This window comes from Callorhinchus milii, unplaced genomic scaffold (genome assembly GCF_018977255.1).
Source record: "Callorhinchus milii isolate IMCB2004 unplaced genomic scaffold, IMCB_Cmil_1.0 Scaffold57, whole genome shotgun sequence".
Classification (NCBI taxonomy): Eukaryota; Metazoa; Chordata; class Chondrichthyes; order Chimaeriformes; family Callorhinchidae; genus Callorhinchus; species Callorhinchus milii.
In genome coordinates this window covers 968-73,056 of record NW_024704798.1, presented here as the reverse complement: position 1 = coordinate 73,056, position 72,089 = coordinate 968, and the positions used below count along the sequence as shown (strand labels likewise).

The window sequence follows — 72,089 nt, the reverse complement described above, 5'->3', positions numbered from 1 at the left end:
TGACGCTCGCTTTGGAGAAGGATCGGGGCCTGTATTTGGTCGGCCTGACTGCGGACACGGACTGGACGGTGGCATATAATGTTCAGGTATAGACCAAAACTACAACTACGTGCCATTGATATGGGAGGTGTTGGGGGAGAGGGCTAATGAAATTGATATTTGGGGATTGTTGGCAAAGTCACCAGGAAAAGTATCCCTTCCGTTATTGAATGTCGTCATGAGATTTGTTACCACTACCTGAACAGGCAGTCAAGGCTACATGCAACTCCAGCTGAAAGTGACCCCCCGAGCTGAAAGTGACCCCCCGAGCTGAAAGTGACCCCCCGAGCTGAAAGTGACCCCCGAGCTGAAAGTGACCCCCCGAGCTGAAAGTGACCCCCCGAGCTGAAAGTGACCCCCCGAGCTGAAAGTGACCCCCCGAGCTGAAAGTGACCCCCCGAGCTGAAAGTGACCCCCGAGCTGAAAGTGACCCCCCGAGCTGAAAGTGACCCCCCGAGCTGAAAGTGACCCCCCGAGCTGAAAGTGACCCCCGAGCTGAAAGTGACCCCCCGAGCTGAAAGTGACCCCCCGAGCTGAAAGTGACCCCCCGAGCTGAAAGTGACCCCCCGAGCTGAAAGTGACCCCCCGAGCTGAAAGTGACCCCCCGAGCTGAAAGTGACCCCCCGAGCTGAAAGTGACCCCCCGAGCTGAAAGTGACCCCCCGAGCTGAAAGTGACCCCGCGCGCGCAGAGGCCCCGAGCGCACAACTGACCCTGAGTTCACATTGACCTGAGATCGAACTCAGCCGGAGCTCACACTATACCGAACCCACGGTTCACATTCAGCTCGTGCTTACACTTACGTCCATCTTATACAGAATCGAGTTCGTAATAACCCCAAAATCAAACTGACCCTCGAGCTCACGCGGAACCCGAGCTCAAACTGTCCCCGAACTCACACTGACCATGAGCTCAATTGACCTCCAGCTCAAACGGAGCCCGAGCACACGCCACACTGACCCCCACCTTGCACTGACCGTCCAGCTTACACTGCAACCCGGCTCACACTGATCATCGAGCTCTCACTCACCCCGAGCTCATACTGAGCCACACCCAGCACTGAGACCGAAGTCACAATAGCAAAAGCTCAAACGGAGTCCGAGCTCACACAGATCCCAAGCACATATTGCTATCGGAGCTCACATTGACCACGAGTTACTTCTGACCCCGAGCTCACACTGAACCCCCGAGCTCACACTGACTCCCAACTCACACAGACACGGAGCTCAGAGAAAGGCTGCACCCAAATCAAAATATGGTTTATCTGTCAGTTTACATCTAACTTTGACTTCGCATTAACCCCGATCTCACACTGACCCTCAGCTCACATAGACAATGATTCCGAGCTAACACTGACTTCGAGCTAACACTGACTCGCAGCTCACAGAAAGACTGACCCAAATATCAAAAAAAAATTCAATACGGAAGAACTGCAGCGTCAAATCAAGACACGTAGTTGGAAAAACCCACATTTCTGGCTCGTATTAAACCTCAGACAGAAACATTCTCATAGGGTGAGGCTGGGCTTATTGTCGACACTGATGTTCACTGTCACAGAACCGATCAGAGTGAGTGTTTGGGAGACTACCTTTACTTTGTTTTAATTTCAGATCCACTTCAGAAAGCCATCCTTTCCCTGAAGCCAGATTACCTGTACTTTGTGAGAGGGGTAAGCGCTCAGATCTCATGTACTGGGAATTATCCTGGAAGCAAATTCTCTTTATACATAAACGGCAAGTTTTTCACATCACGGAGAGCTCCGGAAAACATCCACACGGCAAATTTCACCCTGTCGAGTTTAAGTGCAGGAAATTACACGTGTAAATATACTACACATATAGATGGACGAGAGTTCACATCCACGGAGAGCGAGCGAGTGGGAATCTCTTTGTTGGGTAAGATCTGAGTAAAATTTCTCAGAATAACCTCTTTGTGTTTCTCTCACGAATCTGTTAAATGGCCGTTCGCTCCCGCTGGTTGATAGTAGCCTTGCTAACAGATCCACCCACCAACTACCACGGACACCCAACCCGCCCCACACCCTTGTACCATCCGCTCAATGATACAAGTCTCCTTCCATTCCTCACTTACCCCTTATTTCGTTTCACACATCCTATTCCTCATCCTCACGCACATTCTATTCCTCCAATCTACGCCTACTATTTCTCCAACACACTGACTCTCTCCCACAGTCTCACTCCCTCCCACACCTATTAATCTCCTCTCCCTCCTGTGAAAGTCTTGCTACCTCATGGATGTGTCTATACTGTATGATTCCAGTCCCGCTTCAGTCAATGATTCCCACCATCTCACTCCACTGTATGTGAAGTCGCTGCTCCTAAATTTTCTGTTTGTTCCCCTGGATGTGACCTTATCCTGTTATGTAAATACGTCTGAAGGTCAGTTGAGAGTTTCTGTCTGAATTCCCGGTCTCACGTCCCTGGCTATAGCTTTGTGGTACACCAGGCCACGGCCTCACTGCTCTCCATGACCACCCCTTTCCCAGCCGTTGACCCCTCGCAAGGTTTAAAGAAACATATGATCGGGCCTGTGCTGAACCTGTCGCTTAATTCTTGCCTCCCCTACTCTTCATGACGCTTCCTTCAGTCTGAAAAATAACCAAATAGACAGTTTTCCTCTGAACTGAACTGTTTTCATGTCACGGATCGAGTGATTGTGAGATAATTTGTACTCCATTTCCAGAAACCCACCATTTCCCTGAAGCCAAATTAACGTGTGTTTGTGAAAGGGGAAAGCGCCAAGATCTCATGTTCTGTAAATTATCCAGGCAGTAATTTCTCTCAATACAGAGAAGGGACATTGATCACATACAGCTCCAGAGAATAACAACACGTCAAGCTTCACCAATCCTAGATCAGTGCAGGAAATTACTGGTGTCAATATACCACACAGAGAGACGCCCGCGAGCTCTCTTCACAAGAGAGCGATCGAGTGGGAATATCTTTGTGGTGTAAGAGCGAGTGTCTCGACTCTCTCACCAATAGGTACTCACTGGACCCTAGTGTCCAATCACTGCGATCAGAGCAAGCCTCTGCCCCACCTTCACTTTACTTTATATAATCGTAGAACTATGCAGCACAGAAGGAGGCCATTCGGCCTCCCGTGACTGTGCCGGCTCTTCGAAAACATCTGGCGATTCAATCCCATTCTCCTGCTATCTCTTCCATCTGTCCCGCACCTTGATACCCTCCTAAACCTTGATATCATCCCACATCCCCATTGCCTGCCACAAACTCTGTTACTCGCACACCGTCTGTTCCTAACTCCCACGCCTTGATACCGTCCAATGGGTTCTGTTCATCTCTCCCTCAATCCATCCCACAGCCTCTACCTTCAAAATCCACTATTCCCCTGTCACCCCTGTGCAGGCCTCTCTACATCTTGAACGTATCTAGACATTCTGATTTAATCCTACCTTGAGGCTTATGAGATCCAAAATCTCAATTCCCTCATTGAGAAGTCGATGCTCCAGTATTCTGTTTGATCTTCTGGTTCTGATTTTATTCTGCTGTTTAAAATACGCCTGAAGATCACACGAGCACATCAGATTAAATTCCCGTTCTCCTTTCCCAAGCTGGAGCTCTTTGTTGAACAGAACAGTGCGTTCCCTGGCTCCTTCGCTCTCAGCCGTTGTTCCCCTCCCTCTGTGAAGAGAAATACTTGCTGTAATCCGTCCCGATCCTGCCCCTCAATACTTTCCACTCTTAATTACGCCTCCTCCAGGCTGGGAAACAAAGAAATGCTCACCTTTACTCTGAACTGAGCAGTGTCTCTGTCACAGAGCGATTCTTTGTGAGATAATCGTTACTGTGTTTTAATTCCAGATCCGCTCCCGAAACCCACTATTTCCCTGAAGCCAGATTCCCGGGTGTTTGCAGAAGGGGAAAGTGCTGTGATCTCATGTTCTGGCAAATATCCTGGCAGCAATTTCTCTCTGTATAGAGACGGCGAGTTAATCTCATCACAAGCAGCTGCAGCAAATAACAACGCCTCCACATTCACCACAACGGAGATCATTGCAGGAAATTACTGGTGTAAATATGCTACACATATAGGAGGACGAGTGTTCACATCAACAGAGAGCGATCGATTGGGAATTTCCATGCGGGGTAAGAGCGAGAGCCTGCACCCTCTCTCAACAATGGTCGTTCTCTGCCCCCTAGTGTCTATTCACCGCCATCACAGCACGCGTCCGCCCCAACCTCACACTCCTTGATAGAATCACAGAATTATTAGCATGGCAGGAGGACATTCAGTCCATCATATTTGTGTCGTTTCTTTGAAAAGAGCTATCCGATTCAATCCCACTCTCCCGCTTGTCTCCTCTCTCTCTCTCCGGAAACTTTGCATTCCCAAATAATTATCGTCTTTCCCTGTCTTTGTGACGCGAGTCAGTCCCCATTCCTCCCTTCCTACTTCACGCTGAGTACTTCGTTGCCTCCCATACACAGCCTGCCGCACCCTCTCTCCCTCCCACAAGCTTTCCACCCTCCGTCACATATACTCATACCCTCACATACCATGATACGCTCCCACACACTTATTGCCTCACACACCCTCTGTTACTCCCACACCAATTATTTCTCCATCCCATCCACTAAACAACGCCCAAATGTTCTAATCCCCTCTTCGTCATTCCATCCTACAGTCCCACGCAATTGAAAACTCTTAGTCCACTCTCGCTCATGTGAAGGTCTCAATGAATCTACAATATCTGATTCAATCCTAGCTTCAGGCAGCGATTTCCACCATCTCATTTCCCACTGGTGAATCTCTTGCTGCTTAAATCTTTTTTATATTGCCCGGTTGTGATCTGTCACCCTCTTCCCCTCTCCCACCTTTACTGCGCCACTCTCCCAACCCCTCCTCTGTCCCTACACCACCATTCCCCACTCCCACTCTATCCCAACTCTCCACGTCTCTCCCCCACCTCCGTCTACGTTTCCCCCCACTTGCTAAGCTCGAGACCCTCTTGTATCATATACAGTGTTGATGCTTGTATTTCGGTGAGTGCCAAAAGCCAGCATTTGAGTTGAGGTAAATGCTAGTGTTTTTCTTGCTAAATGCATAAAACATGTCATTGAGATGGAGCGATGGGCGTCCATCGCTCCCGCTGGTTTTCATCTCGGACAGGAGATGAGAAGAATTACTCTCTGCCCGTATTGATTTGTCTGCCCTTCCAGGTCCTGGCCATGGCCCAGCCTGGGCTTTTATGCCAATAGCAGTGAGTACAACTTGATAGTCGGAACTGCCTGGCTCAGGAACGGGACTAGGGTCCAATCAGGGGTTATTCGATTCTGATATTCCAAGTCCATCTTTCCCTCTCACCCACCCCACCTCCCACCCCACACCATAACCCACCACTGCACGACTCACCTCTGTTTGTTATTATAATCAATATTTGCACTCGATTGAGTTGTTCATGTAACAGTGAGGGTTGATGAAGGAAATTTAGTTGATCTTGTGTACGTAGACTTTCAAAATGCGTTAGTTAAGGTGCCAAAACAGTCTGATCGGCAGCATTGAAGGCCATAAGTTTAAGGGAAGTGTATGGAAACATGGATCTAAAATTGGCTGGAGGCAGACAGCAGTGGGTAATAATGAACTGTTTTCAGGCTGGAAGAAAGTATACAGTTGTGTCCCCCAGGATACGTTACTAGTCTTAATGTTTTTTGAATATATTAACGATCTATACTTGGCTATATATGAAACATTTTAAAGTTCGCAGCTGACACAGAATTTGGAAGTGTTGCAAAAATAAAGGAGGATGGCAGCACACTGCAGGAGGATACCGACAGAAAGGTGAAATGGGCAGACACATGGAAGTAGCCAATGCGGAGCAGTGGGAAGCGATTCATTTACAGAAGAGGAATGAGGAGATGCAATAAACAATAATGTGGCAGTTCTCAAGGGGGTGCAGATGCACAGAGACCTGGGTGCACATAAGCAATTCATTGTAGGTGCCGGAACAGGTTGGCGAAGCATCTAAAAACAAGCATACATTATACTTGGGTTGATAAATTTAAAATGCAAGAGTAAGTAACTTCTGTAGAACCTCTGGTAACAGTTAGTGAGATGTCAGCTGGGTTAATGTCTCCAATTGTTATCACCACACATTATGAAGAATGCTAGAGACTTGTCGCCTTGTGGAGGGTGGTGAGGACATTCATCAGGATGAAGGACGTAATTACGTTGAGAGACTGGAAAAGCTGTTCTTCTTAGAGAAGTGATTTAGAATGATTTACAGAAAAAGCAGTAGAGGCATGAGGAGGATTGTTTTGATCCAGGGAGTTGGTTGGAATGCACTGCCTAAAGTGTGGTGGAAACAGATTCGACAACAGCTTTCAAAGCAGCACTGGATATGTACTTNAAAAAGAAAAATAATGCAGGTCTACGATGTAAGATCGTGTCATTGGAACGGTTTGGTTGCTCTTCAAAAACTCTTCGCCATACGCGCGAAGTGCGAAATGACCACCTTCTGTTTTGCAACATTATATTTCTCTATGATTCCACATAAGAGGTTGTGGTACTGTGCCCCGTATCCCCTGAGTTCCTTCATCTAATCCTTCTTCTTAACCACCCTTTGTCTGTCCATAATCTCATTTGTTGTTTTACCTCTTTAGCTGCTCCTATGTTCACATTTCCCTCCGGCTCTCCCGTGGTTGGCAAACAACGGTTCTCTGTGCAGCGCTACCAGGCGCTATTCTCTGTGAAGGGACCGATATAAATGTTGGATGCTGTTGTTGTAATCGTCCTTTTGATTTGTTAATCAGGAGATAACTTTGCAAGCTGCTTTGCATTCCAGCCAGAGCCAAACATCCATAATAATAATAATAATAATCCTTGCATTTGACACAGCGCTTTTCGTGTCAGGAGGACATCCCAAAGCGCTTCACAGAACACACTGTAAAATGAATTGTATATTTGTGGGAGAACGCGGCAGCCAATTGCGTACAGCAATGTCCCACAAACAGTCGTAGATTGAAAATGAACAATTTGTTATTGTTTTGGGGTTTTGGAGGGATTAGCACAGGTTAAACTATAGTATTATCCAGCAGAGGTGATGGATGTAGTGTCTGTGCTTCTCTATAAAATTGCAATCATTTCAGTCGTGTTTACTCCACAGGTGGATGCTCATCCCCGCTATATAGATATCCGGCTGACTAATGATACATCGGCCGCTCGAATAATCATGATTCAGTCACTGACCAGTGTTGTATCTGTGTCTTTTTCACAGGATTCTTGCCTATCCAGAGAATTGCGAACGTCGTCCGCCTCATCCTGGTTCTCGCGTTGTTTCCGGTAATTATTGTCGAGCTCGTGGTTCAACATCGACGAATAAAAAAGGATAACAGTCAAGAAAGGGTCAGTGAAGAAACGACCTGAACTGTCCACTGATCTCTTGAAAGCTCTCGTAATCCAGCTGGTGTCCAGATTACCCTCCGTATAAATCCACAGAATCTTTCTCACACTGTTGATTAAATTTCTTCCCTTTGCTCTTGCCTAAAACACCTTGATGCACTCATTTCCCAGTTTTCCGTCTCCTTTATCCTCCTGTGAGAGTTGAAGTGGGCCCTTCAGGGATGAGCGGCAAAATGCAACTGCCAATATTCAGACCAATAGCCATTCCCACATTTCATATTGCAGTTGTCACACCAGGAAAACGTCTGAAAGCGCTTTCCAAGATGTACTGTTGAAAGACGAGGTTATTTGGGGGTAAACGCGGCAGCTAATTTGTGCACAGCAATGACCCAGAATCAGCCAGCAAGTTAACGAAACCGAAGTATCGTGTGATTTATTTTGTAGGCGAACACACCTATTAAATGAAATTGCTTTGCAGTGGATCAAGATGGAATATTTATTTCTATTTGATCGTTCATTAGCATATCAACAGATGTCAGAGGGAGATGGATTTAGGGAATAAACGATTAAGGTGTCAGTTGGAAATGAAGGGAGACTTAAAATGCGAAACAATATACTATTTCATAGCACATTTCACATCAGGAACATGCCTGCAAATGATGTGCACAGCTGACTGGACCTACCTTGCTGCTACTTTCTTAAAACCATCCATTCCACACTGATAGTTTCACATATATGGTAATAATAAACAGATCCTACTTTTTTACCTTTGTAAAAAAGGTAAAAAAGCCTTTCTTACCCGGAGAATTTCTCAAAGGGCCTCACAGAATATACTGTTAAGTGTAGTGACTGTGAGTTTTTGTGTGATTGCAGCAGCTATTTTGTGCAGAAGACTGACAACATGTGGACAATTCCTTGTGTGTGGAATGGAATCGGTGCTCTCTGACAGAGATGCTCACTGGTCAGCTGTGCTTGGCATTAGAATGACAGATAATAGGAATATATTTGTGCCTTTGATAAGCTTTGCTCAAATTAAATATGTAGTTGTAATCGTTTTAATATTTTAACGTTTTTTATTCTGTTAAACTGACTACTGTGCTGTTTTGGTGTGCATTTTACATATAATAGGGATGATCTGACATGAACTCTTTTGTGGCTTTGCTCAAAAATGAAAGTCCGCTACTCAATTAATTACGTTATAAATCTGTAAAACCTTTGAAGTGAAATAAAGTTTTTTCTGCAGCTCATGGCCTTCCTGAGCCTGTGTTTTCCAGAGAGGTTTTAATAACAATTCAGTGACGTTTCCTTGACTGATATTTGTTGTCCTTCGTTGCTTGGTTGGATATGTTTGTGAGAAGAAGGAATGTAGCAGCAGATATTTTGGAAGAAAAGTGGAAAAAACAAACAAGGAAACGGTGTTAATGGTGAAAAGAGATGACTTGGGGGTTCAGTTGTTATTAAGGAAGATCCCTTATCTTCTGTTCTTGCTGATGTGCTCCATTAAGGAGGGAAAGTTTTGTTGGATGGTATCCGTTGTGCAAAAATCAAGAGCAATGCGTCTGATTGTTTTGTTGTAAATTGGGTTGATTGGAAAGGGGAAAACGCTGTATGTGTGTGTGACAAAGACTTGTTTCAAGTTGAACATCCTTTAGTGAGAAGAAGAAGACAATACAGACCGAATGGCAACATTCCCTTTCTATATAATAATGTTCTTAATACAGGGCCTACACTCCATAAATTTGATTATCTCGGTGTTCGACTGCTGAAAATTAATAGCTTCTGAAGTTTCACCTCCTCTCCTATCACCTAAGCATTAATATTTCTGTCCTCACGTATTCGAGATCCTACCTCTCACACCATCTCCAGTTTGTCTGCACAAGTTGCTTCTTCTGGTGCCCTCACACAGTCTGGTGCAACGCTCTTGAGGGCTCTGTCCTCGGTGGACTTCTATTAAACTTATTCGTGCTCGTTGTTGATATCAGGTGGGATATTTGGTAGTAGAGGGTCATGCTACAGTATTGTTTCAGACAGAAACAATTGCTGCACAAATTGCTAAAAGACATCTCCTCAATTGCTGTTCACAGTCTCACTGCCAACGTACCGAGATGTTAAATGAACTATCCATAAGTTTCCTTACGCCACACGCCTAATAATAATCCCTCCAAAAAAACAAAAGAAGGGCAAAATTGGTCATTTTCAATCTACGACCGTTTGTGGGACATTGCAGTGCGCAATTGGCTGCCGGTGTTCGCCCACAAATACACAAACAATTCACTTTACAATGTGTTCTGTGAAACGCCTTGGGACGTACTCTCCACGTGAAAAGCGCTATATCAAATGCAAGGATTATTATGATTATTATCGGGCAATCTGCCTGCCCACTCTCTGTAACTCAATCCCAGAGTACCCTCAAGCCCAACGTGAGAGGCGACTTGTTAATGCAAATTGTTGTTGTTGTTTTTGAAACCAGGACCAGCTCCATCGCACATCTCTTTCCTGGGCCGTATCAAGACATTCCTCAATCACCACGCTCTTGTTTATCTTTGTCTTTCCCCCTCACTTGGCAAATACCGCATCCTCCGGTCTCAATATTCCATGTTCAAATGTGTGAGTGTTAATTATTTTTACTTTATACAATTCCATGCACTACCCCGCGTGAATAATAATAATAATAATCCTTGCATTTGATATAGCGCTTTTCGCGTCGGGTGGACGTCCCAAAGTGCTTCACAGAACACACTGTAAAGCGAATTGACTGTATATTTGTGGGCGAGCGCGGCAGCCAATTGCGCACAGCAATGTCCCACAAACAGTCGTAGATTTTAAATGACCGATTAATTATTGTTTGTGGTTTTTGGAGGGATTATTATTAGGCTCTGTGTGGAGTAAGGAAACTTGCCCAAGGTTTCGCCCTCTGCCTGGAATTGAACTCAGGTCTCTCACTTGCAAAGCGAGTGCTTTAACGCTGAGCAACAGGACTCCACGTGTGTAGTTTGATAGAAGCAAATGATAGATGCAAAAAACCTTGACTTTCCAGCGCCCCGGGACGTCTTTCCGACGTGAAGGGCACGATAAAAGTATGTAATTTGTTTATTTTGTTGCTCCATTTGTTCTTCTTGAGCTTCCTGTAAAATATTTTCCATTATGTTGCTCCTTTCTTTCTGTTTTTATTTCATTCTTCGATGAATTTTTCTGTATTTTGTGAGTAACTTCTTTTCAATTCACAATAACAAATCTAATCCAAGTGTGACATTTGCAAATCTCAAGTGGATACATTAACTTGTTTGTTCATATGTCTGGAACTAATTGCATTCATGATGCAAGATGTACTTTCATGTTCCCTATAAGTACAAATTTATTTCAGTTTGACGGCAGTGTGTTCATCGAAGTCTCTGCCTTCAGCAACAATATGTAAAACAGAGCATGGAATATCCAACGTTGTACACAGTAATTGCTATTTACTACCCCATTCTTGCAACGTTTGGAATTCCTGGTAAGTATGTTTAGTTGCAATTATCAACAGTGGTCAACAGGTTACTTCAATGGGTGACAGAAGACATTTTGTAAAGTGACATATCAGGTTATTCATGTCCAAGTCTGAAATCTATATGTATGTGACGCGTGACAGTACATTTTAATGCACATAGGAGCAAATGTACCAGGGAGTAGATGTACGTAAGTCTATGAAAGTAGCATCAGTAGTGGGAAGGGCTGTGTTAAAAGGTATACAAATATTCACAAATATTGCACAGCACGGAAAGGGCACACTAAGATAAATCTGACCATGTTGTTATTTATGATGACACCTCCCAGGCACCTCCTTACCTATCCGACCTCCTCACTCCACATTGCACCACACAGCGCCCCCTGCTTGTCCCTCGCAACCTCCGGCCCACCATTGGAGGTCGCGCTTTCAGCAACAACGCCCCCAAGCCTCTGGGAACCTCCCTCAATTAACCTCCGCCTGGCGGACTCTCTCCCCTCTTTAATGTGCCGGCTGAAAACTTTGGTATTCCAACGTGCTTACGGCTGCGTCCCCCTTCCACCCTGCTTGCAGTTAGGCTCCGCTACTCTCAAGCGCTCTGAGACGCTATCCTGTCAGCAGAGTGCTTGATAAGTGCAACTTGTTCTTGGTGTTTCTGTTGTAGTCCAGGAACGTCGATATTCCCTCCCATAGCATTCTTTTCCCCTCTCACTCAATTGAATGTCAATTTTCCTCTTCAATGCACCAAATAAAATCATGGATTCAGACAACTACTTCCACACGCTCTCTGCCCCCCGGGGTAGAGCAATTTCTTCTCATTTCATTTTATTATCCCATCATCGCTCACCTATGCTCGTGTCTCCTGGTAACGATCTCCCCATAAAATGTCAATAGCTTCCCAATTTGGCAAAACCTACACGACATGATAGATACCGAACTATCTTTCCTCCCGACATCCTTGACCAGAATGACTCGATTTCACGGTCTGAATTACCCACATCAGACCGTGTCTCATACCCAACATATAAAACCCTCATTGATTATTGATTTATCGATTTCGTAATCCTCACCCTTACCCACAAATCAATTGAAGTCCTGTCACCTCACTGATCTCCTTACCTCTCTGACCTGCTTAAACACCACAACTTTTCCCCGCTTTTCCTCAGTTGGCTTCCCTTCTATATGTGTTTAACCCCGTTACTCCACCAGCAGTGGCTTTGTTTACAGACTGCATCCATCTCAAACGCCAGAAATCTCTGCCTCAATGCCTCCTCGGTGTTTCCCGGTTACCTGTTTTCCGAACTTATCTGATTACCTTCCTTTTTGATACAGTCAATGTTCACTTCCACAATCTCTCCCCGCTTGGTGACAAGCCCTGCTGCTTTTCATCACATATGGTTGCTCCATGCATGAAAGTAATTTTTATGCAAGCTGTTTTTGCCGACAGAGTTCATAAATAAGCGTAGAGTAGGAAACTGCAGCAATAATCCTAACTTTGCAAAAAAAGCATTGCTAAGGCAGCGGCTGGAGATATGCATTCAGTCTCTTTTTAGGAAATAAGTCAAGGATTTGGTGAGTTGAGAGAAGCTGCACAAGAATGTGACACCAGGGATGATGAACATTGGTAATGAGGAACGATTGGACAAGTTGGGTCGATTTTCATTTGAGCAGAGAAGGTTGGTAAGGGAAATTATAGGAGTATGAAAATATGTAGGATTTTGTAAGAGTGAACAGTTGAAAGCTATTTGCAACAACAGAGTATCGCTGCCTTGTGGCCAAAGTTACAAGTTAATCACAAGAAGAAAGAAGCAGGGAGGCTTTCTTGATCTTTTTTACTCAGAGTGTTGTTGGGATGTGGAATGGCCTGGCATAACCCATTTGGGGATTAAAAAGCAAAGTGGGTAAGATTTTAAAGAAATGAGCTAAAAAAGCTATAAGGGTATGTTGGGCAGTAAAAGCCTATGCAAATTTTCTTTTGGTAACCAGTGCGGACCCTCTCGGCTGAATAGATTGCTTTGGTTTTTAATGTTCTCTGATTCTATTATAACTGCTCTGAATCGAAAGAAGTCTCCAATCTCGTATCACGTTTGTAGATTTAAATCCACATAAGATGCTATTAAAAAGAAATGATTAATTTTGTATCTGAAAAGTCAAATTGAGCAATATTGCAGGAGCTATACAGCAAAAGCTCCACACCGAATCAATCCCAAAATATTTTATTCCTGACAATGTTTACTTCAGACCTTCTACATTCTAATTATATGGAACAGAGTAATATGACTCCAAAGTACAATGAATATAGTGTGTAATACTATTTTACGTCAAGATCGATTATTTGTATAGCTTAGTGTTTCATTGTTTACTATGGAAGACAAATCGTTGCACGAAATGACAGAATTGTTCTTTTTTTATTATTTCACCTTTTCCAAGTAGACACTTTCCATCTGATTTTTAACAATACTATCGAAGTCAACGAGTTTTACAATTATCTTTTTTTCTCTTTGCATATTTTAAGAGATTCGGGTGGAGATGAACGAAACAGCGGTGTAATAATCCATCGTTTATCAAATAATACAAATAGATTAACTTACTCTTAAAACTGAGAAAATAGACTCGACATTGATTCCACTGGAAATTGCGTTGAACCAACTCTCCAGAACTCCAACATATTCAAAGTTATATGTTTCGTTTATGTATTTTTATCAACACTTCGTCTTGTCAGAGATAGCCCACAACATTTGCAGGCTAGTGATCTTGGACTCGACACTTTGCTTATGGGAAAATAATAGGTATGGATAGCTTATTGGAAGTATTCCTGATATTAATGTTGATTTCACGAGATATCAGGGAATGCGCTTCTCTCTCTCTCTGAGCCCCGTATTTCAAATCTATTCTGAAGGACATGATACTGAATTCCTAAATGGGAGTATGACAGAGAACCAGGCACTGAGCGAGTGAACGTTATAATAACCTAAACTTTTCAAGTAATTTCTCTTTGGAAGTAGTTGAAACAATCGACAGTAAACGCTGCCGAACATATCTCAGGTTTACATGTTATATCAAACTAAATTATGTAAATGAATAATGTCCTTGTGCCGTCAGCCTTTCAGCACTTTTCTCTCAGCTTTTCATGATTTACAGTAAATTTGGGAGTAACTGCATTTTATGTGAACATACTTGAAACAATTCAATGAAAACGCAACCAGATATGACACATCTTTAAATTTTTAACATAGCAATTTTTATTTGTATATGTGACGTTTTCTGCTTTTATTGCTTCTCGCAGTTAATTTGCTGGCGATTGCGGTCCTGTTAAGAGGAAAGTGCGGTCTCTCCAAGTGCATCACTCGCTATTTGGTAGCCATGGCGGCGGCTGATCTCCTGGTTGTCCTTGTAGATGTGTTGCTGAATAAAATAAACAATCTGTATTTCCCATTAAACATCTTATTCTACACTCCAGTGTGTAGTACTAGAGTTGTATTGATGAGTATCGCTATCCACAGCTCTCTGTGGTTCACTGTGGCTTTCACTTTTGATCGTTTTGTAGCCATTTGCTGCCAAAAGCTGAAACCAATATATTGCACTGAGAGGATGGCCACAGTGGTCATTGTAACTCTGTCTATTTTCATCTGCTCACTGAGCATTCCCTGCTATTTTATGTTTGATCCCTATATTATAATTAACAACATCCCATGGTACTGCGTCATCAAAACAAGCTTTCATACCTTGGACACCTGGAAAGCGTTTGAAAGGCTTCACCGTATTGTTGTTCCCATGTTTGGTTTTGCTTTCGTTTGCCTGTTTAACGCTCTGACTATCAGGCACATTATGATGGCCAATAGAGTCCGCAGGAGGCTACTGGGTCAGAGAAATGCTGAGAAAGCAAGTGATCCAGAGTTAGAAAACCGAAGAAAATCCGTCATTTTACTCTTCGCCATATCGGGTAGTCTTATACTGCTTTGGTTAACTTTTGTTTCATATTCCTTCAAATGGCAACTTTCCAATTTTAATTACACCGCAGCATTTGTCATTAATAAGCGGTACATCGTGCAAGAAACCGGAATCATGCTTCAAAGGTTGAGTTGCTGTACCAACACCTGCATTTATGCTTTGACTCAGACCAAGTTCAGAGAAGAGCTTCGGAAAGGAATAGTTTATCCATTTCGTATCGTTGCTAAATTCATAAAGTTAAGGTAAGACTTGAGTTCGCACATCGTGGAACTTCACAAATATCAGTGAATGCATTCACAAAAAGGGAAGCCTTATAACATGATGAACCAATCCCCAATATGCGCTTGTTCTGTCTGCGTAAGAAAGGATTTGTTATTGTGTATTGAAAGACAAAATGTCACAAATATGTTATGAAATGTGTTTGAGTATGCTCACTGTGCACTCCTCCACGGAAGCGTTGTAAACTTGTTACTCAGAAGCATTTTATTTGTTGTGTGAATAAATATTGGAAATAAAATAAAATATGTTGAAATCTGATGAACATCTAAAAAGAAAAACAGTTTGGCCCATTCATGAGTTGCTTTCCATCGAATTTCTTCCAAATAATAATAAGAATCACAAAGGCTATAAAGTTTTTCACGTCTTCCAGACGTCTCAATGCGCTTCAATGTCAACGTGAGTTGACAATATATATTTGAATGAATGGTGCAGGGATTGGCGCACAGCAGAGTCCCACAAACAGTCGTTTATTGAGTGACCAAACCGTTATTGAATCTTCGGAGCCGTTATTATCCCGAAAAATATGATCAGCGAATCGACTACCAACCAATTTCCTACTTGCTTCAAGATAAACAGAGGTTGGGTGTAGTTGACGATTGGAAAAATGTTTGAAGGATGGGGTTAGGTGTGTGAAAGGGCGTGTGGTGCTGGTTAGGGTTGATGTGGGGTCAAGGTGTGGTTGAGGGGCTTGGAGTGGTAAGGATTGGCAGGGCTTGGTTGTGGTTGACGAAGGCGAGGAATTGATTGTGGCTGAGGGTGGGGGGACTGGTTGTGTGAGGTGTGGGGTGGTGGTGGTGAGAATGAGGAAGGGTAGGTGCGGTTTAGGATTGAGAGAATCTGGCGTACTTTGGTTGAGGAATGGGAGGGTCTCAATATCGGTGAAGGTGGGAGTGTTGGGTGAGGATTTAAGGAGAAAGAGGAGCGGCTGGGTATGGGAGCGTAGGTCGAGGAGATGGGATTGGGCGTAGATGGGGATGAGCTTTTTGTGTGTGATCATGGGCAGGGGCTGAATCCTTGTGACGAGTCACGTCACGTTTGGCGTCCCCCAGGGCTCTGTCCTTGGCCCTCTCCTCTTTAATATACACATGTTCCTCCATGCTGACATCACCCACAGACATGGGGTTAACTTCCGCACGTATGCGGATGACACCGAACTCTATCTTTCTGCCTCCACCTCAACTCCAGGCCACTGTTGTCCCGACAGAGTGCCTGTCTGCCCCCAACTCAACTCAGGACACTGATGTCTCGACAGACTGCCTGTCGGACATCAAGTCCTGGATGAGGGCGAATTTCTTACAGCTGAATGTGAACAAGACTGAGGCAGTCCTGATTGGCTCGCGCCAGCGCCTCTACACCTCAGCTCCAGCAGCATCAACCGTATTGGTTGCACACTACAACTCACCAAGCCAGGCAGGAACACAAGTGACTTGTTCAACACTCAAATGTCTTTTCTCCCCACTTTCAAGCCATGACCAGAGCAGCTTTCCCTCAACTCAGTACCATATACCGACTCCGCCACTGCCTCACCTCTCAAGACAATGTCATCGGGAAAACTCCTTCCGCTGCCCCCAGCCCTTTCCCACCCGACTCCAGCTCGAGTCTGAAATACCGTACTTTGTCCAGCGCCTTGGGACGTCCTCCATACGTGAAAGGCGCTACAAGAATGCAATCATGTTATTGTTGTTTTTGAAGGGGAGGGGTTGGATGTGAGTGAGGATGGAGAGGGGCTGCGTATGAGTGAGGATGGGGAGGGTCTGATTTTGGTTTTGTGTTCGCAGGAGGCAACGACAACATATATCAATAAATTAGAATTGTGTAGCGCCCTTCACGTCGGAAAGACGTCCCATTTGAACCCAACACGGGGTAACTTATCCCCAGTTTCCTGGTTGCCCAAAGCTGACATTAATCACGCTCTGAATGTGGGGGTGGTGGAATTTTGATGCCCCCAAGTCCAGGCAGAAACAGGCCTTTCGGCGCAACATGAGACTCCTCCTAAACCCCTCATCTATGCTGTCAAGCAAAACCTTTTACTCCTTTCTCGCTCATGTACCTATGTAACTTTCCCTTAAATATATATATCTTATTTGCGTGAACAGCTGATTCTGGCACCATGTTCCACATGCCCACTACTCTCCCTGTAAACAAGCTGCTTCCAACTTCCCTACTTGGTCTACTTGTGATTGCTTTACATTGATAGCCATTGGTTTTTGTCTCCCCTCGAAGTGGAAATATCGTTTCTACGTCTACCCTACGTCTAATACATTTTAAAGACCGCCATCAGTTCAACTTTCGCCCTACTCTTTTCAAGAGAAAAGAGTCGAGTACCAAGATATCGTTCAACCATTCCTCATAGGTATAACCTCTCAGCTCTCGGATCTGCCTTGTGAATCTCCTTCGTACCATCTTCAGTGACTCTACATCTCTTCTATAATGTGGGGAACAGAGCTGCACGAAGTATTATAAATGTGTTCTAATTATGTATAACCTTGCACAATTGATATTAAACATTACTTTTCATAAGCAAAGCTTTGTCAGTTTATACCTCATCAAACGGTCACACATTAATCAACGGATGAGAATGTGCAGAGTCAGACACGCCATTCTGATGCTAAACAAAGCCACAATAATAACAGAGGCTCTGTATAGATCTACACAACATCCACAATGCGTGCAGTCACTGATGGTAACCATGGTGTTTGTGCTAAGATGTTCACAATGGTGTGAACGCTGAGCTGGTTACCATGGGGTAAGTGTTGAACTGGTCACTATTGTGTTAGTGCTGAGCTGGTCACCGTGGTGCTCGTGCTGATTTGGTCACCATGTGTTAGTGCTGAGCTGTTCACTATGGTGTTAGTGCTGAGCTGGTCACCATGGTGGTTGTGCTGAGCAGGCCACCATGGTCTTAGTGCTGAGCTGGTCAGCATGATGTTATTGCTCAGCTGGTCAGCATAGTGTTAGTGCTGAGCTGGTCACCATGGTACTAATGCTGAAATGATCACCATGCTGTTAGTGCTGAGCTGGTCAACATGGTGTTAGTGATGAGCTGGTGTTACACCATGGTGTTAGTGCAGGGGAAGGGATTGGGTTTGGGTGATGAAGGGGAGGCTCTTAGTGTAATTGAGGAGGGGGTGATAAGTGGGAGGGAATGAGTGTGGGTGATAAGGGGGAGGGGCTGTTTGTGTGTGAGGATGGTAGGCCTTTGTGTGGGTGAGGATGGGAGGAGCTGCGTGTGGATTTGTTTGTGGATGGGGAGGGGCTGGAAGGGACGTGGCAACAACAGTGTACAGGACTGCTGGGGTTCAACTGGGATAGTGTACACCAACAAATTACACTTATGTAGCGCCCTTCACGTCGGAAAGACGTCCCAGTTGAACCCCTGCAGGGCTACTTATCCCAAGTGTCCTGTTTGCTGAAAACTGTCAATAATCACTCACTGAAATGGGGAGGAATTTAAAATGCCCCCAACTCCAGGCAGATTGAAGAGGCTTTGAGACCTGCAGTACAAGCGCATGTCCAGCAGTTTGCGGTGCCGCACTGTAATTCCTTTAGTGTTTTCACATTACAACACCCCCGTACATTGGCTGACCGCGGTATTACAGCTCCAAGAGTATTCAATTAAAATATTCTTACGATTTCAACAAAAGAAGAAACAATCTGCATTTGTTTTGCCGCTTTGACTTCGCATCGAGACTCTGAGCCATAGCTCGAGATTGTTTTATAATAAAAGAATACATTCTCAATCTCTTGTATCTGTTTACGTAAATGAATAATTCCCCACTTAATCCGATGTCATTGATTTTATTACTCATTTACCCGTTCTGGGTATTACCATCTAATTCTAGAGTGTGGTCAGACAGGGAAATCAATTTCTTTCCTCGTCATCTCTCCCGGTAGCTGTTGTTTATTTCAGTATCATAATAGACGAATTAGACGGGATCTTGTAGAAACCTGTACGATCATCAAAGTGCATGATCGAATAGATAGTGGGAGATTGTTTCCCCTGGTTGGAGAAACTAAAACCAATGGTTACATTCTTAAAATCAGAGGTAGCTCTTTCGCACTGAGTTAAGGAAGAATGTCTTCACTCAAATGGTGGTGAATGTATGGAGCTCACTGCCCAAAGGGCTGTTGACGCTCAGTCCTTGAACATGTTCAAGACTGAAATGGATAGATTTCTTATGGCAAAACGGATTAAGGAATGTGGAGATAAGGCAGGGTCAGGTTAGTAGCTGGAGTTAGATTAAAAGATCAGCCATTATTTAATGGCGGGACAGACTCGAAGGTCCGAATGGCCTACTCCTGCTCCTACGTGTTATGTTATGTTATGTTATGTTATGTTATGTTATGTTATGTTATGTTATGTTATGTTACGTTATGTTATGTTATGTGATGTGATGTGATGTGATGTGATGTAATGATGTCTTCGAGTCTGCTGCGGATTCCGTCTTCTTTAGAGCTTTCTTGTTTTGGTAGGTATTGGCGTGTTATACGCTATCGGTTTCTCTGTCATTTGGCACCGGAAGACTTGGCTTTGCTGATTCTATTAGACAATGGTGGTTAACGGGGTGAATTTGGCTTTCTCACTGTACGTTTCACCGTGAGTACATTTCTTGGTGACCCCTGTCTTCCCCAGCGGGGTCGGATTATTTGCCTGGTTGCACTTTTGTGTTTGTAGGAGACGGTGGCGCTGATGCCCTTGGTCTGGGTCAGGAAACTTTTCTCCGTCTGTCCCTTCAAAGGACTCCTGACGTGGAATTTGTGAGTTACCGTCTTGTAGCCTTTGGCGTCTAGTGCATTATTCATGGCGACCACGGATATGCCAGTGCGCTGCTCAGCACTCGCCACTATCTGATGGACCTCTTCCATCAGTTTGAAGCTGGATTCCAGCAACGGGTCAACTTGTTTCTTGGCGATTTCGGGTGAAGCGGCGGCGGCGGCTGCTGCAGGTCATTGCGTGACTTTGGATGGAACAATTTCAGCGGTGAGAAGCTCAGTGTTTGGAGCTGCTCAGGATAGTGAAGCCAGGCGGAGCTACAGAAACTTGCATCCGTACTCTCTTCTCAGCTTCCTGGTTCCTCATCTCTGTGTTTCTCTCGCTTGTTAGACTGACCGTTTCTCTAAAACTCGTTTGTTCTGTGAGTGAACAATAGCATTTTACACAACTTTATCCAGGAAAGTATATACCAGGCAGGTAATTTTCCGAAGAGTATTTCGCTCTGTGCGATGCTTGTGCTGGTGTTTCCCGGAGTTTGTCACATTTTGGCTGCTCAGTGAGTAAAAGACTCAGCCAGGAGCTCCTTATAGTGTCAGTTTACAGGGTAAAGGATTTCTGTTGTTGTGATAAAATGTTGTTGATCATTAACTGCACCGATATAGATATGCAGAAATGTGTTATATTGTGAATGAAGTGAAAACGGAACATTCGCAACCATTTGTCAATCCCCATGAGCTACAGTAAAAGGAATAAGCGCAGATACTAGTAATCTGAACCACACAGTATCAGTAGTAAACCAAAATTATACGATTTGTATTCTCTCCACAGAGCTGAACAGATAAAGCTTTTAAATCCATTGTCAGGTTACAGTGGCAGTGGACATAAGATCACAGTCTCAGACTCACACACGCACACAAGATCTGCCTCATAAAGTAATACCAAATGCAGACATTAGGTGGCGATTCCTCACACAGCGCAAACCTGTGGGTGTGACCCAGGTAGCTCAGTGAGAGCAAGAAAATGGCAACCTGGACTGCAATGGTGACATCACTGGACTGCATTTGAGATATCACGGGAATGTAATGGTGACGTCATTGGTATGTAATGGTGGAATAGCTGGACTGTAACGGTGATTCAATGAACTGGACTGTAAAAGTGACATGACTGGACTGTAATGGTGAGATGACTGTACTGTAATGGTGACATCATTAGACTGCTACTGAGACATCACTGCACCTTAGAATTGACCTGAATGGACTGCAATGCTGACATGATTGGACCTTAATGCTGGCATCACTGGACTTTAACGGCAACATGACTGACTGTAATGCTGTCATGACTGGACCCTAATGGTGACTGAGTGTTCTGTAATGCTGACATTACTGGACTACAATGTTGACATTACTGGACTACAATGTTGACATGATTGGACTCTAATTGTGACATGATTTGACGGTAATGGTGACATGATTGGACTGTAATGGTGACATGACTGGATTGCAATGGTGACATGAATGGACTGCAATAGTGACATGACTGGACTGTAATGGTGACTTAAATGGATTATAATTGTGACATGACTGGACGGTAATGGTGACATGACTGGACGGTGATGGTGACATAACTGTACTGTAATGGTGACACGACTGGACAGTAATGGTGACATGACTGGACTGTAATGGTGACATGACTGGACTGTAATGTGGATATGAATGGACTGCAATTGTGACATGACTGGACTGCAATGGTGACTTAAATGGACTGTAATTGTGACATGACTGGACGGTAATGGTGACATAACTGGACTGTAATGCTGACATTACTGGACAGTAATGGTGACATGACTGGTCTCTAATAGTGACATGACGGGAATGTAACGGTGACATGACTGGACTGTAATGGTGACTTAAATGGACTATAATTGTGACATGACTGGACGGTAATGGTGACATAACTGGATAGTAATGTTGAAGTAACTGGCCTGCAATGGTGACATGACTGGACTGTAATGGTGACATCACTGGACTGTAATGGAGACATGAATGGACTGTAATGGCGACATGACTCCACTCTAATGGTGACATGACTGGACTCTAATGGTGACATAATTGGTCTGTAATTGTGACATGACTGGACTGTAATGGTGATATATCTGGACTGTAATGGTGGCATGACTGGACTCTAATTGTGATATGACTGGACTGTAATGGTGACATGACTGGAATGTAATGGTAACATGAATGGACTCTAATGGTGACATGTTTGGACTCTAATGGTGACATGACTGGAATGTAATGGTGACATGACTGGACTGTAAAGGTGACATGACTGGACTGTAATGGTGACGTGATTGGACTTTAATGGTGACATGACTGGACTGTAATGGTGACATGACTGGACTGATATGGAGAAGGAACCGCAGCGCTTTACAATCGTGGCTGATAGTCAGGAACATGGGGTTCAGGGCAGAGGCGAGAGAGGCCATTCTGCACATGTGTGGACATGGTGGGTCGACATTGTAAAGAACTATCACACACCTGTACTCTATAGCATTTTTAATAGAGGTTGGGGCAGAGAAGAAAAGATCAAGAAATATGCAGTTTGCTCCAGTATATCGACATTTTATAGTTGTTATTCATTAACTTATTTGCATCATGCAGTATGTGGAACACAACAGTAAAACCCAGAATGCCTGTAAATAACTTATGCTGACAGACACTATAGCAACATAAAGTGTATGAAATTATGCGAGGGTTGTGATATGCATGGGCTGTGGTGCTTCTCTCAAACTATTAACACACACGTTTGTCAAGCTCAACTCCTCGCACTCTCTCTATTCTGAACATAATACTATCTGATTTGATTCTATCAAGAAAACTATCTTTCTCTCTCCAGGCTAACCTCACTTTCAAATTTACCACTATCCGTCCACATTCTCACACTAAACCCTAGGGACTGTGATAGTTCTCGTTTCTATGTGGCGGATTGCGGAACACTATTGGTGTCATGATGCACCAAATCGGGTTACGGGAGTCAAGGATTTGACTCAGAAACACAGAGTCGCTAAATGACGTTAATGCACAGGGCCGTGGCGTTTGACGACGGGTCTGTGACATCTACACGAATGTCGATGGCGAAGCTGGAATAAGGCGGGTGACGACTGTGCCATTACTGGTTGATTCCAGCTCAGAAAGTAATAGAAAAGCAGCTCCCCATCCCGGTCACCAGCCAACCAAGTCACCTGCCAATTAAATAAGCAGATGACCCGTTCACTTGCCCGGTAACTGACCAGAAGAACTGGTCACTTACACAGATTGCCAGGTGGCCCGCTGGCTATTCCACCAGCCAGATGTCTAACAGACGTGCCGCACTGCAGCTTTATCTGGAGGGTTGTTTTCTGGGTCACTCGGATAGAGAAATTCCCTTTCCTTCTCCAATCTCGTCGTGGGTTCTTTATCTTCCACCTGAACTAGAATACGGGAGCGGGGTTTAACAAATCAACTGAACGACGGCCTCTTCCACAATGAAATACAACCAACAGATTTGATTTGCTTCTGTGTTGCGCTCGCGTTTTTTTGAAAAAATCGTTATTGAATTAGACGTAGAGAATGGCAATTTTTTATTGTTTTTCCTCTTTTTTACATTCAGTTGTACAGATTTTTTGATGTGCCACGTTTTCTGGCGATGGGATTATCGTGTGGGGCGATGGTTGGTTGGTTGCTTATGAGGTGCTTGATGTATAGAGAGAGCAATAGAAATGAACACAATAAGATAAGGATGGTATCACCATTGATGGTATGGGAGGAAGTGTGGTAATGGAGAGGGAAAGGCGACTGCTCCCGAATCCAACACACACAAACACACACGCGCACACTCTCACACACACTGATCCACACACTCGCATATTGACGCATACATAATAAAACACACAAAAGCACAGACACCGACACACACACACACACACAAATACGCACACACTAAAACACAAACACACACCGACCAGCAAACGTTCACTCAAGCAAACACATGCACTGACTTCCTCCATCACAATCACACACACACACTGACCCACACACGCACACACACTCACACACAAACTGGTCTATACACACACTGATCTATACACACACTGATCAACACAAGCGCAAGCACAATTTCACACATACAGACTGAAAGATACAAAAACGCAGACTCACAAACTGACACAGAAAGTGAAACACACACGCACAGAAACCTACACATGCACATAGACACTTACATAAACTGTTCTGCACACTCGCTCACACACTAATCTACGCACGGTCACGCACAGATTGGCAAATATATCTTAAAACATATAAAATCACAGACATAAACGCACATACACTGACCTACACACTCACACACACACAGACACACATTGTCATTTACCTACTAAAACACGCAAAAAATACATGAATACACATAAGCGTGTATACTTACACACGCACATACACTGACCTACAAACACGCACACACACACACTGAAACATTGGCACATATATACTAAGACATACAAAAACACAGATGCACTCAAACACTGCGAAACAGAAACACAAACATAAAATTGTACTCAATCACAAAAATAGACATGAAGAGAAAGATTGACACTCGCCAACTTCTTGTATTAACCGAATCAGAACAACTCTCCAAACACTCTTACATCAGAGGTTGGACGGACGGTGAAGAGGAAAATTTACTTTGTCTCTATCCTTGACCTGTAAGTTTTGATGGTCAGGTTGGAGGGAGCTTTCCTCTATCTCTGACACTAACGGGGCTTTGTACAGACAGTGTGGTGCTTTATAGGTTTCTGTTCATCGATCAAGTTATCAGAGCCGCAAACAACTTTTCCAAATGAAATAATCTAACAATTAGAAGGAAAGGAATAGTCACCACTTTGCTGAGTTCCTCCCTGAATTTCGTCTGTGTAGCCGCGTAAATACAAGTGTTTGTGCAGGAACTCAAAAGCTGCAGCATGTAACCAGTGTGCAAGGTCATATAAATCGGGTCATCTGGGTTTGTAACGTAATATGTCTTAGAAATCCTAAAATACAAGAAACATAGAACATATGTCATCCATAATAATATAAAACTGGTGGAAATAGCAAAGAGTAAAACGATGGATTTTTTTCGGTTCTTCATCTCCGGATCACTGTCAGTCGCACCTCGACTCTTGTAACTATTGCTGTGTCCCCCCAATCTATTGCGGGCTCCGCTGGCCACCAGTATGTGCCTGACAGTCAGGGCGTTGAGCAACAAAATCATAACGAATGGGAGAATTGGGGTTAAAATATAATTAATTGTGTCAAACGCTGCCCAAGTTGGAGAAGTGAAATAGCTTGCTTTAGGTTCACAACCCCACGGTATATCGTTAATTATGTACTTTGGTTCAACTATAAAACCCCAGGGAATGTTTATCACAACGCACAGCGCACTCAATACCGCTATAACTGTAACAGAAGTTTTTTCTGAACAATATTTTGTTTTCAGATTTTGGCAACAAATGGCCACATATCGATCAAAGGTGAAAGCCACAGTTAACCAGACAGAGATTGACGTTGTAGAAGCAGCCAGTATTATAAGGAGCGCACAAATAGGTGTGATGGACAGGAATGAATTCGGGAAATGAGGAAGAATTACTCGATAGAAAACCACTGATGTGATAATCACGAACAGATCTGCTGTGGACATGGCCACCAGATAGCGAGAGATACATTTGGAGAGTCCACACCGCCCACGAGACAGGATTACAATCGACACCAGGTTTGCTGGAGAGAGAGAGAGAGACAGAGAAATGCCCATCACAACAATACAACAACTTGCATTTACTTAGCAAGTCGCTTCAATCAATAAAGTATCAAGAAATCGAAAGCAGTGACTCTCTGAATGAAGAACAGTTGACTTTCTCTCCCACCTCAAAATCTAACCTAATGGATTCGATGTGTGATCGCACAAAACCTGACTCGCAAATGCCTGACATGCAAAGGTACCAAAACAGGGAAAGAGAGAGACAGGTATCGATACACGCAGACAGAAAGATACAGAGACAAACAGACAGAGAGAGAGATAGATGCAACAATCACTTGGATTTATATAGAGCCCTTCAAGCGACTTGGAGCACTTGATACGAACTCGTACAGAGATAACGCGCAAGTTAGAGACAGACAATGGTAGAAGCTGTTAGAACAGAAGCAAAGAGAGATATCTTGTCAGGGATTCTATCATTATTTTAAAAATTTTATGCTTTTTACATTGCCCGTTTAGAGTCTGTATCGTAACTGAAATGGAGTGAAACTGCATTAAAATGATGCAGTTTTAATGCAGGGTTTCTATACTCCTACGGGTTGTGTTTCTCGATCGGAAACACATAAATGTTGCTTGTGCCCTCGAACGCTGTTTCGCTGTGTGTATGTGGTCTGTCCCGGACGTAAAAACAGAAAAACAAATTCAGCAGAAATTGTCAATCATTTCTAAAAGGATAACAGAAGAGCGATTCACTGACACAGACAGACACAGAGAGACGCAAAAACAATGCGCAAAAAAGAATCATCGTTATCAGAAAGAATGAGAGAGAGACCGGTGGAGAAAGAAACACAATCATGGACAGCGTGAGAGAGAGATTCAAAGACAGAGAGAGAGGGAAACACAAACGCACGCAGCGAGAAACACCCAGACACAGAGAGAGATACACACCCAGATAGAGAAACAGAGACACAGACAGAAAAATATACGCACAGAGACAGAAAGAGGCACAGCAGACAGCACGAGAGAAATACACATGAAGTCATACATAATTACTGAGCAATGCAGTGACAGAGAAATCAGAGAATCACAGCGATAGCGACAAGCACGGACTGACAGATTGTTAAAGAGATATACAGAGATGGATTCAGATACAGAGATATCAACTGACAGGGCGAGATACATAGAAAATATCACACAAACAGACAGAGAGATGGAGAGATCCTCATAGACAGACCTACATAGGTAGAGAGAGACACACATATTTATATAGTGTGGGATACAAAACTACATGCAGACAAAGAAAGGTACAGACATACACGCAGACATAGAGAGAGAGAGAGAGAGAGAGAGAGAGAGAGGGTGAGAGAGAAAGAGCCAGAGAGAGAGAGAGAGAGAGAGTAAAAGACAGGCAGAGACACACAGAGGTAGATTTCTCATCGCTGTAGGTATTATAGTTTGACAATTTGGATTATTTTTTACTGCCTATCTACAGGTTGAATTGTTTATCAAATAAAGGTACACAATTCTAAACATATGATTTCTATATAATTCTTACAGGTTATGTTTCGGAAAGACAATCATAAACTGTTGCTTATGTGGCAGTCATCCGGCCCTCATTAATTATAAAATTATTAATAATAATTAATAGAAATGCTTGCGTTCGATGCAACGCTTTAACGTTTCGTTGTGAGGTCTAAAATAGGTTCACAAAATAACCTGAAAGTGAATTAACTGTATATTTTGTGGGCGAAATGCGGCAGCCAAACGCACAGAGTTTTACAATTTAAAATTGTGGGTAAATTGCCAGGAAACAACACAGGCCAAAAGCATCGACTATCACGGTTCGGACCCTCAGCTCAATGTAATGTTGTGGTCTTCAATCCGCAAACTTATAACTGAGAGGTAAGAACACTAATAAATGAGTCAAACGTATGGATAATCATTGGCTAAACCCACAGTTTAAAATAATAAAACCAGTTGCGATTTTTCCCTCTGTGTAATATATAATCATGATAGTAATTTTACTTGCATTTGATATGACACTTTTCACTTGTTATAGACATATCAAAATGCTTCACTTGATATATCCATTTACCGAGCAGTAAGCAGACACCCGGTTGTTAGTCAATTGGTAGTTCACATTTCCTAGGATAATAATCATTAAAATAAACATCTGGCCGCCAAATCCATGGTTGTTTGTGGTATACTGCAATGCGCAAATGGCTGCCGAGTTTAATCTATCGGTGTAAAGACAATTCTCTGTGCACTATATTCTCTGCAGCACTTTGCGTTGTATGGAATACATACAAAGTGCAATATCAAATATGAGGAATATTATTATTTTTGTAAAGTGACTTGACTGTACGTTTGTGGATGAATCGCGGCAGTCAATTCCAAACAAAAATGTCTCACAGACTCACTTGGATTTTTTGTACGGATTACTATCTCCATTTCGCAACATTTCGCACTCCCGGGAATTGAACCCTGGTCTCTCGCTTGCGATGTTATTGCTCTTACCACCGAGCGACAGGAATCCATTAATATATATATATTAATAGTACGGTACAGACTGACTAACATTTGAGGCATCGCCACCTTTCGGCGTCCAAACATCCCAAAGCATTTGAGTTTACTGAAAAGCCTATTTGCTGGCAATCGCGGCAATTAAAAGCAAACAAACAGATATAAAGTAAATTATGAAGCATATCGCGAAGTTTTTTGCAAGTAGTTGTTGCCCAACAACCTCCAAACAAATCCCCCTTTCTTTTATTGTGCCACAGGATCTTTGATATCTGAAGGATCAAGTAGGACTTTACTTGTTAAATACATATACAAATCGCGGCACCTACAGCAAAGATCAACGGGTCTGGGTCTGCAAACCACATCTTTCTGATTCAGAGGAGAAAGTGCTACCAACTGAGTCAGGCTGCAAACTTTACTGCAAACTAGTCTAACTAACGATTAAGTTAAACAACTTGCCAGGAACTCCAAAGGCAGCGAGAACCGGATAGTAAATGTTTTGTATCCTGTGTGTTAGCGCAATTGTCATCTTCGCAGAGAACCGATGGTACCTCCGCTCGGTACAGACAAGAGATCAGAATAACTATATGAGATTCAAGAGCGAAAAACACAGCCTGATTTATACCAACGTGAACGCTTGACTCAGAAGATTTATTACATGATGACGAACGAGATTCAGCCATGTGAGAAACATGTGCTCTCCCTGAGCGGTGCAACTTACGTAAATTAATTTTTTTTAGCAACATGTTATGGCATCCATGCGGAATCCTATCGCCACGGTTTCGACATCGAGAGGCCAAATTGCGTTCAGTATACTATGTAAATGCTGTTTGCTGTTATTAAACTATCCAAACCAGAAACAGTGGTCAACGTATGTAGCCATTTACAAATTATTATATGTAATAATAATAATAATAATGTAAACCACACAGTGAATGAAATTGAAGGCACACTCTCTCCCTGGAGACTCGCACTCACCTTGAACTAATTCTGGAGTGTGTTGCGTCCAGATTGACAAGAAACAAGGCTTTGGGACCCCAGTGAAGGCACTGTTGCAGATCATCGAGGTTTGTGGAAATGTTTCAGAATAATAACACCACATTAATAATAATGATCCTTGACTTTGATAAACCATTTATTTCTTCAAGACTTCTCGAAACGCTTCGCAAATATACTGTAAATTTAACTGACTGTTTTGTTTTGTGTGCCAAATAATTCCAACATGAATTCCCTACATTCAATAGATTGTGGCATCAATTGCGCTATCAGTTGCTAAACATTAGGTGTCACCCTGGATTCGTTGCAGCATTCTCACCTCTTGAATCAGCATTTTGTGTGTTCAAGCCCCAATTTGGGACAATGCAATGAAGGACTGGATCCCTCTCTCTCCCACTCGCGTCTGTTTCCCCTTCCTTTTTCTGCATGCATGTCTCTCTTTGTCTGTGTGTATGTCCAGCTGTCTGTGTTTCGCATATACTATCCTGACTATCCAATTGATTGACGGCAAGAGACCAGAGGATGGTAAAACGAAGAATGTCATCAGACTGGGAAATTATTACTAGAGGAGTTCAATAAGCATTTGCATTTGGACCTCTTTTGTTTAATATTTGAAATATCTGGAACTAGCGGTCACAAGCACATTGGCTAAGTTTATATCTGACAGTAACCTAATGAATGTAGCAGGTTGCAAATCTGAACAAGATAGGTTACAGTAGGATTTTAAACAAGATTTGGAATTGGCCAAAAGGCGTCCTCCTCAAATACCCATGCACCGCGTTTTTAAAATTAGTTATCGAATCGGCCTCGACCGCCCTTTCAGGCAAAGCCTTCCAGATTCGAACAACTCGCTGCGTGAAAAAAATTCTTCTCACATCCCCTCTGCTTTTTTTAGGTAGTTTTTTGATTCTGTGACCTTCAGTCACTGATTCACCCACCAGTGGAAACAGTTTTATTCTTGCTAACATATCAAATACCCTCATGGTTTTGAATAGCACTACCAGGTCTCCTCGTAAACTTCGCTGCTCCAATTTTTAGAATTAACCCAGCCTCTCTATCCTTCCTCATAATCAAGGTCCCTTATCCCTGCTAACATCCTCGTAAATCTCCTCTGCACCCTTTCCAATGCCTTAACATCCTTCCTATAGTGTGGTGCCCAGAACTGGGCGCAGTATTCTAACTGAGGCCTATGGACGAATTTATATAAGTTAATCATAGACTCCTCACTCTTGTACACTATGCCCCTATTTATGAAGCCGAGAATTCCATTTGTCCTTTTTGCAGCCTTACCTACCTGTCCTGCCACCTTCAAGGATTGATTTACCTGCACCTCTAGGTGTCTCTGTTCTCTTACCCCCTTAAGATTGTATTACCAGTCTGTATTGCCTTCCCTCATTCTTTCTACGCAAAATACATTGCTTCGCATTTCTCTCCACTGAAACTCAACTACTTTGTGTCTGCCCATTTTAGCATTCTGTCTTTGTCTTCCAGTAGTTGGCTCCTATCCCTCTCACTGTTTGTCACCCTTCCTGACTTTCCGTCGTCCACAAACTTGGAAATAGTATTTGCTATACCCAACTCCGGATAATTTTTGTACATTAAGAAGAGCAGTGGTCCAAACAGCGATCACTGGGGAACGCCACTGTACACTTCCCTCCAGTCAGAAAAGCAGGCTTAAGGGCTGACCAATTACTGATTCTGTTAATTTGAAACTGAAATTTGTGTACATTATTGACCTGCATGTTATATTTTTTGATAATTCGAATGACAAGTTTTATATTTCTTTTCAAGTGAAGAATTTTCCAAGTCCGTGTGGATTAATAACACTAAGTTTGTTGTGAAGGTGCGAGAGAGAGGCTATGCGAGTGTATGCGTGAGACGTTTGTGTGTGAGCGTATAACAATATAATAATAACCCTTGCAGAGTATGTCTTGAGAAGTGTGTGAGCGACGGTGTGTGTGCCTGACACTGTGTGCGTGAAGTGTGTCTCATCGTGTGGGGGAACGTGACGGATTGCCTGATGTTGTGGGAGAGAGAGAGGAACAGGTTTTACAGTGTGTGTTAGTGTGTACGTGTGAGACTTTGTGTGTGAATGTTTATGCATGAGTGTGCGTGTGCGAGGGTGTGTGTTTGATGATTGTATGAGGCCTACGTGTGCATCTGAGATTGTTTGTGTCTGATGTTGTGTGAATGTGAGTGAGGGTTTGAGTGTGTGAAGTGAGGGGCCACTGGTTTCAGGGGTGAGGTAAAGTGAGTCGGTGAATCTTTGAGGTAAATCTTTACGACGTTCAAACAGCAAGAAAATAAAGAAGAACATTAAGATTGTCAAACACACCCGTTGGTCAAGGAAACACACCCACTAATGCAAAACCTTATCCTGGTCTGACAGAAGCAGGAACTGTCGTCAGCTCAGTATTTTATGCGCCTCCCCTCCTTTGGATCATATGATACTGTCACCCTACCCTCGGGCCATGAGGAAACTGCGTGTTATTGTGCACATGATGGGGGCTGTACGCGAGGCTAAGTTGCGATCTGTAGTCTGGGCTGTGCTGGGTGTCTCATGCTGGATGGAGGCTGTGAGCTTGGCTGTATTGGTGGCTGTGAGCTGGGCTATGCTGTGGGCTGTGTGATGTGAAATGATTCTTGCTTTATGCTGGGCTTTGCTGCAGGCTGTGTGCTGGGCTGTGCTGCAGAATGTGAGCTGTGCTTTGCTGATGGCTGTGTCTTGGGTTATGCTGGAGGCTGTATGATGTGATATGATTGGCGTTGTGTGGTGGACGATGCTCAGGGATGTGTATTGGGCTATGCTGCAGGCTGAGTGATGTGATATGATTACTAGTGTGTGCTGACATATGATGAGCGGCTCAGTGTTTCCCTGGGTTTGGGCCAGAGACGAACAGATATAATACCGTTTAAATTGACACAATAAAGTAGTGATTGGTTTCTGCTGCATTGTTGGAGCGGTTGTTCACCTGGTTCAGATAAAAAAATAGCGATTCAGTCTCCTTTTTCTGTTGAACATTAATGCTATCGTGAAATTGCTGGAAAAGGGAAGAGCGTTTCTACCAACAAAAATATCGAGATTAAATTGATAATTTGCTTAATGACTGATTGAGGGACATTGATGCGTCTGCTGCAGTCGCCTCCAAAATCCATTGTCATTCCACCGCATTAAGTGCTTTACATGAAAAACAATGTTTATTATTATTATTATTAAGCACCATGGGATATGCTTAGTAGTGGAATTCGAGATTATCTTGTTGCATTATACTATAACAAGATAACGTAGCTTTCAGTTTAGTTGGCTGCCTCAAAGCAACTGAACGATAGCCAAGACATAGAGGAGAATAACTGGTTATTGAAGGCCACATGAGCAGGTGGGACATCCACATCCACCCAGCTGTGATCCGGACTCTGAACCCAGGTATATAGCCAGTTGCAGAATGTGTCTGCTCCAGGCGGCAAAAATGTAAGGCATGAAATTCTAGTGACTTTACACAATATTTTTGAATGTCAGCAGATTTGGGAATCACACCACAGGACATTAAGGCACACAATTTTCTCCATTGTTCAATAAAGCATAAAGCAAGCGACAGAAGGCCTGTGATTTCCAAAGAGCCAGTGTGGGGCACATAGAGCAGTTGCAATATCAATCAGATGATTGTCAGTCACCAAAGGGAGAGGCGTGGTCGCTGAGGCTAAAGCAAATCGCAGAGATAAGTAAGGAGAATCCTTGAAAACCTGTGAAGAAGTTTGAGACATGTAAGAATTTGGGTGAAGTAGAAATTTTTTTACGTATTAATGTTACTTTTTATTCTTACTCTTATTATTTCATCCGACAGTTTGAGATAATCAGACAGTTTGAGACAAACAGACAGTTTGAGATGACCAGACAGTTTGAGATGACCAGGCAGTTTCAGATGACCAAACAGTGTGAGATGACCAGACATTGTGAGATGACCAGACATTGTGAGATGACCAGAAAGTGAGATGACCAGACAGCGTGAGATGACCAGACAGTGTGAGATGACCGGACACTGTGAGAGGACCAGACGGTGTGAGGTGACCAGACAGTGTGAGATAACCAGAGAGTGTGAGATGACGAGAGAGTGTGAGACGACAAGACAGTGTGAGATGACCAGACAGTGTGAGATGACCAGAGAGTGTTAGATGGCCAGACAGTGTGAGAGGACCAGAGAGTGTAATAGCTTGCTTTCGGTTCGCAACCCCACGGTATATCGTTAATGATATACTTTGGTTCAAATATAAAATCCCAGGGAATACTTATCACTACGAACAGCGCAGTCAATACCGTTATCACTGGAACAGAAGTTTTTTCTGAACAATATTTTGTTTTCAGGTTTTGGCAACAAATGGCCACATATCGATCAAAGGTGAAAGCCACAGTTAACAAGACAGAAGTTGACGTTGATGAAATCAACAAGACTATAACTAGCCTACAAACAGGTGTGATGGACAGGAATGAATTGGGTGAATAAGAAGGAATAACTGGATAGAAAATCACTGATGTGATAATCACCAACAGATCTGCTGTGGACATGGCCACCAGATAGTGACTGATACATTTGGAGAGTCCACACCGCCCACGAGACAGAATTTCAATCGACACCAGGTTTGCTGGAGAGAGCGAGACAGATAAATGCCCATCACCACAGTACAACAACTTGCGTTTAATTAACACATCTGCAATTAATACAGCATCAAGAAATCGAAAGCAGTCGACACATACAGACAAAGCCAGATACAGACATACACACAGACACACACACACAGAGATAATGACAGAAAGAGAGAGAGAGAGAGAGATTTCTCATCGCTGAAGGTATTATTGCTTGACAATTCCGATATTTTTTGCTGCCAATCGAAAGTTGGAATTGTATATCAAATAAGGTACTCAATTTTAAACATCGGATTTCAATATAATTGTTATAAGTTATGTTTCTGAAAGACAATCATAAAACTGTTCCTTATGTGGCTGTCATCCGGCCCTCATTAATAGTAATAATATTAATAATAATTAATAAAAATGCTTGCATTCGACACAACAATTTAACGTTTCGTTGTGAGGTCTCAAAGCGGTTCACAAAATAACCTGAAAAGTGAATTAACGGTACATTTTGTGGGCGAAATGGGGCAGCCAAACCCACACAGTTTTACAGTTTAAAATTGTGGTTAAGTTGCCAGAAAACGCCACAGGCCTAAAGCGTGGACTATCACGGTTCGGACTCTGAGCTCAATGAGGTGCTGTGGGCTCCAACCTGCAAACTTCTAACTGAGAGGCAAGAACACTAAGAAATGAGTCAAACGTATGGATAATCATTGGCTAAACCCATAGCTTAATATAATATTATCAGTTGCGATTTTCCGATCATCTTCTCTTATTCCCGCTATGTAACACATAATAATAATAGCAATTTCACTTGCATTTGATACGACACTATTCACTACTTATAAACATATCAATACGCTTCGCTTAATATTTCCATTTACCGAGCAGTAAGCAGACACCCGTTTGTTAGTCAATTGGTAGTTCACATTTCCGAGGATAATAATCATTAAAATGAACATCTGGCCGCTCCATCCATGGTTGTTTGTGGTATTCTGCAATGCGCAAGTGGCTGCTGAGTTTAATCTATCAGTGCAAAGACAATTCTCTGTTTACTATATTCTCTGCAACGCTTTGCGTTGTATGGAATACTTACAAAGTGCAATATCAAATGTGAGGAATATTATTATTTTTGCAAAGCGTTTAAGTTTACTGAAAAGCCTATTTGTTGGCAAATGCGGCAATTAAAAACAGACAAACAGATATAAAGTAAATTAACAAGCATACCGCGAAGTGTTTTTTGCAAGTAGGTGTGCCCAACAACCCGCAATCAAATCCGCCCTTTTTTTAGCTGTGTCACAGAATCTTTGATATCTGAAGGATCAAGTAGGACATTACTTGTTAAATACGTATACAAATCGCGGATCCTCCAGCAAAGATCAATGGGTCGGGGTCTGCAAACCACATCTTTCTGATTCAGAGGAGAAATGCTACCACCTGAGTCAGGCTGCAAACTTTACTGCAAACTAGTCTAACTAACGATTAAGTTAAACAACTTGCCAGGAACTCCAATGGCAGCGAGAACCGGATAGTAAATGTTTTGTATCCTGTGTATTGGTGCTATTGTCATCTCGACAGTGAACCGATGGTACCTCGTCTCCGTATAGACAGGAGATCAGAATAAATATATGGGTTTCAAGAGCAAAAAAACAAAGCCTGATTTATACCAACGTGAACGCTTGACTTAGAAGATTTATTACATGATGTCGAACGAGATTCAGCCATGTGGATAACATGTGCTCTCCCTGAGCGGTGCAACTTACGTAAATTAATCATTTTTAGCAACTTGTATGGTATCCTTGCGGAAACCTATCACACTGACATTTGTGTACGTTATACATACGCGTGTTATATTTTTTTGATAATTCAAATGACAACGTTTATATTTCTTATTAAGTGAAGAATTTTCTAAGTCCTTGTGGATTAATAACACTAAGTTGGTTGTGAGGGTGTGTGAGAGAGGGTATGCGAGTTTGTGTGTGAGACGTTTGTGTGTGAGTGTATAAAAATATAATAATAATCCTTGCAGAGTATGTCTTGAGAAGTGTGTGAGCGATGGTGTGTGTGCCTGACACTGTGTGTCTGAAGTGTGTTTCATCGTGTGGGGGAACGTGACGGATTGCCTGATGTTGTGGGAGAGAGAGAGGATTATGTTTTACAGTGTGTGTTAATGTGTACGTGTGAGACTTTGTGTATGAATGTTTGTGCATGAGTGTGCGTGTGCGAGGGTGTGTGTTTGAGGATTGTGTGAGGCCTATGTGTGGATCTGAGAGTGTTTGTGTCTGATGTTGTGTGAATGTGAGTGTGGGTTTGAGTGTGTGAAGTGAGGGGCCATTGGGTTAAGGGGTGAGGTAAAGTGAGCCGGTGAATCTTTGAGGTAAATCTTTACTACGTTCAATCAGCAAGAAAATAAAGAAGAACATTACGATTGTCAAAGACACCCGTTGGTCAAGGAAACACACCCATTAATGCAAAACCTTATCCTGGTCTGACAGAAGCAGGAACTGTCGTCAGCTCAATATTTTGTAAGTCTCCCCGCCTTTGAATCATATGATACTGTCACCCTACCCTCGGGCCACGAGGAAACTGCGTGTTATTGTGCAAATGATGGGGGCTGTACGCGAGGCTAAGTTGCGATCTGTAGTCTGGGCTGTGCTGGGTGTCTCATGCTGGATGGAGGCTTTGAGCTGGGCTGTGCTGGGGGATGTGTGATGTTAAATGATTCGTGTTGTGTGCTGGGCTATTCTGCAGGCTGTGAGCTGGGCTGTGCTGGTTGTTGTGTGCTGGGCTATGCTGCAGGCTGTGAGCTTGGCTGTGCTGGTTGTTGTCTGCTGGGCTATGCTACAGACTCTGAGCTGAGCTATGTTGTTGGCTGTGAGCTGAGCTATGTTGGTGGCTGTGAGCTGGGCTATGCCAGGTGCTGTGTGATGTGAAATGATTCTTGCTGTATGCTGGGCTTTGCTGCAGGCTGTGAGCTGGGCTATGCTGATGGCTGTGTCTTGGGCTATGCTGGAGACTGTATGATGTGATATGATTGGTGTTGTGTGGTGGACGATGCTGAGGGCTGTGCACTCGACTATGCTGGAGGCTGAGTGATGTGATATGACTGCTGGCGTGTGCTGACATATGATGGGCGGCTCAGTGTTTCCCTCGGTTTGGGCCAGAGACGACCAGATATAATACCGTTTAAATTGACACAATAAAGCAGTGATTGGTTTCTGCTGCATTGTTGGTGCTGGTGTTCACCTGGTTCAGATGAAAAATAGCGATTCAGTCTCCTTTTTCTGTTGAACATTAATGCTAACGTGAAATTGCTGGAAAAGGGAAGGGCGTTTCTACCAACAAAAATATCGAGATTAAATTGATAATTTGCTTAACGACTGATTGAGGGACATTGATGCGAATGCTGCAGTCGCCTCCAAAATTCATTGTCGTTCCGGCACAATAAATGCTTTACAGAAAAACAAGGTTTATTATTATTATGATTAAGCAGCAAGGGATATGCTTAGTAGTGAAATTCAAGATTATCTTGTTGCATTATACAATTACAAGATAACTTATCTTTGAGATTAGTTGGCTGACTCAAAGCAACTAAACGTTAGCCAAGACATAGAGGCGAATGACAGGTTCTTGAAGGCCACATGAGTAGGTGGGACATCCACCTCCACCCAGCTGTGATCCGGACTCTGAACCCAGGTATATCGCCAGATGCAGAATGTTTCTGCTCCAGGCGGCAAAAATGTAATGCATGAAATTCTAGTGACTTTACATAATATTTTTGAATGTCAGCAGATTTCTGAATCACACCACAGGATAATAAGACAAACATTTTTCTCCATTGTTTCAATAAAGCATAAAGCAAGCGACAGAAGGCCTGTGATTTCCAAAGAACCAATGTGGGGCACATAGAGCAGTTGCGATATCAATCAGATGGTTGTCAGTCACCAAAGAGAGAGGCGTGGTCGGTGAGCCTACAGCAAATCGCAGAGCTGAGTAAGGAGAATCCTTGAGAGAAGCTGAAATGAAAGAGACTTTACTGTGTTTCAAAGAAAACCTGTGAAGAAGTTTGAGACATGTAAGAAATTGGGTCAATTAGAAACATTTTTACGTATTAATGTTACTTTTTATTATTACTCTTATTATTTCGTCCGACAGTTTGAGATAATCAGACAGTTTGAGACAAACAGACAGTTTAAGATGACCAGACAGTTTGAGATGACCAGACAGTTTCAGCTGACCAAACAGTGTGGGATGACCAAACAATGTGCGATGACCAGACAGTGTGAGATGACCAGATAGTGTGAGATGACCAGACAGTGTGAGATGACCAGAAAGTGTGAGATGACCAGACAGTGTGAGATGACCAGTGAGTGTGAGATGACCAGTGAGTGTGAGATGACCAGAGAGTGTGAGATGACCAGACAGTGTGAGATGACCAGACAGTGTGAGATGACCAGATAGTACGAGATGACCAGGTGCTGCTGTTGCTGCTGTTCCTGCTGTGGCAGGTGTGATGGGGAACACTGTATGAAGGCTCAGGCTGTGGCTGTGCGGTGTGAGGGCAGGAATCTGATCAATGACTGACTGTACACCATCACAGCTGCTTCCTGACAATTGTGCTCTGAGTTTCCGCCCCACCTGAAGGCCGCCTGACACCTCCTGTGAGAACCGTCTTTCCTGAGTGCGCTCAGCAGAAAGACTTTACACATAAAATGCAATGACTTGAACAGCATTTTGCTGATAAACTGTGCTTGAACATTGATTGTTCTACAGCATCAGCAAACAAAGGTTTCCTTTAAATTCGCAGTCTTGAATTGCAAGGGACACAAAAAAGCCCAAACCTATATAACAATATAACGAGACTGAGAACTTGCCTGCATTTGTATTAGATGCTAATTTTATTTATATTATATGTAAGAATACGGCAGAAAATTCAGATAGTTTGACACCGGCTTAACCCTCCAGGGAATGAAAATCCACAGCACAAGCTTAGTGAAAGAGGCAAACCTATTATTCTCAGGATAATGAGCCAGTATATCCCTGTTACATTACACTCTGTGATACAAGTGTATTACATGTATGTACTATATATTATTAACACAGGTCATTTTTCAGATACACTGACACTTTGATTTTCACAATGAGACTGTCGGTAAATACACATTCTTTGGAATGAACAGCCTTGGGAGTCCACATACACAGTCAATTTTGGACGATGGGAAAAGGAAATAAATGATAGTCTGTAAGTCAGGACATGAAGTTACATGGAGGCAAAGCGGAGAAATGCAGTCAGAGAGAATTACCACAAAAGCCAGTGCAGGTCCAGCGGCCTTGGCGATTCCACAGATACAATAGGAAACATTATCAACTGCTGAGCGGAAAACACTATCAGTAAAAAGAAACGCATCAATGCAAAAAAAAAAGAAATAATTAAATGACCTTTTTCAAATGCTCCAGATTGTTATCCTTTTCAAATGATTATTATATCTGGCCGATTCCAAACTATGTCAAATGTTTCGCTTTCTTCTCCGACCACCACCGAGGCACTGAGACCACCAGGATTGTACTCACAGTCAGCAAATACAAATGCCATTAAAATAAGTGTCTTGTATAACAATCATAAATAAAAATGATAAAAAATAACGCAATTGCCTGCCGTTTTTCGCCCACAATATTTACTGTCACTAGTACACTTTTACAGTATATTCTGTGTTGCTTTTTGAGACGCTTCGAAGATGCAATGTTATATGAAATACAACGATTATTATATAACTTTAAATTATATTATACTTCACGTTCCTTCAATGCTGAAAGATTTTGTCAATCAGTCGCTCATGGAATCCTTTTCTGCCACATTGTTTGTGAGCCGTTACAGTGATATATATATATATATATATATATCTATATATCTATATATATCTTTCAAGTGAGAATGTGTGTTGTGCTTTGATACGTTTGCTGTAAGATAGAAGTTCTTGTCTTTCTAGTCAGTGCCTCCAAATTCAGTGCATTATTATTTTCCTTTGAAGGGATTATTATCCCAGGAAAAGGAATACGCCAATTCACTATCAAACGACTACCTAATGCTCGGTAAACAAGGTCAAGAGCGTGGAATAAAGAAACTTGCCCCACATTTAGCTCTCCTCGGGAATCCAATCTGGGTCCTCTCGCTTGTGAGGCAAGTGCTTCAACCACTGAGCTTCAGGAATCCACAATCTATGCGCTTTGATCTGATCTAAAGATGGGACTTCAGTGCTGGTCAGAGATTACCTGTGTGACTGTGTAATGGGACAGAGAGAATTACAAACCAAAATAGTGCAATTACCTGGATGCAAGGTACGTCCCTATACTCGCAGACAAGGTGGTGGGTTCATGTTGGGATCTGAGATCACAGCGACGGCTGGTTCTCTGTGCAATCAAACCGAGTCCTCTCTCCAGAGTCAGGTGGACTTTAAATAATCTGTAACACCGCTTGTAAAAGGAAAACGATTTTTTTCAATTTGCTGGCTAATAATCCATAAGGCAGACAGGGAGCAACACAAACAGTGTCTGATCAGAATCCCTATTACAATCTGCTCACAGTTACTGTCAGCTGCCAGGAATCAGGAGTTAATAATCCTTGCAATTGAAGTAATACCCTCTCACGACTTTGCGGCTTCTCAAAGTGCTCCACGGATAATACTATGACTTGAATTCACAGCGCCTTTTCTTGTAGAAACGCGGCAACAAATTGCACTTTGCAAAGTTCAGCAAACAATTGTAATTTCACCGACTAAATCATTGGTAATTTTTAAAGAGATTAACAACCCAAGAATAGTGATCTGCTAATAGAATTACAACCGGTTTCCTTCTTACCTTGGTAAACAGGTTGGTGGAATAAAATATGTGAGTTGGAGAAGTGCACCACTGATATCACTTCTAATTGAAACGTCACAACACATTTTTTCTTGTCAGTTTACTCCTCCAGTTTCTTTTCCCCCCGTCCCGAAGGAGTGTGACTGTCCCTGCATTTCTCTAGGCTCCGATTCCACCAGCAGCTCTCGCCATTCGGCTTCTCACTCAAGTGATGGATTCATGACTGGCTTGAGCGCATGAGTCAAGGCATGACATCATTCACAGTTCATTACATTATTTCATCACCAATCTATCTTTTGATTTCAGTAAATATGGGAAACAAATATAATAAGGAGTACTATTAGAAGTGTGCTTGAAACAGAATTTTTACAAGTTGTCCGTGAGACCAAAGATAAATATTGTTAGAAGAAACCAAACAAGACCTCTTCCAAATAAGCTTGTTAAGGAGGTTTCTTCTAAAGTATTTCGCCCACAAATGAACGGTCAATTCACTTTACAACATATTCCCTGAAGCGCTTAGAGACGTCTAGAAGAGGTGCAAAGCGCTACATCTAATGCAAGGATTATCACTATTATTTCTATCGGAGAAAAGAGAGAAATAGTAGGAGTAAGAAAAAATACATTGGGATTTTTTTAAGATCAAAACCGATCTTCAAACTCAAGTCAAAATAACCGACTTTATCATTGATCCCTTAACAAAATCAACTATAACATATTTACCATCACAATCGGAAAAATATGAATGTACCTAACATCCACAAACATTTGAAGGCGAGATTTGTAGATCACCACGACTTTTGTTGCTTTGCTTTTCACTCCTAAATGACCTTGCTGATATTAATTTCATACTAATTTACCCGATATTATTTCGTAAAAGTGATACTTAATTTACTTTTAAAATAATGAATAATTTCTTCTTAAGCCATCATCTAAGAGAGCGTGTTCCAAATACTTATTACTAACTCTCTGAAATAGTGTTTCCGCAGATATGGTTTGAATTGACCCCTAAACACACACTCTGACAAACACATGGAATGAAGCACTTGACGATGATTCAGAGTCAGCGCTATGTTGAATACGATCGAGACTTATATTAACATTGATTTACTGTAAATGCAGAATATACAGTTAATATTATTGATTATTGATCTGTGCAGGTCAGAAGGAATGTGACACGTCACTCCCCTCAGTCCTGGAGCTATTGGTCGATTCTCAAACCCCTGCCCCAGTGGCCCGTGTTAAATAGTGGTCACTGGGGACTGAGGCCATCTGTCCGGCTGCTCTCTGGCCCTCGGTTATTCGGCACAAGTTTCAGTTCTGACAAGTTCCGAGAAACATGAGGTCCCTGATTTCTCTCAGTCTGCTGCTGGCGGTCTTCTCCTGTAAGTGCTATTATTCTGATATTGTCTCTGTTCCTCTGTCGGTGTTATTCTCTCTGCAGTGTCAGAGAGACAGGAGATTTCACCATCATTCACCTTCGGTCCTTTATTCCTTACAGGTGTCCAGGCCGCTGTGGTGATGACACAGCCGCCGACTCTCACCGGGAAAACCGGCCAGTCCCTGAGACTGACCTGCAGAAGCAGCGGATTTTACAGCTCCTATTACTACTGTATGTTCTGGTACCGGCAGCTTCCCGGGAAGCAGCGGGAAAAGCTCCTCACTTCTGACACCTACTCCAGCAACAGTTTCGAGTCCGGTTTTGGAAACCGCGTCACTGTCGTCAGAGAGAATTCCAATCGCATCTTCGATCTGATCATCAAAAGCCCGAGAGTGGAGGACACCGCGACCTACTACTGTGCAGCGGACTCACAGTGCGAGGGAACTGGGCTGAACTCCTACAAATACTCAAGGGGAGGAAAGCAGCCCCTCCCAATCTAAACTGACTGACGGACATCCATGCGGTCAATGCTGTATCTGTAGCCAAGTTTAAACGAAAAGCTGAAGATGGATTTATTCTCAGACTGACCCCACACAGTGAATCGTGGTTGGATTGGGGTGAACGAACTACGTATTTGTGCTACAATATTCTGTGATTTCAGATGGTCAGTGACACTGTGCTGTTGAGGCGGGAAGGATTGCGATTGGAGACTGACTATGTTACGGTTCACAAACATCATTTTGTTACAAGGTGTTGGAAATAATTGCTTTCTGTTTCTGTGGATATCAAAATACTACTCTGTATCCTCTGTGTCATGTCAGAGGAGAATAGTCCCTTCAAGTGAATTTTGGCTGTCAGTGTGGAGCAGACATTGAGGGATCAGTATTTGTATGGGACTGTATCACTGTGTATACAGTGGGTCACAATGCTGCACACAGTTACCTCCTCATACAAAAACCCCAGAGAGAAAAAATGATAATCCCTGTCATCACTACAACATCCACAGCTCCCATATTAGTGTTACTGAACGTGGGTCATTCTCGGAAATAACCTGGTGTTTAACAAATTAATTAAGGTTAATTTATATTACAGGACGATATTAAACAAGAATGAGTTCTGCTGAGCTGCTTTAACAAGAATCCAAATTCTCTGATGAACATACGAATTTATTTTGACTTAAACATCACACGGGGCCTCACGAGAGAATATGAACTGAGATCCAGTTCTTATCTCAAATTCCAAGTCAATGTGTGTTAGTCCGTCTTGTGCAGGAGTTTTTGTCATGTTGTGTATCACTGTGTATATACATGGACCACAGCATTAACTGCCAATACAAAAACCCTTCAACAACAAACCAGCTAATCTCTGTCACTACTCGCTTGTGTGGCACCCACTGAAATTGCGGGGATTTGGTATTTCTAACATGTTGCTGAACCCCGAGGATTTCACGAGATTTTAAACGACATAGAACATCGGACTTAATCTTCCACCTGTTGGTGAGAAGAAACGTGGTTTGGCAGAAACACAGCAAACTGACAAAGACACAAACATTTAAAAGGTAAACACAGCGCCGGGCAATTGTTTTCAGAACATGACAGACACATATCGTGATCTGTGTGTGGTTTGGAGAAGCCAACATTTACAGTAATATTGTGTTTGTGTGCTCTGCCCACACAGCAGTTGTTGCAGTGAACAGCCCACTGACTGTAGCACAGTGCCTGCGGCAGCCCTGACTACTGGGGACAAGGCACAGCGGTGACGGTGACTGACGGTAAGAACAGACACTAACTCATTCACTTCAGTGAACGGTCTCTTTATATATTCGTTTTGTTCACTTTAACAGCTTGTAAATGTAATGAACTCCGTGTTGCCGGCTATCTCACACTTTAGTCCACCTTGAAAGTTTTTATCTGTTATTGCTTTCAACAGCAACTGTCCCATCATGGATTACTCTCTCAATATTTAGGTAATTGTTGGTGATATTTCTGGTGGTTTGTGAAGATCCAGCAGAGGTCAATCTGATGGACTTTCTTATTGCGGTGACTGGCGGCTGCTGGGTTTCGGTGTTTAATTGTGCAACTGTGTTTAAAACTGTGCCCATTCTTTGGGAATTAGGGCCTGAAATGTGGTGGGATGAGTGATGGGAATGTTATCTGATCGCTTCCAACAGCAGTTGAGAATAGCTGTGTGGCGTCCTATAGCTCAGTGGTTAGAGTATTCGCCTTCCAAGCGAGAGACCTGGGTTCTATTCAAGGAAGGACGAAATCTTGGGAAAGTTTCCTTACAATTCCTGACAATAATCCCTCCAAAAACCAAAACAGTAATATAATAAGTTAGTCATTTTCAATCACGACTGTTGGTGGGACACTGCTGTGCGCAATTTGCTGCCGCGGTTCACCCTCAAATATAATCAATTAGCTTTACAGTCTATTCAGTGAATCCCTTTGAGAAGTCGAGGAGATGTGAAAAGCACAATATCAAGTGCAAGGATTACTATTTTTTTATGCAGTTAAATCCGTTTTCGTACATATGGAAAATGTTTGCGATTTAGAACGATAGGGGATGACTCTGAGAGTAAAGTGGGTTTATATTACAGGAATGAGATTGGCGGTACAGCAGTGCAATCGACTCCGATATTACAGAAATAATAGTGAAGGTCATTATTTTAGTATCAGCATTAATGTGTTGCTCACAATCTCATTCCTCAGCTACACCACATACCCCAGTCACGACTTTATTCAGCGACACATTGAGCTCTGACTTAGTTTCGTTTGATTTTATCAGCGATTGAGTGAACATGAACTCGTTTTCAAACAGTGTTCAGAGACACGAGGGGTCGTTGTTGATCTGTAGTCATCAACTTCCTGTTTTACGCTAACTGTTCCGCAGAAGAACACAGATATGTTCAATAAACACATGGTAAAGTTTGCACAGCAGGCTGCAATGTAACAGATCCAGCTGCAGTGCAAGAGTCTGCTGCTCAAACTTTACCATTTGTTCATTGAGATGTGAACGCACAGCGACACTGATCAGTGATACCAAACTAATGAATTCAGAGAAGATCATCTCAAACTCCAGAGTCGGCAGGGATGAGGGTGAAAGTGGTCGTTTCTCATTTGACTGTAAATATATGATTTAGTTATTCTATGTAAGTGTTTGTGCTGCAGGGATTTGTGACTGAGTTAAATCGCATCATATGTAATGCTATGTGTGTGATGTGGAAGGATAGTGTGTGAGCTGCTGTGCAGTAAGTGAAACCTTCAGGCTCTCAGAGAGAAAGAGAATATAGAGTAACGTGTGGGTTACTGAACGGAAACACTTTGTGTTTGTGATGTGAGATGGGGCTACGATTGTGTGTGAGACCAGATTAAATGGCATTGAGCAGTGAAATAGCAAATGGATGAACTGAGATGTCTGGCTGTTTATAGACAGGCTGGGAGCTGGGATCATGTTAATCCGCTGACCCAGGGTAGGAAAGAGCAATGTGATGGTTAACCAATATCTTCCCAGAGGCTGAGAAATTCGCTGCCCCTCAGGCTGTGAGGAGAACATGTGCTGAAGTGTAAATTCGCGCAGAATTGTGAATAATTGTCAAATTCAGTTTGATTTCTGAAAGAGGAAACGGTCTCTAAATTTTAAGTAAATTGAAGATTATTACACAATTCCGCAAAATATTAAATTAGAGATATAATGATCTTTCATTGTTTATTAATAGTTGTTTATTGGGATCTCAGATGTGAACAAAATTTATTGATAAACGACGAGAATATGGTCGTGGGTGCAGGAAAGAGGAAACAGATGCACATTTACCAGCAACAGTTGTTGTTCAAACTTAATACCACCTGCCTCTGTATATCTGCCTGTGTGGCATTACTACAGCTTAACAACAGGATATTTAACTGCAAACATAAATTTTATACAATTCACGGTAATGCAGATTCTGAGGCAAAGCAGAATGTTATCCATTCTGAGAGTCCTGCAGCTCAGCCGTTAGAGCTTTGCAGTGTATTCTGCGCAGCGCTTTGCGAATTCTCGATGATGTAATCAGGCGCTGAATTGAAAGGCAAATAATATGATTATTTTATTCCGAAACATGAACGTAAACGTGTTTTGCTGCTGCAATGCAATGCAGCGCCATTGACTGCAAATCCCAAGACAGTGACTTCTGTTTTTAATTAACCTTTTCGATGCAGCTGTGTGACAAAATTACTCGTAAATGTGGTTATTTCTGCGTCTGTATTTCGCGCTGTGCAGCAGCTGTTGCAGGTCCCGCAAATCACATTCACCAATCAGACAGGATTCCCTGTGAGAGACTGTGTTGGGCACAGCACTGATAAGAGTCCTTCATTCCTCATGTGAACACTGAATCTGCCCACTATATGATCTCTGTAGTTGTGTAGACAAAAGATATAATAGGGACCAAAATTCTTCAACAGTCAAACAAATATTTTCCGCCCTGAAATTACTCGGTCTATTCAACTCACAGTTTAGTCGGTAAAACGCTTTAAGATGTCTCGAAAACGTGATAAGACACTATATCAAATGCACGAATTACTATTATTAATAATTAATTTACCAATTTAATACCACAGGTGGCAAATTGGCTGCGGCGAATCTGTAACCAATCTGAACAGAGTAACTTGTTTTAGTATATGTCAGAACCAGAAAGAATCATTTTTTAAAATTTTCGGACTATTGTATAAAAATGTAAGATGGTCCACAGATCTGAATATCCTTGGATAGATATTTCTTTGGTGAATCCAGTGGACGATTTGGAAATTGAAGCAACATTTGAATTTCAGCTATTTTTAAAAAAAATGCCACACGACTTTATCTCTTAAAACAGAATTAATCGGAAGAAGACCAGTGAACATTTTAGCCTGAAATGATTTCAAATTAACATTATAACCATAGTCTGTCGTTCCGTGTTTCAAATTTAAACTGGTCAGGAGGTGACTTTGAGTGGCTTCACAGTCGATGCACAGTCACTGACACCAGGTTCACATACAGATAGCTCTGCATTTATATATCTATTTGTATCCATTTATCTATTTATCTATTTATCTATTTATCTATGTATTTATTTATTCCAGCGCATAGCCAGTCAGGCAGGCAGATAAACACACACACACACAGAGGGAAAGGAAGTCGATGCTCTGCTGTGTAAATTAGCAATTTCTCTCTCATACAAAAGTCACACATGAGCCAACATTATTGGGATATTAAATTTAAACTGGCAATTTTTTTAACGTTGGAGCCAATTTAGGAGCTGCTATCCAAAGCGCACCCATCACCGCGCGCTACAAGTGCACAGTGCAGCTCTGGCCATACAAACGGACACAAAGATTACAAATATATGAATGATACATTTCTCCTTAAACGTTATGTGTGAAAACCTTGGTCTCAGCACAAACTCCAGCTGGGATGCTTTGCTGGCACAGGTATGCACACAGACATGAACACACCAATAAAATAATAATCATTGCATAAGCTACAGTGCCTCACACGGCGGAGATAGGCCTCAAAGCGCATCACAGGATTTAAGGTAAAGTGCATTGACTGTATTTTGTGGCCAAAACGCCAACAGTGCGTTTCGCAAAGCAAATCCCCACAAACAGGCGTATAGTGTTTGGCCGATTTTATTTNGGGGGATTGTTGACGAGGAAAACAGAGAAGGAGATGGAAAGACATAGTTAGAGAGAAAGAGAGAGAAAGTGGAAGGGGGGGGGGGGGGAGAGAGTGAGAGAGAGAGAGAGAGAGAGAGAGAGAGAGAGAGAGAGAGAGAAATTGCCATCTGTTTTCGAATACGTCATGGGATCTTCATGCATACACACACACACACACACAAACAAACACACACACACAAAGACACACACACACACAAACAGCCATACAGACAGTACCTTAATGGCCTGATACTGTTGCCTTCGTTTCCCGAGAGCTACGTTTCTCGGAGATAAAGTGCAGATATGAACGGAATAGGAATCATTTCACGCGGTTCAGTTCGAAAGGAGAATACCTAACGATTCTCTGTGACAAACAGGGAAAGGGGAATAGAAGACTTGCCAACTCCAACCTCAGCTTAGAGTTCAGTGCAAAGTATCAGATAAAACGATTGAGTAGATTGCAATGTTTATTTTTCTAAAGATAAATTTGAACTGGGAAGGTTGAAAGAGATAAGTGATTGAGTGGGAAGTATCCACATCATGTTTGAGATAAATGTCTGTTTTCATATTAATACCAATTACACCTAACGCAATATATTTTCAACGTAACATAACTTATTATTCAATGTATTTCAGGGAATGTACAACCGAAACCATTGCCCCCAGTTGTGTTCCTCACACAGCCTTCCCCTGAAGACATCAAAATACACAACCAGGCCACTGCTGTCTGCTCAATAAACAGCTTCCGACCGGACAAACTCAGTGTTAAATGGCTAAAAGATTGGGAACCCATCAACTCTGGTGTTGTGACCTCTCCCTCGGCTAAAGAGGACAACGGGACATTCAGCAGCAGCAGCCGCCTGACGGTCCCCGCCAGAGAGTGGAGCACTGGCGCGGTTTACACCTGCCAGGTGTCCCATGAACCCACCCAGACCATCATTGTCAAGAACATCACCACCCCAACAGGTAGGAGGAACAGCAGCAGCTGGTACACATGGCAGCAACGTGCCTCTCAGTGTCCTTTGACATTTACACCGGTGGCCTGTAGATCAGTGGTTAGAGCCCTCGCCTTGCAAGCGACAGACGTGGGTTCGTTTCCCAGACAGAGCAAGATGTTGGGCACTTTTTGTTACATCACTTGCCTCTGCTTATCCAGCAGTAAGTCGGGAACGGGTTGTCAATGAGTTGGTGTATCTCCTGGGCGCCACTGGCTGCCTCGTTTCACACAGAGAAAAATTAATTGACACGACAGCATTGTCTGTAAAGCACTTGGAGACGTCCCGAGGAAGTGATGAGGCACTATATGGAACGCAACGATAATTATAATCATTAATGTTAAGGGTAGAACAATCAGCATCGTAGAAATGGGCATCTCAATTTTCTTCACCAGGATATTTCAACACTGCCATCACAGAAAACCTTCTACGGTCTGATGGTACCACACTCATTTCCCGATTGCTGATTTAGTGGAATATATCAAAAGCAGTGATTGAGTAGGTTACATAATTTCTATCTTTCTGAAGGAAAAAAAGATATGATTATCTTGACTAGGAAGATAGAAAGGTCAATGAGTGAGAAGTGTCCATATCGTGGCTGAGCTCAATGTTTTTTTTCAATATTGGTATAAGCTTCACATAGCAATATGTATGTCCATGGAGCAAAACATGACCTATCGTTTAATCTATTCCAGATAATGTACCTAAGCCATCGCCGCCAGTTGTTATCCTCACACAAACTTCCCCTGAAGACATCACCAGGCACAACCAGGCCACTGCTGTCTGCTTAGCATTTGGTTTTCATCCGGACATACTCCGGGTTAAATGGCTAAGAGACTGGCTGCCCATCACCTCAGGTGTTGTGAGTTCTCCCTCGGTTAAAGGAGACAACGTGACATTCAGCACCAGCAGCCGCCTGACTGTCCCCGCCAGAGAGTGGAGGAGTGGCGCGGTTTATACCTGCCAGGTTTCCCATGAACCCACCCACACCATCATTGTCAAGAACATCACCTCAGGTGGGAAACACGGCAATAGTTGGTACACATGGCAAGAACGTCACTCTCAGTTTCCGTTCAAATGTCCACTGGTGAGAGCTCTATTAATGCATTGCTTTCAGCCCCATTTGGATATTTCACTGGGAACGGCATGAGGAAACCGGGCCCCAATTCTCACGCTGTATTCAGTGGGTAGCAACAAAGGCCATGTTTCTGATCTGCTGCTCATGAGGAGCTCAGGCATCACTCACAGGTCCACGGGATTGTGGCTGTTTTGCTCATATTCCACCCGCTTCCTCAACATCTACTCCCACTGAACTTTCTGATCACAATTTGTATCAACCAGGGCAGATATACATATAAACACAGAGTCACAGCTCATCCATCATATGTGTTACATCATGAGCGGTTGTCCGTCGGAGGGAATTGGAAATCAATAGGCCAAATATCACGCAATGCTTCAGGCAGGATTGCTCAACTTTCCAGTAAATTATTCCATCAACGATTGATAGTTGAAATAGGAAACAACAATCTGTGGTCAGATGAGCCAGAAAGTGAGAATCTTCATTGGGCGGTCATTGATTAACTTGACCCAATATGAAATTCTGGAAATGGGCTGTTCTTTGTCTTTCTAAGTTTCTTTTACTTTTCTAGAATGCGAGGATCCCTCTGGAGGTGTCAAGATCTATTTCCTGCCACCTGCACAGCGACAGGTTTTGATGGATTCCTCTGTAACGCTAACATGTGTCGTGGTTAATGCACCACTTCACGTCAACGTGACTTGGACACAAGGAAATACACATTTGCAGTCTGGATATGGGAAAACTTCTGCCACTGAGCCTCAGAAAGTGATCAGTAAATTAAACATTTCTGTATTAGACTGGAACAGTGGTAAAGAATACTTCTGTGTCGCCAGCCATGATGATATACCATCTCCCATCAGAGAAAAGACGTTTAAGAAGACAGGTGAGGAGTGCAAAATAATTTACGTGTTTATTATAATTCCAGAATATAGTAACACCACTGTGTGCAAATAATAAATTGCTGCCGAGAGATTTCAATCAACATCCGTGTTCCCATTCGCACGTGCAATTACAAACAGCTGAACGCAGTCTTAACAGAAAAACACATCAATCTCAGCTTATTCTGCAGGCTCTTATGCTTCAAACTTTTCTCTGATTGACCACTTTCAGTGTATTGATTCGATTGTATTCTTCCAACAGTGGAGCACGTGAAACGACCTTCAGTGTATCTCCTCCTCCCGTCGGCAGAAGAATTGTCTGCTCAGCAGTCTGTCACCCTCACCTGCCTGGTGAAGGACTTCGCTCCCAAAGAGATCTTTGTGCAGTGGACTGAGAATGACCAGTTGATTGATGGCAGTAAATACAAGAACACTGATGTGATGGCAGAAAGTGCAGATCGCAACTACTCCATGTACAGCATGTTGTCCATCTCAGCCGGAGACTGGGGCAGAGGAAACTCCTACTCCTGTGTGGTCGGACATGAAACTTTCCCAATGAAGACTCTGACCAGATCCGTTAATAAATCCAGCGGTAAACCGAGTTTTGTAAATATTTCCCTTGTCCTGATGGACACCGTGAATGCCTGTCAATGAGTGACCCTCAATACCATGTTGCCTATTCTCTTATGCAACCGCCTCCCTCCCATTGCATTGGCTGTTTGTTTTCATGAACAAGTAACTCAAATAAAGATTATAGTTGCATTGATGTGACAGGTACAGAGAGGATGATTTGCAATTAATTAACTTCACTGTCACATTCCATAGAAAGGAGAGATACACTCATTTTTGGGGGGATGTTAGCATCAAGTTAATAGGACAGTCAGGTTGGTTTGTACACTCTTAATCATCGTGATGGGTTTGCAGGTGTCAGACACCCGGGTGACCAAAAAAAAGTTACCCGTCCGAAATTATTCTACTTTACTTGCTACAGCTCAACTCAGACTGTACTTTATTTGCAGTTTGATTCAGAATAGCACAGTGAAGCTACACCTGTTCCTTTTCAACATATTTTCTTTCCCACCGAATAGCATCGCATTCCACGTGTAATAACATCGCGGACGTAAACTCCGGCTTTTTATTGCTACATTTCCATTAAAAGTATATACTTCTCACACTGAAACTGATCCGAATACAGGAAAATGTTCATTTAAACATAAGCTTAGCCATACACGTACATTGTAACAAAATGCATTCATTCAAATTCACATCCACACATACTCACACACACCATCATATCCATCCAGGCCCACACACTCTCACGTGTCCATCCATGTTCACAAACACACACACATACACACACAGACACAGACACACAAACTCACATCCTCCCAGGGGCCACACACACATACACTCACACATCCCCGCAGGTCCACACATGCAGACACTTGCAGACGCAAACTCACGTCCACCCAGTCCCGCACACACTCACACCCACTCACACATCCACCATGGCTCACACAAACTCACTTATATCCACATCCAAACAATCCCCTACACATTTCCGCACACACACTTACTGGGCCGACACATTCACACTGATTTCCATTAAGGCCCACAGATACTCACACACACCCACTTCCATCCAGGCCCCCGTAAGCTCACACTCACCCAGGCCCACGCACACTTAAACACACTCACATACCCATATTTACAATTAATTGCACAGACAACTTGACACATTTACATCCACCAAGGCAAACACTCACACACGCTTACATCAACCCATGTCGCCACACAAATACATACATGCAGGAACACGCACATATACACATATATACACATCCACGAATGACCACACACACAGACTCACACTCACCCAAGACAATACAAAATCAATAGCGCTATGGATGAACCTTTTTAAATTTAACCCTCATTTACTTTAGTTAATTTCAGAGACGTTTGTGCCGGTTCCTACAATAATATTAACGATTGCGAAATCGACATGGCTATCCATGATAAAAGAGATGATGGTCTAATAGGGTTGTTAGACACAGTCAGGAATAACTTTGGCAATTGTATAAGATTACAGACCCCTTAGCTGAGTTGGCCGAAAAGTGGAATTGCAGTTCAATATTCAGTAACTGCTTCTGTTATAAGTGACGAGTGGAAAACCTGGAGTAATAGTCGATGGGAGCGCATATCAAATGGAGTAAAAATGGACCCTGTGTTTTTTGTTGGGCAATCGACTGTTAATTAAATATAAATTTACCAGGATTATGGGTGGTGTACAGTGTGCGGTTCTGGGCATTTTATTAAACAAAGGAAATAAGAGCTCCTGAGAGGGTTTTGGGAAGTTTCACAAAGGTCAATAGAGATGGTACCTGTGACTGACGTTAATGTGTTGAGGAATAGCTTCACATAGCGCGGCAGCTCTCGAAAGGAATGTGCAGGTAAATCAGAAAGGGAAGATCAGCAAATACAAGTTTTCAAATGTATTTAAGTTTTGAAAGGCTGATACAGTGAAAAGCGATAGTATCCATAAAAATGGGTATAAGAGGTCCAGTAAAATCACTGTAAAATATAATGGCAAAGTCGATTTTTATATCGAGAATTGTTTAGAATAGAGAAATCTTCACCTCAGCATTATAATGTAAAGGAATTTCAAATAATATTTGAACAGAGACGATGTGAACTTGCAATAGGGCAGAAAGAAAGGTGGAATTGAAGGATTGGAGTAGATCTGTCCTTTTACTACCAGAAGAGTCTCAATGGGAGAACTTCCTTCTTTCTGCATTTCCACAAATTGAGCTTTCCCAAAGTGTTCCTCAAATTCTTCCGCGGAATCTATATTGAGTGGAGTATACGATAAAATAATGTTTTTATTCATTTGCCTTTGAATTAAAAGTTTGGAAGAAATGGCATGAAGTTCAGTGTTGTTTAATAGACGGAGAGGGCCCTTAATTAACTCGGAATCTCTAAATACGTTAATAATATAACAGGAAAAATAAGAAATGTCTGAGGTGTCAATGCGCTCTGAAGATTTTTCCCTTTTTATATCCTCACAGATTTGCCAAACGAGATGATGCTGGAAGGATTTCAAGAAGTTCAGTGTGATAATCTCTGGCCTACTGCTTCCACCTTCATCATCCTCTTCTTCCTGAACATATTCTACAGCGCTACCGTAACTCTTTTTAAGGTGAGGAGAGCAAATGCATTGAGGCCACGATGTCGTGCAACAGCTGCTGTTAAATATTCGGTGCATGAAAAGCCTAATAGTGAAGCTCATTGCAACCACTCTGTTGTCAAACTCAAACTCTACCTACAGGCCAAGATTCTTGTGACTGGGCTGTGTATAGGGTGTTCCTAATATCCCATCTCCCTTGCACACCCTATCACACCTGGCATATGCTCACCTGCTATAGACACAGGCAAGGTGCAAGGATTACTGTCTGTGTCAGCCCCAGCAGACAAATACAAATTCACACAGAATCAGTTGGACTCTTGTGTATCCTTGTGTGTGTGCATAATAATGATAAAAATAATACTCCTTGCATTTGATATAGCGCTTTTCACGTCGGGAGGACGTCACAAAGCGCTTCACAGTACATACTGTGATGTGAATTGAGTGTATATTTGTGGGCCAACGCGGCAGCCAATTGTGCACAGCAATGTCCGACAAACAGTCATGGATTCAAAATGACCAATTTTTTTTGTTTTTTTGAGGGATTATTATGAGGCGTATGTTTGTATGTTTGTGTGTGTTTACCTGTTTGAATTGATATACACTTATAAACACAACCTTAAATATCATGACATCTTTATTTTTATTTTCCAGGTAAAATGAATTAATTAAGATCAGCTTCAACGATGTGTCCCGTCCGTTTGTGCTTAACAACAGCGTCGTGTGAAAGATTACGCGCTGCCATTTTTCACTCATTGTACAAATCACTTAAATTAAACATTGTATTGTGCAACTACTTGAACTTTAGTGGCTTTTGTTATTGTTAGTTTATTTTAGAAATGTGCCTTTAGGTAACAATAACTGAAGTTGTTACTGTCACGCCTCTCTGATATTCTCTCTATGCTGTTTCCCATTTTATTGGTGTAAAGAAACAGAAAGTTAGTGGCTGAGATAATTTGTCCTCTTATTTTAATCTGAATTTTTGATTCTGCTCCGGTTTCATATTATCTCCAGATTCTGTCTGTTGTTTGCCAGAAGCATCAATAAAAATATTACAAATTCAATGATCTGTTTGATTCCTCTTTCCTGTTCCTTTTGTGTCAATTGTGCCTTGCTGTTGATTTCCAAATGATTCAGATTCCCAGTAACTCAGCATTAAACAAAAGCTGTTAAATTTAATGTCAAACTTCAGTTGCAGCTTTGCTGAGAACACTAAAGGCGATGATAGTTCCGCTTGAGATGGTCCTTCGCTCCAGTGAACAGCAGCTTTTTCCGTCGCACATTCATCAGCACCTCACCAAGATACAGCTTCAGACACATGACTGTTCCAATATAGTAACATGCAGCTCTGTGTTAGAGTATTTATAGCACAAAGTGAGAGCGCAATCTGTTTTATACATTGACTGAGCTTTATCTCCTGCCTGTGCTGAGCTGGACAATCTGAACAGTGCAGCACCTCAATTGGAGACCATTAAGCCCAAATTCCTGCTGCGACTTTGGCACATACACCTCTTCACAGTTATACTGTGAAAATCATTGGGACGTCCTGCTGGTGTGAGAGACACGAAACCAAACACAATGATACTTATCATTGTTATTGATAACGACATAAACCTCACAGGCTGCAATGCAATAGTAATCTCGGCCTAATAGGCCTAAACATTCCCACTGAAGACCCTGACCAGAAAAGTTAATAAATCCAGCGGGAAACCGAGTGTTGTAAACTTTTCCCTTATCCTGACGGACACCGTCAATGCCTGTCAATGAGTGTCTCTCAATACCATGTTTCTTTATCTCTTAGGCATGCGCCTCCCTACCATTGCATTGCCTGTTTTGTTTCATAAAAAAGTAACTCAAACAAAGATTAGAGTTGTACTGATGAGTCAGCTACAGCGGGCATGATTTACAACTAATTACACAGACAACTTCTATAATAAGGAGAGATACATCCTTTCTTTGAGGCGATGTGAACATCAATTAATAAACTATCAGATTGTTATGTGAGTATTAAGCAGTTTGATGGGTTGACACGTGTCAGAAACTGGGTTGATCAAAAAAAGGCGCTAATGCTCCCAAACTAATCTACATTAATTGCTACCACCCAATCTAGTACTGGATTTTATTTGCAGTTTCATTTAGAATTGCACAAGTCAGCTGCACCTGTTCCTTTCCATGATACTTTCATTTCCACCGAATAGCATCGCAATCCGCATGCAACAGCATCTCTGCTGTAAGCAGCGTCCTTTTATACTACATTTCCTTTAAAGTAAATACTTCTTACACAGAACTGTTCCGGGATGGAAATGTTCACTTAAACACACGCTTAGCCGTACTTTTACATTGTATGTAAACGCATTCATTCACACTCACATCCACACACCCTCACACACACAATCATGTCGACCAACGTCCACAATCGTTCACATGTCCACCAGGTTCCCAAACACACAGACAACACAAACACAGACTCACAAACTCCACATCAGGCTCACACACTCAAACATCCACCTAGGATCACACAAACTCGCACATACTCGCACCAACATCCACACTCGCACACACACGTACAGGCGCCAACACATACGCACCCTTACATCAATTAAGGCAGCGAAACTCACACAAATAGGCTTCCATACAGTTCCATACACACTCACACGCAACCAGGCCCACTCACACTTACTTACAATCACACAACCAGGATCCCACACCTACACATTCACATCCACCAAGGCTCCCACACAATTATACATACTGAATTCCATCCAGGCTCACACACACTGTCACATAAGAAATTCCATGCAGGCCCACACACTGTCACCGAAATCCATACACACTCAAACACACTCAAATCCACCCAGGTTCAAAACTCATGTACACTCACACTCAACAAGGACCTTACACATTCGCACACACCCACAAAAACCCAGATTCTCTCGCATCCATCAATGCCCACATACACTCACAAACCACTCACTTCAACACAGGGCTACACACACACACTCACGCTCACCCAGGCCAACACACAGTCAATATCGCTCTGGATGAATCCTGTTACATTTAATCCTGAATTGCTTTAGTTGATTTACACAGACGTTTTTGCCGGATCCTCCACTGCTTTACTATAATATGAACGGTTTTGAAATCGACATGTTGCTATTTATAGATTATTGATGATAGCATAATAGGGGTGTGGGTCACAGTCAGGAGCAACATGGGCAATTGCTTAAAATTACAGACCTTTTAGCTGAGTTGGCTGAAAAGTGGAATTGCAGTTCTATATTGAAACAGAAGGAAAAGCTTCTGTTTCAGGGCAGTGTGGAAAATTTGGAGTATTATCGGTCGATAGACCATATATCAAAAGGTCACTTAAATATGAAATATGAATGTCAATTAAATATGAAATTAGCAGGATTCTGGGTGGAGTACAGAGTGCGGTTCTGGGCATTTTATTAAATAAAGGATGTACGAGCAGCTGAGAGGATTTTGAGCAGATTCACAAAGATCAATAAAGATGACGCCTGTGATTGACGTTACAGTGATGAGGTTCCGCTTCAAACATTGTGGCTGCTCTCGAAAAAGAGACGGTAAAAGAGAAAGGGAAGAGAAGCAAATACAAGCTTTCAAATTTATTAAAGTTTTGTAAGAATGATGCACTGAAAGGCGACACATGTATATAAAACATCCAAGAAAATCACCGTGAAATATAAAAGCTCAGTCGAATTTTATATCGAGAACATAACAATTTGGAGCAGGTTTAGGCCACTCGGCCCCTCGAGCCTGCCCCGCCATTTGATAAGATTATGGTTGATCTTCAGACCTATCTGTAATAAATTGCCCTATCTCCATATCCCCTAATCCCTCTATTGTTAAAAATCTATCAGTTTCAGCCATGAACTTTTTAGAAAAGAAGGTTCTTCATCAATATCTAAATGTAAAGGAATTCTAAATGGTATTTGAACAGTGACGATGTGAACTTGCAATAGAACAGACAGGAAGGTGGAATTGGAGGACTGGAGTAGATCTGTCCTTTTACGACCAGCACAGTCTCAATGGGAGCATTTCCTTCATTATGTATTTCCTGAAATTTTTGGCAAGTGTTCCACAGATTCTTCTCTAAATTCTATAATTGAGAGGAACAAATAATAAAACAATTGTTTTCTTTATTTCTCTTCATATTAAAAGTTTGGAAGAATCTGCATATGTTTCTGTGCAGCTTAACAAAGGGATTGACTATCAAACTGAAAATACATTAATAATCCAACAGGAAAAATAAGAATTGACTCAGGTTTCATTTCGCTCTGAAGATATTTGCCCTTATTTGTCCTCACAGCTTTCCCAATCGAGATAATTCTGCAAAGTTTTCAAGCAGTTAAATGTGACAACATCTGGCCTACTGCTTCCAAATTCATCATCTTCTTCTTCCTGAATATTTTCTACAGCGCCACCGTCACTCTAGTTAAGGTGAGGAGAGTAAATGCATTGACGCCATGATGCGGTGTAACAGCTGCTTTTAAATACTTGGTCCATGGGAATCCTGATAGTGATGCTCATTGCAACCACTCTGCTGCGAATCTCAACCTGCACCTACAGGCCACGATCCTTGTGACTGGGCTGTGTGTAGGGTGATCAAAATATTCTATCACCCCTACACAGCCTATCACACCTGGCATATGCTCACCTGCTATGGACACAGGCAAGGGGCAATGGTTATTTAAAGATTTAGTGTATCTGTGAGTTATTGTGGACAATATAAAGCATGTCGAAGGCTTTCTGCCTTTTTCAGTCCCAGCAGACAAACTCAGATTCACACAGAATCAGTTGGACTCATGTGTATGTTTGTATCTGTGTTTGTATGTTTGTGCGCGTATCTGTGCGGATACATAGAGACAAAAATAAGCACAATGAGTTTCTTAAGATCAGCTTCACCAGTGTGTCGCATCCGTTTATGTGTAACAACTGTGCCTCGTGACAGATTATGTGATGTCTATTTTCACCCATTGTACAAATCCGCTGAAAGTATACTATTTTTTAGGCAACTACCTGAAGTTTAGAAGCCTTTCTTATTGCTACTTTGTGTTACATTGTGACTTTGGTAATAATGAATAATAATGGTACATTCACGCCTCTCTGATGTTCTTTATTTGTGATTACCATTTGTGTGGTGTAATGAAACAGAAAGACAGTGCCTGTGGTACTCTGTACCTTGATTTTAATCTGAAGCTATTTTTTGTATCTGCTCCTCATTCATACTATCTCCAGATTCTCTATATTTTTTGCCTGAAGCATCAATAAAAAATGTTAAAATTAATTGCGCTGTTTGATTCCTCTCTTTCCTGTTCCTTTTGTGTTAATTGTGCCTTGCCGCTGCTTTCGAAATTATTCAGATTCCCAGTAACTCAGCATTAAACAAGAGCTGTTAAGTGAAACGTGTAACTTCAGGTACAGTTTTGCTGAGAACAAAAATGGCAACGACAGTTCCGCTTGAGTTGGTTCTTCGCTCCGGTGACCAGCAGCTTTTTCCGTCCCACGTTCATCAGCCCCTCACCCAGAAACAGCTTCAGATACACGGCTATTTAAATATAGAAACATGCAGCTCTGCGTTAGAATATTTATAGCACCATGTTTTATACACTGACAGAGCTTTATCTCCTGCCTGTGCTGAGCTGAACAATCTGAGCCGGGCAGCACCTCAATGGGAGATCATACAGCCCAAATTCCTGCTGTGGGTAATTGATCTGCTACGTTGGCCCAGACACCTCTTCAAAGGTCCTGGTGACGTGAGAGGGACTAAACCAAACACAGTGATTATTATCATTGTTATTGATAACAACATAAATCTCATAGTGTGCAATGCGATAGAATTTTGGGCCTAATGGGCCTAAATTTGACCTGAATCCGTTTAGCCCCTGTAGCATGAATATATATATTATATATATATGAAATATCACCTTCTAATGATTACTGTCATGGTTTATGATTGTGTCTGGTCTCAGCTTTTGAAATTTGTACAGTGGTCATTGACTTTCTTAAGGGTATCCCTCCATCAGACTGAATTCACAATTAGTCTCTCTGCAGCTTCTGAATTGTTGGCTGACTTGAGCACACAAGATAACCTCAGCCTGGCCTGCCTCTGATAACATATAATAGGGATACGTTGAACAATATTTTCCTTGGGAAGGAGCGTATTAAATATCTAGCAAGCAGAGCAGTTTTCCAAATGTTACCATTTTATTACTGTCACGATAATTGCTAATATGCAATCGGGAAGATATAGAATTCAATAAAAGTGTGAGCCCAACGAGGAGAAATTATTTGCCACCACTTGAAAGCAGTTACAAATGTGATAGTACATTACTGTTTTGACAAGGCTCCCACTCACACTGCACACTGACTTTCAGATTCAAAACCTCTAGATGATTTTGTTCTAGGAACGAAGTCTCTGTGTTAGACATTTTAAACTTACAGTTCACATTGAAGGATATGAATCTTCACTAAAATTGATTAATCGTTCGCCAAAAACAGTCAAGATGGGTGAAGTTGTGTCAGCAAAAGTCACAATTCCTTGCTCTGAAACAGAAGCTTTTGGGCACAAACCCACATTAGGACTTGAAAGTAATGGAATTTGTGTTTGTGTAATACACTGCAATGCTGTGCTGCGGACGTGCTGTTTAGTTGAAGGTTTCATCTGTCGTTCCTTCTCCATTGTCAGTAAATCCTTAAAGCCGTTTTACGCGTCCTCTGGATGTGAAAAGCTCTTTGCGAAACATTAGGTTTATACAGTACAAAATTACATTTGTATAGCAGCTTTGAGTCCTGTAGCTCAGTGCTTAGAGCACTCGCCTTGCAATCGAGACACCGGGTTCATTTCCAGACAGGGCGAAACCTTTGGCAAATTTCCTTAATCCACACGCCTGATAGTAATCCCTCCAAAACAAAAAAATTGGTCATTTTCAATCCACGACTCTTTGTGGGATAAGACGTCCCAATGCCCCTTTTTTACTGAAATTGTCTACGTTAAGCAAACAGGAAAACATAAGTACAACTTTCATATTTTTATTTAATGATTGATTTCCCACACTGACACGTATAACAATTGATTTGCCGTTTTATCTATTTGAATATTTTGAAAAAAATTAACCGATCAAGATTTAAAATTGTCGCCATTGCACATAAACACACAAACACCTTCTACAGAAGTCCATTTGGTCTGACAGTTCTGCGGTCACGGTTGCCGTTTGTTATTACTAAATTAATATTTGCAGCTCTCTGTCTTATTATTTCCTCAATATTCCTTTATCTTTCAAAGCTCAGTTTTGTTATTTTGCTATCAAGATTTTTTAAAATGTTGTTGTCTAATTAGCCAGCTTCTGCGCCAAATCTATTAATCAATAGTGAACCATTAGTGCAAAAATGTGGTGTAACATTGCCTTAGTTCACATTGCTGTATGAAAGCAAAGCATTTGGTTTATCCTGCGTTCAGTACTTTTAACGCCGTCAGTCATATCTGCTTCTTATCTGATCTGATCCAATGTAACAGCTCAGTTGGAAAATAAGAATCGAGTAACAAGAAAAAACCAGGGCTAATCCAGTTCACCTTCCTCCATCCTCACAGTGACATTCACGTGCCATGACCCCAATTTTTTGCTGTCTCCCAAGATATTATTTCCTGAAATAAATCTATCCCATTTGCTTATGCAAAAATCTACACTTTCTGCTTTCACCTTCTCACGAGGAAGCCTGTTCCATGCATTTCTGCTCCTCACTGAAATAACATAACAAACAACGTAACATGTAGGAGCAGCAGTAGGCCTTTCGGCCCTTCGAGCCTGCCCCGCCATTCTATCATGGCTGATCTTCTAATCTAACTCCAGCTAATAACTGAACCCTGCCTTTTCCCCATATTCCTTAATCCCTATAGCAATAAGAAATCTATCTATCCAAAATAGTGTTCTCAAAGATTTGTTTTGAAATCCTTTTGCTGGCAATGTCCTCTGTTTTGCACACCACTCAATACGCCTCCTAACATTACCATTGCTGAGAATGAGCCCTACAGGGAAGGAATCTCATTTGGCTCACGCTTTACAATTTTATGTGGAATTTTTGCGAATCCAGAAATTGGAAACAGTTAAACAGCCATTTATTTAAAGTCAGTCTTGGATCAGTTCCTTGTATCAAGTACAGGCAACTGGCAGCAGTATTTCTACTGATATCAAAGATTTGCCAAATACATCAAATTTCCAATTGTTACATAAATAAAATAAATCTCTACCATTTTGTAATTCGGCCCATGAACCCTTTCCTTATTAAGGAGAATCATCCCAGTACGATTCTTCCTTTAATTCACGACTATGTTCAGGCCTTCAGTGTACAAATCCAAGAACATTTGCAGCATGTGATGGAAATCTCGGAAGAAAATTATTCTGCCACAAGAGAAGGATGTTCATCACTGAGATGCCACAGCAGCACAGACTATGCCATAATATGGCTCCTGAGAAAACAAACAGGATGTTCGGCGACAACCTGAACCAGTTTAGGCCCAAATCCTCAGAAAGCATCATGAAGATGCACATATCTTTTTCAGGCTGCACCTGTTCAATACTGAGTGTCCAAGGTGAAAGCGCTGGACAAGAGACAGCACAGAGATCGAGGAGGCTCATTCCCACAATGGGAACGATGTTCTAAGAGGTTCAATTAATGAAATTGGATATTGCTGTTGGAAGTTATTATATGTTATGACGTATGTTTTCCCGCTTGACTGTGTGAGTGTGTGTTGGAAAGGGAGATTGAGAGAGAGAGAGAGAGAGAGGGAGAGAAAGAGAGGGAAAGAGAGAGAGAAGGAAGCTGGTTGGGGAACATTTTTGCAGCAAGAGGTACATTAAACAGGACTCTGTTTGGGGGACAAATAATTTCAACATAACTCAGTGTGCTCCGGTTAGACTTGGGAGTGGGTTGGTGGTGGTGGTGATTTTGGGTGAAGGAGGGGCGGTGGAGGAGGGGTAGTGTGTATTTCTTAGTACTGGCTCTAACAAGTTATGCATCGTCTGGCTTGATTCCTGCTTTTTGGCCGGTTTGAACTATCCTATAAGTTACTGATTTGCCTTGAAGGGTTAACAAGATCTAAATTGAAAGAATCTGAAATGCCTTTCTTGTCCAGTTTGCCTCTCTCGTCCTGACAATGAGGCAGTGTGGCTGGTTTGTCAACAGCAGGGAATAGAATACTAAGGACTGACTTGGCTCAGGAACAGATGTGATTGAGACCACCACAAAGGCTTGACTAACTTCCCATATTTTGTTCCCAAGTATTCCAACCTGGAGTCAGTTCAGGACCAATGAGACGTATACACCTCCCCTGGCTTCCAGAACCAAAGCCAAATTACAATACAACAAATGTACATACAATTGATAACTATGAGACAAATTAACTGCAACAAACACTGGACTGAATCCTACTGCCACAAGTACTGCGGTTCAAACAGCATTTACAAGAAATGATTGATAATCGCCACGTGGTGATCTGAAATGAAGTCATTTTCTGATTTGCAGGAAACACCTGTACTTTCTGACTCTAATTTAAACCGGTTTCCTCTTAATATGAATCTGACCCGAAACCTTCTGCTACAAACAGGTTAAAAAATACTGCACCAAACAACACTGAGTATTTTCCACTCATGCCTTATGACTGTGTAAATAAAATAATTGTCAAAGGATCAGATATGATTCTCCAATGGAAATAGAATCTCTTTATCATTATCAGCTTATATTTCATACCACAGCACTTATCTTAAGTGACAACAGACCGTTGGCAATTGCCAGAATATATATAAATCAAACCTTACATCTTCTACACGTTAATGTTTAACTAAAATATCTTAGATATTTAAAGTGTCTGTAAGTGTAATCTTCCCACACAAGTTGTAAATTTGAGAATTAAAACAAATATTTGAAACACATTGCAGGTGAATCAGCACCAGAGAAAATAACATCTTGGAGTTTTTATCATGGAAGCTTTATTGTAAATTAGCAGCTACATGGTTAACAAGTGTGACTGCAGAACAGAACCTTTTCATTTAATACAATTAATCCTCTCTAAACGCTCATTGAAAATATATTTTAGAGACTATTAATACGAAGCCTAATTATTCAGGAATTATTATAAATTTCATGTCTAAGAATGTTCAAACCAAAGGGCTGGGAAATAAGTAAACTGTTTTATTCTGTCAGTCTCAGTGCTGAGGTTACCCTTATCTTTGTCCATCAATATTTTGTTTATTCCCCACATTGAGAACCAAACTCAGATTACATGGCTAAACGCATGCCCTAATCTGGCTCAGTGTCAGCACTCTCACCTGTCAGTCAGGAAGCCGTGGGTTCAAGCCCTATGTTTGCATGTGGAACTGGTCAAGTCCAGGCCGACACTGCAATACATTGCACGCCTGTATTTTAGGAGATTTGGTCTGTCCGTTTCTCTGGATGTTAAAGATCCTGTAACTCTAATTTGATACAAAAGTGAATATCTCAGGGTATTCAGGCCAACAATCCCCAGTTTACAATACCATGTTACATTGGTAATGATGCTTGCATTTATTTTGCGCCTGATCACATCTAAAAGACGTCTCAACGCGCTTCACAGAATATACTGTAAAGTGAATTGATTGTATATGTTGTTGGAAAATGCGATGCACAAATCCGCATAGCAGTGTCCCACATTGAGTCGGAGATTGAAATGACCAATTTATTATTATTATTTTATTATTATTATTTTATCTTAATTGTTAATAATGTTAGCAATGCACACGCCATATTATCAGCTTGTTGAGGTATTTCACAGGAGGACCGGGAAAATCTATCTCCTTGTTTCGAATAATGCCCTGAGATTTTTAACCTCAAACTGAACCGGCCGACAAACCTCGGTGTAACGCACATATTGATGGCAGCTTCACAACGCAGTCGAGAACGATCACATTGTTAAATATTCAGCGGAGACTCTAGGAGTTCAAAATCGTAATAATAATAATAATTCTTGCAATTGATATGTGTGCACTCAATCACTGTGTCAGAGGCTAAACTGCGACCATATGGAACACACTTAAAAGCTACGTGGCATTCGCCTGGAAAGTACAGTCACTAAACTCTGCAGTAAATCACATGAAGCGGTTAAAACATCCTCCGCACATGAAAGGCGCTGTATAACGTACAAAGATTATTATATTCTGCATGGGAACCTTGTGTATTGCATGTGTGCAAACAGAATTTTTTTAAGAAAAGCTACATTGTTTGAACCAATATCTGAGATAATAATAATTGGGAGTGTTCATTATTCTCTTGATCATAGAACCAAAAGCATTTACAGCATAGAAAAGGTAAATTGCTCCACTGTATGTCTGTTGGTTGTTTTAAGATCAATCCTTTTGATCGCATTTTAATGCCCTATATTTGACTCCTTTTTAGTTTTGTCTCTGACTCTCCTTTGACTTATAAAATGAATTATTGCACAAACGCTGCTCCCGACAATCAATTCCATATCCTAACGACTCTGTGACAGAAAAATAATCTGTGGACATCGCCGTTTGCTCATTTTTGTTAGCCATCTAAATGAACACAGTCACAGCAACAAAACCTTGCACATATATAGCGCTCTCAACACGGGTTACAGTCTCAAGCGCTCCAATCAGTTAGTCACTGCTTTGCAGTGGGAATCGTGTCTCTATATTTCCTATGTCAAAACCCTCGATCATTTGAGGTCCTTCTATCAGGTGATGCCTCAGATTTGATTGAACTGCTCTGATGGATCAGATCAGACTATCCACCATTCCCAGATATTCTGAGGTTAATAATAATAATAATCCTAGCATTTGATATAGCGCTTTTCACGTCGGGAGGACGTCCCAAAGCGCTTCAGAGAATATACTGTAAAGTGAGTTGATTGTATATTTGTGGGCGAAAGCGGCAGCCAATTGCGCACAGCAATGTCCCACGAACAGTCGTGGATTGAAAATGACCAATTTATTATTGTTTTTGGTTTTGGAGGGATTATTATTAGGCTCTGTGTGGAGTAAGGAAACTTGCCCAAGGTTTCGCCCTCTGCCTGGAATTGAACTCAGGTCTCTCACTTGTAAAGCGAGTGCAGTAACCACTGAGCTACAGAATTTCACTGTAAAGGCCCTGACACACACACATACACACAAAAACATACACACAAACACACGTATGCATACACACACACACAAACATACAAACAGCACCACTCTCAGCACTGGGGGCACATTGCAGCCTCTGACACACACACAAACACACGCACACACGCACACATAGTCACAAACAGCGCTACCCTCAGGTATGGGAGCAGATTACAAGCTCTGACACACACAGACATACACAAACACACAACCACAGCGCCTTCCTGAGCACTGGGGACACATTACTTGTTCTGAAACAAACGAACACAAACTCACACACAGAGGGCTACACCCTCAACACGGGGAGCAAATTACAGGCTCTGACCCACAAAGCCACACACAAACACATACACTGACTGCTCCACCCTGAGCACTGGGGACACATTACAGGCTCTGACACACACACACACACCCACAAACACAACTACCGGGACTCTTCGCACTGTTGGCACATTATAGGTTCTGAATAAGAACACACACACCAACAGCGCCACCTCAGCACTGGGAGCACATTACCGGCGCTGACATAAACAGCCACACACAAACACGCACAATAACAGCGCCACACTGAGCATTGGGTCATATTAAGTCCTGTGACCCACACACACGCACACACACACACACACAAAAGCATGCACAATCAACGCCACCCTCAGCACTGGGGGCAAATTGCAAGGTCAGACACGCACACACAAACACACACAAGCATACACAAACAACGCTACCCTCAGCACTGGGGGCACATTACAGCCTCTGACACACCCACATGCATACACACACACACACACACACACACGTATACACAATCAACGCCACCCTCAGCACTGGGTGCACATTACAGCCTCTGAGACAAATACATGCACACACACACACACACACACACAAGCATACACAATCAACGCCATCCTCTGCACTGGGGGCAAATTGCAAGGTCTGACACACACACAAGCACACACACACACACACGCACACACACAAGCATACACAATCATCGCCACCCTCAGCACTGGGTGAAGATGATGCTGAGGTTGGAAATACAGTAAACAGTGAATAGCACATCAAAGGACTGCAAAATCAAAGGCAGACATGTGGCAGATGAAGTTTAATGCGGAGAAATGCACAGAGATACATTTTTGGAGGAATAATTTGTAGATGCAATGCAAACTAGATGCTAGAGTCTTAAAGGAGATGAAGGAATAGAAAGAACTGGGAATTAATATAAGTAAATATTAGAAGGTAGCAGGACAGGTAGATAAAGATGTCAAAAAGCATACAAGGCTTTACAAATAGGGGCACACAATACAAAAGTCAGGAAGTTGTGATGAAACGTTATAAAATAGTGATTAAGCCTCAGCTGGAGACTGTGTTCAATTCTGGACTCTGCGCTTTAGGAGAGATGACACGGCATTGAAGATTGACTTCAATAATCAGGAGCAGCTATTCAAATTAAGATTATTCCTCTTGGAGCAGGGAATATAAAGAGGAGACTGAATAAAAGTTTTGAAAATTACGAGATATCGAGAGCGTGAACAAGGTGAAACTAACTCTACTGGAAGGTTTGTCGGTAAACCGAGGACATCGATTATAGTAGTTGTTCAAAGAAACAACAACAACACAATTTCATTTCAAAAGCGTCTTTCACATCAGTGGGAAGTCCCAGGCGCCGGATAGAAAGATCTACAGATCCGAGAGGGGATTCGGGTACGGGTAGGGTGAACGGCAGTCGGGTAGAGGAAGAACGAAAGCACGGTCGAAGAGACAGCTATTCGAAAGGGCCTTGAAGGTGGCAATGGAGAGGACAAAGCGGAGGGAATGCGGGATGGAGTTCCACAGAGTGCGGGCCGAGTGGAGGAAGGCATGATGGGCGAGGCGGGGGATGTGAAGTAGTCCTGAGCCCGTTGAGCCGAGGGAGCGAGCAGGATATTACGGCGTTAGGAGTTCGCAGAGGTGGGGGTTGGGGGGGTTTGAGAGGATGTCATGGGAATGTATTTTTACAAAGCTAGTTGTTCGAACCTGGAACGCATTACTTGAGGAGATTGTGGAAGCCGATTCGATAACAACGTTTCGGAGAGAAATCAGTAATTATTAGTGGAGGACACGTTTGCAGGTCAACGGTGGTGGGTGGCGGAAGGGTGGGGCGGTGGGGGGGAGGGGAGTGCTCTGGTGAGGAGCGGTGGAGAGATTCTGCACAGTTTTTTGTGGAACATCACGGGCTTGCTGAGCACCAGCTTCCGCACATAAAAATGGACAAGATGATTCCAACCTCCCCAGCTCATCCAAAATTATCCTCATCTCCAGCTTTGAACTCGTTGCTCAACCACAGTCTAACCATCATCTCCAGCAATCACACATTGCATTACACCAGCCCCAATCTAATGCTAACCAATTAGATAATTCCCAACACCAATGCACAGTGATGACCTCCCGCCAGCTGATTGTAGGAAAGTAACATAAAATGGGCGTTATCAATGATAATAATCTACGAACAGTCTGACATTGGCGATGAGAACCGTTGAGCAGCAAGACTGTCAGTTTAGAAATGGTGAAATGATAGCTTGATTTCTGACGTGAGCAAAGGAATCATGTTCAACATAGTACCATTGAAGCGGAGTACAGTAACTCAGAGGTTAGGAGCTGTGGCCGAGAAGAGATTGGCTTGGGATCGATTGCTGGCATGGCGGAACTTTGGGCAATTGCCTTTCCTGCACTCGCACCGATTTGTGAAACTGACCATTTCTCTCAATAACTCTTTTGTCCTGAGAGTGAACAACAGCATTTTACTCAAATTCACCATCTCCTCTTCACTGTGAGTCATCAGAGCAAAGACAACAACAGCAGCAAAACAACAACAAAATTACATGGATAGAGCGCCTTTCGCGACGGGAGGACAATTCAAGGCGCTGGTACAGAGCTGATCTAAAAGCAGCAGCTTCCATTTAAAAGCTGTTTTATTCTATTTTATTCTGTGCGTAGTATTTGCTGCAGTTTCCGGCAGATTGTCACTGTGTCGCAGCACAGGGAGTCACAGAGAGACACAAGGATTTTCTGACAGTGTCAGCGTTCCCATTGGAGAAAGGATTTCACTGGTTCTGACGTCGTGTTGTTGTTCATCAGCTACATAGATATGCACAAACGTCTTACGTTACGATTAAATTTTAAAACGGTTATTAAAAAGGAGTTGTCAATCCCCAGCTTCAATAAAATTAAACAGCACAGAGGTCATTGATCTGACACACACAAAAAAACTGTAACGAAACAAAATAAGATGAATCATATTTTCACCACAGAGCTGAACAGAGAGAGATGTTAAATCAATTGTCACCTTAAAATGTCAGTGGGTATATGTTCAGTATCCCACACTCACACACGATCAGCCCCACAACGTAATACCAGATACAGGCAGCAGGCGGCGCTGCCTCGCACAGACATGTGGCTGTGACCCACCCATATGCTCAGTGACAGGGAGAAGCTGTCACAGTGGACTGAAATGGTGACATCGGTCTGGCGGGGTGACATGACTGGAAATTAATGGTGACATGATTGGACGTTAATGATGATATGTCTGGATTGTAACTGTTACTTGTGTGGACTGTAATGGTCGCATTAATGGAATCTAATCGTGACGTGACTCGACTGCAATGCTGGCATCACTGGACTATAACAGTGATATGACTCGACTGTAATGGTGAAATGACTGGAGAGTAATGGTGACATTACTTGTCATTAATGGTGACATAACACGACTGCAACGGTGGCACGACTGGCCTGGAGCAGTGACTTGACTGGACTGTAATGGTCACATGACTGGACTCAAATGGTGACATGACGTGCCTGTAATGCTGACATAACTGGCCTGCAACGGTGGCATGACTGGACTGTAAATTTGACACGACAGGAATGTAATGGTGACATGACTGGAATGTAATGGTGGCATGAGTGGACTATAATTGTGACAGGACTGGACTGTCATGATGAAATGAATGGACTGTAATGATGACGTGACTGGACTGTAATTGTGGCATGCCTGGACTGCAATGGTCGTATGACTGCACTCTGATGTTGACATGACTGGACTGCAATGCTGACATGACATGTCTGTAATGGTGCCATGACAAGACTGTGATGATGACATGACTGGACTGTAATGGTGAAATGACTCGTTGGCCATGTTGGCATGACTGGATTATAAAGTTGACATGACTGAACTGTAATGGTGAAATGAAAGGATGTATTGGTGACATGACTGGATTGTAATTGTAACATGACTTTAGTCTAATGGTGACATAACTTGACTGCAACGGTTTCATGACCGGACTGTAACGGTGACACGAAAGGTCTCTTATGGATGTACTGTAAATATGACATGGCTGGAGTGTTGCATTGACATGTCTTGACTTTAATGGTGGCAAGATTGGATGCAATCTTTGCATGACTGGACTGTGATGGTGATATGACTCGACTGCAATGGTGGCATGAAACGACTATAACGGTGACATGACTGGACTGCAATGGTAACATGAATGGACTGTAATTGTGACATGACTGGACTGTAATGGTGACATGACTGGATGTAATGCTGACATGACTGGACTGTAACGGTGACATGACGAGACTGTAGTGGTGAAATGAAAGGACTGTAATGGTGACATGACTGCACTATAATTGTGACACGACTGGACTGTAATTTTGAAAAGATTGTACTGCAATGGTGAAATGACTGGACTGTAATGTTGAAACAACTCGACTGCAATGGTGGCTTGACTGGATTATAAAGTTGATATGACTGGACTGTAATGTTGACATGAGAGAATGTATTGGTGACATGACTGGAGTGAAATTGTGACATGACTTGATTCTTTTGGTCACATAACTTGACTGCAACGGTCGCATGACCGGACGGTAACGGTGACACGAATGGACTCTAATTGAGGCATGACTGGAATGAAAAGGTGACATGATTGGATATTAATGGTGACATGACTGGGCTTTAATAGTGACATGACTGTACCGTAATTGTGATATGACTGGATTGTAATGGTTGCATGTGTGGACTATAATGGTGGCATTAATCCACCCGACCGCTTGTTCCCGGTCCCCGCGTGCGCAATATGGCTGCCGCTCTGACCCGAGCCCCCTCACCCCCTCCCTCCCTCCTCCCTCCTCTCTACCCCCAAACCCTCCCCCCTCTGCATCTTTCCCGCGCTTTCCTCCTCTCTTTCCGTCCCGCTCGCCTTATATGCCCACTTGACCCTCCCGCAACGTCCCTCTGCTCCAGCCTGGTACCCCTCCGCCGGCCGGTCTCACCGTAGCACTCGGCGTTGGCTATCCACCGACTGCCCCATTCCCCACCGCACTCGCCAGCCACCCCGGACACAGACCCTGGGAGCCAACCTTTCCTCCCTTATCAGCATTTCCCCCACCGCTGCCACACAACCTGGACCCCCCTCCTCTACCACAGACCCTTCTGTCAACCGGTCCATCCACATCGGACTACAAAACGTCCGCTCCCTCTGTAACAAGGCACTGGTCATCAACGATCCCATTCTTGATGAAAACGTTGAATCATGTCCTTAACGGAAACCTGACTCACCACATGCGACACCTTCCCACTCACGGAGGCCACACCACCCGGCTGCACATCCCACCTTCGCCCCAAACGCCGTAGCGGTGGTTTTGCCCTTATCTCAAGGACACCATTTGCCCTTTCCCCCTACTCCTCTGGCTGTTTCCCCTCCTTTGAACACCTCACCCTCACCCAACCACCCTTCCTCTCACTTAAACTCCTCCTCCTCTACCGGCCCCCCAAATCCTCTCCCACCTTTATCTCAGATATTTCGACACTACTTACAACTGTCTGCCTCTGCTCTGATTGCCTCATCATCCTGGGCGACGTTACCCTGCACTTCACCCCCTCCTGCTCAGTCTCCTCAGATTTCTCTTTCCTGCTCTCCTCGCTCAACCTCTCCCTCCATATCAACTCACCCACTCAGTCACGGTCACCCACTCGACTTGGTGATCACCCGGGGCCTCAGTGTCTCGTATGTCACCATCACCGACAAGGCCATCTCCGACCACAACTTCATCTCCTTCACCAGCTCCTCCCCCTTCCCCACCTCCACCAGACCCA

The 72,089-nt window shown here is 42.6% G+C and overlaps 1 gene segment (V, D, J or C); it reads left to right on the top strand.

Moving 5' to 3' along the window:
* The first annotated feature begins 41,877 nt into the window (after positions 1 to 41,877).
* Positions 41,878 to 54,804, top strand: LOC103172360. The segment is given in 9 exon segments: positions 41,878 to 41,992; positions 42,109 to 42,472; positions 43,704 to 43,759; positions 48,291 to 48,620; positions 49,345 to 49,665; positions 50,299 to 50,610; positions 50,868 to 51,197; positions 53,671 to 53,801; positions 54,441 to 54,804. Coding segments are annotated over 9 exon segments (1,899 nt in total).
* Positions 54,805 to 72,089: the final 17,285 nt, after the last annotated feature.